Below are 72,089 nucleotides of genomic sequence, written 5' to 3'. Positions count from 1 at the left end.
AGAGGAACAGGTAGAGGGGTGGTTGTGGTGGGGGTGGGGGGGGTGCTCTCTAGAACCCTCCCCCACCTCCCCTCTAGACCCAGGTCCTCTCTAGCTGACAGATTTCTTTTTTGTTTTTGTTTTTTACAATTGATATTTTTGCCTTCAGCTCCAATTCTTCCCAATTAGCCTGTGCCCCCCCCCTCTCCCCAAGCAAACAAACATAAAAGAAAAGAAGATATCAGCCCCTCTTTTTGTGGGATAGATGAGATCGCAGACAAGCCCTCTGAGGAATTAAAAAAAAAAACAACACACCTGTAGGCTATGACCTCACCACCCCACCCACCCCTACTCACACATACACACACACACTTATGCCCCTGTCCACCCGCCCTGCCCCGTGCTACTCCTAAACACACACACACACACACACACACACTCTCTTAGCCACGCCCTCTCGGTTCTAGGCTGAGGATTGTTGGGGTGGGTGTCAGGTGCACCAGAGAGAGGGGAGTTGCATAGAGAGGCTGCTCCCAAAGCCCTACCCCTCGTAAGGGTCTCTCTCTCTCTCTCTTTCTCTCTCTCTCTATCTCACTCTCTCTCTCTCTCTTTCTCTCCCACTTCCCCACATGGTTCCAATTTGACCAGGTGCATGTTGTCGTTTGTCTGTTCTCTCTCTCTCTCTCTCTCTCTCTCTCTCTCTCTCTCTCTGTTGTGGTTGCATTAAGACCCTGGCAGAGCTTTGCTTGGGGATGCACGACTGCTGATGAGCAGGAGATGCACCTTGTTGGGTCAGAATCTAAACGTAGCACCAGAGCACATCGAGATTGTGGCATATTCTCTACAGGGTCTTGCAGTCTGGCATAAGGGATATTACTATTGTTAATATTATGATTATTATTATCATTATTCTGATTATATCATCATCACAAATGATCATCGCCATCAACATTATTTATTAATATGATTTCACCCATAAGGACTGAATTATTATCATTTTATTCTTAATCTGTGAATTCAGGTTGACATGAATGTAAAGACAATATTTTTTAATTTAGTTTTTTTTTTTTTTTTTATTTAAGTGGATTATATAGTGTGTGTCATAGTGTAATATATGTCTTATTTAAGTCCAGTGAAACGTGCACTGTTGGCACCCGTGAGTCGAAAACAAAAAAGCAGAGGCCAGCACTGGCATCCATTGTGGCATCAAGACATTACAGAGGAAGAGGACAAACACACACACACACACACACACACACACATAAACACACAGACAAAAGAAGCTATTGAACATCGAGTATTGGTGCTCAAAAGGGAAAAGCGCCATGTCTCGACTAGATATAGGGATGGAAAAGGCTTAATTTGCATCTGCAGAATGAGAATATCGATCATATCACAGGCATCAGTGCAGTCTCTGTATGCACCGTTACAGTAATTGATTGCACCAGAACAAAATGAAATGCAATATCCTTTCAACTTCAGCTCCCCAGGTTTTTCTTTTTTTGTATTTTTCATTTGTCTCAATTTTCTGAAACCCAACTCCGATCTCCTGCAGGATAGGTCTGCCCACACTAAGTGGAAGTAGACATACTTTTTATATCTCTCAGTAAACTTGGAAATGAAGCACTTAAGGCTGAACATTGTTACTTCCTTAAGGACCAGTGCTACTGCAAAGAGCGAGCGGAACGAGCAGAGATCAAATGTGTTAACGGCCAGGCCCTTGCAGCTTTCCCTTTCCTCGGTGGTAGAGAGAGTAGTGCGTAGTCCAAAGCTGCATCATCTCCAACTTAAACATCATATCAGACTCGGAGAGCAAGCACCCAGCCCTTTGGCACTAGCTGTAGGAACATGTAGGGTCCTCTGCATCCAATGAAAGATGCTTTTCTGAGCAGAGACCCCTCCCACACACAACATGCACATGCTGCTGAACCTCCTTTCTCTTTTAAGTTTCTGTTGTTATTATTTTGTTTATTTGTTTTATCTTTTTTTTTTTTTTTTTTTACTATCGGAGTACACTGAAGTTCGTCTTAATGCACTGTGAACTATGGGTGCCGTTTATTCGGGCCAAAAAAAAAAACTGAAATAAAGAAGTAAAAATAAGGGCAGGGTCTCGTGCCATATCGAAGACTTTTTGGCCAAACTGATCAAAGGGAATGTACCCATGGCGATGGGGGAAATCGGGCAGAGACTGTAGATGGCGGAGGTGAATCTCGTGTCCCAGCGGTCCAGTACGAGAGGACACGCGAGAAAGAGAGGTGGAATGTTTACGTCGCAGTCGGGGCCAGCCAATGGTAGTCACGGGTTTTGGCTGCAGAACAACAGGGACACGTTTGAGAGGATTGTCATCCAGGTTCCTAGGATAATAGCATCAATATGTTTTCCCTTTTGTTGGTTTGTCTGTTTGTTTGTTTTGCCCTTCATAGTTGAGAACATTATCAGCCAGCTTATAACCACAAATCATTATCCTGGAAGTTCATCTTTGAAAGGATAGAGATTGAAAGGCACTTTCTCAGCTCAGATTCAAACACGTACAGTAAACTTTGCTTGTGCGAGAGAAAGTGTCAGGTCTCTTCTTGTCTTGATATTAATGTTTCTCTTCAACAACACATGCAGATAGAGTGTCTGTTGACGTATGTGAATGCCGCCCTTTTTGCCCAACTCAGCTAAGCCAAACAGTCCGACCCCAGCAAGTCCCCTTTTAGTCTCTCAAACGCTGAGATCTATTCTGACATGTCCTGCTGAACAAAAAGCAAAAAAACGACGACAACAAAAAACAAAAAGTAAAAAGTCACCCTAGATTACGAGTGATGGACCAGACAAAGGCAACAGCGTTCTTGTCCCCCGTTCTCTCTGACCTAACTGCTTATGCAGCTGGGTGCGGTGCCTATCCAGTCGATTTTTTTGTCCCACTGGAATTCCACGGTGACCGTTTATCAAGGGGGAAAACAGCAATTGAATCTGACATGGTGTTGTCTCTCTCCACAATGATTTCTTTTTGACAAAGCTATGAATCCCTCTTGTCACCACTGCCTATGGGAGCGGCCAGTGAGTGTATATCTCAACAGATTTGGTAAGGAGGCTTATTTCTTCCCATCTACTGCCATTCACCTCCCCCTCACCACTCCCCTCCCCTCCCCTCCCCAACCAACCACCACACACACACACTTCAGTCCTTTTCTGTACCTCTGTGCACGCCCCCATTCTGACGCATCAACCCCCGAGATACCCTCGCTCTCATATCTCCGTATGGGTGAGGATGTCTGGTGTCACAATGCATGACCGCTTGCCCACCCACAAATCAACAATGATACCAGAGAAGGCAGAGCCCAAACGAGGGTCTTCTGGGAAATGCAGTTTGTAGACGCCAGGAGGGGAGAGGACTTGATTAGGCAGAGGCTGACATTGTGAAAGACAGAAGATTCCCCCGTTGCTTGATGAATAGTTTGGCAGACAGGATTGGACAGAGTGGGTCGGTCTAACAAACTGGCAGCATGCGCTTTCCACTCGTTGTGATACTTACAGGCACACATGCTTAACAGGAGTTTCTCAGGTTTCGCGCAGGATACACTGAGATTTAACGGCATGCTTCATGTAGTTGACATGTTTAAGAAATAGTTGAAAGCATGCCACTTTTAAAAACCTGACTAACAATGGTCTTTACTTGGCAATGCGATTTGGGGTTTGACCTCACTCGTCAGAGATTTTTAGTTCTTTGGGAAAAAGGTGTAGTTTCATACGCAAGGACTGTAGACCTCCATAGCCCTCCTGAATCATTTAAAGTCTGTTCACACACACACACACACATACAAATTACATGAAGTACACATGCACACTATCCCCTGAGAGAATGTTTTTAAATGAAGGAAAAAGGAGGAAATCTGGTGACATATGGATAACTGGATATTACAACTGTGACATTAAAATGTGAAATAATGTGATGGTCAGCTATAGATTAGGTGCCAACAAAGCGTAGGGAGGGACAGCTTTGTATTTTTCTATATGTGTAGAGCTAAAAGCACCCTGAAGATGAGAGAAAATAGGGGCGGCCACTTTTTGTTTTTAAGGGGAGAACGACAGGTGTTGAGTACTGGAAGCAATATTCGTAGTAGCATGTTGTCCTGTCCTGTCTTTTTATTGCGTCTGTTGTAGGAGCTTTGGATTACATAGATGTTGAATAGGTTTACATATGTACTATTTTTTAATTTGTGAAGATGCTGCTATTTAATAAGTGATGTACTAAAAATGAAGTAAAAAAAACATATCTGACTCAACATTTAGAAGGATGTTCTAGTTGCGAGAGGTGTAATTAATATTGCATACTAATAAAAGTTAACTGTAATAGCAAAACTGATTAACCTGTGCCAAAATAGCTATTTACAGACCCTCAACCTGTAAATGTGTGATTTAACCATTAGATTGAACTAACTTTTGTAAGAAAATGTGAAAAGTGCCAAACAAACCACATTTGTAAGTTAATTAGAAAGGAATCCCGAGATATCGGTCGACTTTTTCAACTAATAAGAGTATGATTAACTTAATTGCTGTTTAGTTGTAAGTTTTGTTCCCCCCAAGCAATCAGTTTTAAGTAGAGAGAGGGTAGCCATCTTGTTAGCCAAACAATGGCGTTCAGTGCTAGCTAGCATGAATGCTAAAGTAACAGGACTGAAGGACTGCCATGTAGTTAGGTTTGCACGGTTTAAGTCTAATCATTTATCAGCGTTCTTAGTGCAGCGTTTTATAGTTCTCAAATTGTATTTTGTGGAAATAGATGTTATCTTTTTTGCACGTCTATATTGCATGATCTCACAGTGATGCGTGAAGAAAACCAACTAAAAAAAAAGGACAAAGACTGAAAAATCCTACAAAAAAAAGATGATTAGGCAGTGTGTGTTGTTCATTTTCAAGACAAATCTTTGCATGCCAACAAGAGTAGAGCGTTTCAAATTACTTTTAAGAGATTTTTTTCCAAAACAACTGTTTTTGCTAAGACCAAGCTGGGAGGCGCATTAATCCACCTAATCTAGGCAACACTAATAGTCGCATTGTTTCCTGAACACACACAGTGTTGTCAACACATTACCATAATTAGATATGAGTGCAACATTTGAACAAATATGATAATAACTAAGATCCATGTTTTTTTAAGGAATCGATTTATTTGTATTTCTCTATAGCTGTTTGTTAACTGTTTGAAGAGAATGGGTTTGAAACTACTGTTTTCTGAACACTAAAACCCAGATCTGGAGTGAATGTGCTCACCTCAGCATAAGTTTGCATATCTCTCTTTCGATCATGATTTTATACATTTGCGTGAACATCAACACCAGCCTGAGGCATTGTAGGATGTGGCCCTGGCTGAGCGTCTGTTTTGATCATCAGCATCCCTATAAGCATGATCTAAAGCATTATCTTAATGATAATATGCACTTTATATTGCTTTGCCTGACATGCGTTGAATTCAATAGCCCACCTCTCCTCCATACACACATACTACTTTTTTTGTTTTTGTTTCTTGTATCTGTGGGACTCCACATCCACGGCGGAGTGTTTTGATGTGTCAGCTGTAGGCTGGAAGGTGCTCTCTGTCGCTGCTCAGCTTGTGTGTTTTTCTATTTCGAGGCTCCCCTGAGCTTTTCTCAGAGAAAAAAAAGGGGCTTTAGCATTTGGTTCATGTTCTACCCCAGTCAAATGGGAGAGCTTTTTTTGGGGTCACCCTCCACAAGCTAAAAAAAAATGGCATGTTGGGAGGCAGAAGACGACCAAAAAAATACACACTTGGTGTGAATCCATTGTTTTCTCCTGGTTGCTCTCAGTGCAGTGAAATGTAATGAAACACTGTCTTTGTTTAGTGCAGAGCGATTGGCACTAAAATCTAATTGGCGGTTTTAAGTGATCACAGGCCGCAGGAAACCCAAAACAGCTCGCATGCCATAAACACCGCTGTAAAAACTTCACAAAGCTGACCAGTAACGAGAGCATTATTGTTCTGGGGGAGTTCGGTTTGTTTTGTCTCGTTATTTGGATACCCCCCGCACCTTGTTGACAATTTTCATCATTTCTGTGTTTGTTTAAACTCACAAACGTGGGGGTAAATGTGCCAAAACAAGGCGAGAGCCACTGTTATTGTTTATATATATCATTTGTTTGTTTTTCCACTTCTTCCACGTTGTGTCTGATGCAGTTGCCTGAGCTTCATAGAGATGCATATGTTTAACAAGTGGAGAGGGGAGAGGTGGACAAAGCATTAAATCGTACAAAAAAAGTCTTTCTTGATTAGAAACTATTGAGTTTCTTGTTGTTCACTCAGCTGGTGAAGTTCCCATGGCGTGGTTCTGTTGTCTTTCTTTAAACGTCAGGCTGGAAGATGGGAGCCTGTGACATCATATCCATGCCTGGCAATCTAGCAGGTGTCAGTTGCGTTGTTGTTTTTGTTTTTTTCTGTGTGTGCATGCGTATGCCTGTGTGCGTGTGTGTGCGCGCGTGAGTGCGACTTTGATGAGGGATGCAAACTTATGGTTGTAGTCAGGAGTGGGAGTTGTCATTGCTTTTCTGTGGGTATGCAACAGGGGAGCCACACTCCTCCGAAACCACCCCCCCCCCCCCCACAAGACCCCAACCACCCCCCCCCCCCCCACCCCTTCCCTCGCCACGCCACACTCCCCTGCTCTCCTCATCGGTCTGCAGGGGTCAAGGGTCACTCTTCAGCTTGCACCCATCGAAGCACCAGCAATGTTAGACTGCATACGTCATATCACTGTTCACTCCTCTCGCACTCCTATACTTTTATATTTTTTTTTTAACTGTTGTTGTTGTTGTTGTTGTTGTTCCTGTTCTTGTTCTCCTGTTTTTTTGCTTCGTATGATGCTCTCTCTCTCTCTCTCTAACCTAGACCAACTATAACAAAATGCCATTCATAAATCTCCTGTTTACTCCTCCCCACTGCACACCTTTCTCCCTTTTTTTGCACTTTTCACTGCCCTGTCTACCCCCCCCCTCCCTTTTCAACCACTACCCACCTCCCACAGACACTTCTGCCCTGCCTCTCTCGTTTCCCTCACAACCCGTCCAGAGTGCCAAACGAAAACAAACAGAACCATTCCAAATGTTTTTTGAGTTTTTTTTTTCTTGTATGTTGGACATCCACATTGGGATCCGCTTCATGAAGCCAGCATGTCCCTCCATAACATGATGTCAGTCATGACGCCTCTGCATCACCCCCTACCCTCCCACCAAAAAAAAAAAAAAAAGAAAGAAAACAACAAAAAAATCCAACCCAACCAACTGGATTAACCATAACCGAGCTAAGAGCAAGCAAGCAAGCAGACAGACAAACAGACAGACAAACAAAACAAAACAAAGGCTGGCTACCTCTCATAAACTGCTTTTTTTCCCTAATTCTCCGCCATCTCTTCAACCTCCAGGACATCATTGATTGTGTGCCATACTGCAGGGGGCTCTTGTCATCCCCCGACCCCCTCTCACACTCCCCCCAAAGTCTCTTCATTTGATTTTGATGGGAAAAATACACACGCTCAAAAACAAATCCATCTACCCAACGACTATTTTTTGTTGTTTCTTTGCCATTAAAAACCCACGCTCAAAACAAAACACACACACACACACACACACACACACACACACACAAAACACACACACACACACACACTAAAGGTGTGAGGAGTGTAAGCGCCCGCCGTGCAGTCATCTCCTGTCTTCTGAACTCTGAACTTCTCACCCCTTCATGAACTTTATAATGACCTTTGACCTTTCTTCCTCCCCTCTGTGTTCATTCAGCTGTTTGGACTCCAGGTTCTCCATTCCATCCCCAAACCTCTGTGAGACTGTGCAATTCTAGTTGATAAGATTGGATTTCTTTCTTTCTTTCTTTCTTGCTTTCTTTTATTTCTTTGTTTTGTTTCGTTGTTCCTCGTCATTGGGTCGTTATCAAAGATAAAGAATAATAATAAAAAAAAAGCTAAAGTAAAAAAAAAAAAATACAAAGTACACAGACAGATTACATAAACTGTTTCTCCATAACTTCATTTTTCTCTCATTGTAAATATTTTTGTCAGGTTTTGTTGAACTGTAAGGAGAAGTGTGGTTAACAGAATGGGGCCGGTAGCATAAAAATGTGCATTGTGGAACTAGTGGCCGAGTGTCCGACAGACAGAGCTTTCTCACCTGTCTTCACCTGACCATTCTGCTGAATGAGGCTGCGCGGCTGTCCTAGGGTCATGTCAGGCATTGTCACGTCACTTCCTCACCTGGCATTCACAGACATCACATCACAAAGCACCATGGGGCTGATCTGGGGCAAGGGATGGAGGGGAGGGCATGAACAGTTAGCTTCTGCTGAGACAGGCATGTGCAGCACCGCCACAAATGAAAGACACAGAAAACATGCACACACACGCACACACCGACAGCAGCCTTCATCCACTCCAACGCATTGTGATGGCTAACCTCTCTAAAAGCATTCAGAGCTGGGACTGACACTTCTGTACCTGATGCATGGTAGAACGAGACCATCACGTAGACGGAACGCTAGTCTGAACGCAGTCATCTAAAACCCTCTCCACAGCCGCAGGAGAACGGGACTGACTCAGTCAATTATCTGCTATCCAGGCGGAGCTAGCCAGATCAAACGTCCAGATAACATCAGCTGACTCTTCTTCAGATCCCTCACATCTGGATCTGTTCTAGAACCCTCAGCCATCTGGATTGTGGAATCTGTAATTTGGAATATGGATTTGTTTGGGGCTTCTAGAATCTATTCACCGATTCTCCCATAGAGAGAGATGCGCTTGAGATGTAGAGCAATAGCTGGTAGACTCGCCCCCATTGCCACAATGCTTGTAGCTCCACATGCAGCTTTTTATACTGCCGGCCCTCTCTCCTGCAAACACCTCCAAGCTATTTATTTTCAACCTATTACTATACACTATTAATAAATGACAACAACAACAACTAGGAAAGGGAATGACTGGAAAGATGAATTATTGTTTTTTTTTAGTATTTTAGTGGTTTTTTAACACCCTTCATTAACTGACTTAAAGAGTATTGAATATTTAATGTTATTGTAGCGTTGTGTTTGTAAAAAAAAAAAGAAAAAAAAGTAGTGAGTTGTGTTTCTTGACTTGTGGATTACCAGTGAAGTCGGCAATTTAGTGCTAATATATATGAAATAGTTTTTTTTTTTAAGGATTATTATTTTCCGAGCGCAACAACAGTCATTATAAATGTTCATTTTAGCATCACCTGTCTTCTGTTGTCTTTTTCCTCACCTCTTCACAACACTCAGTCTCATCCAAGTAACACATTGCAAGTTTGTGCCTGAAACCATGTGCTCTTGGGAAGGGGCCATTCAGTGTGCATGTGTGTGTGTGTGTGTGTGTGTGTGTGTGTGCACGTGTGTGTGTGTGTGTGTGTCTGTCTGTCTGTGCACGTGTGCCTGTGTGTGTGTGTGTGTGTGTGTGTGCACATGTGCATGCATGTGTGTCTGAGTGTGTGTTTGTGTGTGTGTGAGAGAGAATGTGTGTGTGTGTGTGTGAATGAGTGTAAGTGGGACCACTGCAAAGAGCGCGGGTGGGCGGGTGTGCTGTCCAGTGTCCACCTAAAAGCTAAAACCTGTTGGGTCTCCATTTCCCTAATGGAACCTGCTGATGTTATAGCTGGGAATCCCATCGTGTGGCCTGAGTCAACTCTGACTGTCCATAACCTCCTTCAACCTCCCCTCTCCCCTCCCCCCTTCAGAAAAAAAAAATCCTCCTCTTCTGTCAGTCACACTCCACCACTACCCCCCCACCCCCCTCCCCCGTCGAGCCATCGCCACTGCACACTTCACGCCATGTGATGTTCTCCATCGATAACATACTACTCGATCAGAACCACATTAACTCTGTCTCCATGTCTCAAAACGTGGCCCGGACCGCAGGTGGCTCTGGATCGGAGCTGGCCCACACGTGGGCCAGACGCCAGCCCAGAGTTAGGTGCAGTCCGGGGTAAGGAGTCGGGTTGCTAGCCAACCTGCTTCTCCATAACACACCAGTCATCCCTTTTTAACTCAGCAGGAGGAACTGCTCTGAAACAACAACAATAGTTTCTTTCTGAAATGTAATCCTAGTGAACAACTTAGAATAAACAACAACGACAAAAAAGGGAAGATTTTAATAAAACAAAAGAGAAACGTAAAAGGTGAAAATAACTACAGTACAGTGCAGTAATACTCAGGGTATATTTCTTTATCTACCTTATTCTGCATATCGCAGCTATCGATCCATGTTTTCCCCACTGGCCACCTGAGGACCCCAAAGACAATTTCACGTGCTTTGATTGCCAATCAAGTCTTCGAAGGAATGATGACATGCATCCGACTAGGAGCAAGCTAAAGCTGATATGTTTACAACCCAAACGAGACCAACGCTGTTGCAAGAATGTGTAGGTGTTTGAAAAGAAAAAAAAACACAAAGAACTTTAATTATGATTAAATACAAAGTGATTTTAATTCCTCTTTTTATGTGAAATGGAAAATAATGTAATGATGACGCATTTTGAAACATTGCATGTTACTATTTTTTATTTGCTATGAATTCCATTTTTTTGAAAACTGTTAAAAAAATGAATGGTACGGTGTAAAGGTAGTGCAACGTTTAGATGCCAATAATAAAATCGCAACGGTGGTGTCACTGTTTATGTCACCTACTTGAAAGAGCCTGGATGCCAGCCTTCTCTGGTGCGAATGTGGCCCAGGCCTGTCCCTTATCTCTGAGCCAGACCCGCGCCAGGGTTAGCTGCCATTCGGGGGGTGGTACAGGACGGATCCCATCCTCAAGTCTGTGATTGCCGAATTTGTACAGATTTTGTTCATATTTGTATATGGTGATGGGGGAAAATAAATCTATCATATACTTATCAGGGAGGTACTGTAAGTCTTAACCACCTGGGGTCTAAATAACTGTTGACCTGTTCGTCACACGAGGTGGGTGAGGTACAGCACACTGGGTTGCATGAACAGACCTCACAGTGCAACTGAGGTAAGTTAACCAGCGACTGATTGTCGCTTCAGATAACTGTCTGCTATAGTCTTCACATGGTGGTGGTGGTGGTGTAAGATAAAGATAAAAAAGGAGTTCAATTTTTGTAATCCTGTGGAGAAAAGGATTTACATGTCTTTAACTAAGCTTTTTCCTCATTTGCCAGTCAGAGGTATTATTTAACGTGAAGAAGAACTAGTTAAGACTTTAAGAAGAATTGTATTTTGGTGGTTAGCACAGCTGAAAAGTTGCGTTTTTAATTTCCAGTAATCATGAAGGGGGTTGCTTTTCCTTTAACCATTGTCATTCACCCACACTTTTCCCTGTACACCACCAACCAATCCTCATTCAGTCAGCACAACACAATCACTCCCACAACCACCCTCCTGACACATCTCCACAGCCAATCAGAGCTCACCGACGGCTGACATGTCACATAGGTCAGTCGTGCTGCTGCGTTTGTGTTTTGACCCCTGAGCGGGCCCAGGAGAGGGGAAACAGGAAGTCATGCCACAAACCTACCATCCATCCTGAAGAATTGCCTCCAAAAGAGTTGGAGAGAAGCCGAGAAAAAGCCTGATTCACATTGTCCTGCACATTATACACAGTGACATACAGTATTTACTGATGTGGGGACCGTAATCCTCTTTTAACCCTTAAAGGTGTAGGTTTTTGAACGTTCTAAGTTCCGCAACAATTGAAGGTTCTAAAATTCTATGTTGAATTCAATGAACCCAGATATTACTTTAGAACGTTCATTTCTCAACATTCCCGTCACACCTTTAAGGGTTAAAGCATATAACGCTCCCATATGAACTGTGTCTTTGAACAAATAAGGCTGTTCGGGCTCATGGTTCCCCTGGTTACCTGGTTAGAAAGCCTCTCACAGGGACTTAAAGCTTCTGACAAATCATTCAACGTTAAATAAAGGTACTTCTTTTTGTGCTTTGCGGTGGAAAAAGCAGATTGGTGAATAGGCCAGAGTCTGACTGAGTGATCTAAGACATGATCAAAAGTGTTTTACTGTTTATTCCCCCAAGATGTAGCGGCTGGATGCACACACACACACACAGACGCAGGATCTCTCTGTATAGATGAGTCACAGCATTCACACCAAGGGAATATTCTAATCAGTGGGGTATGAAGATGGATGATCTGGTGGTCTGTGATCATTATCAATGTAATTCCAACAAAGGGTCTGTCCTTATAAGCCTATACCATAGCCAGTAACTGGGTCAGTCTCTCTCTCTCTCTCCACTGTCCTCATCACTCTCCCTTTCTTTTCACTCTTTCTCTCCATCTTACTCTGCATCCCCCACCTCTCTCTCTCTCTCTCTCTCTCTCTCTCTCTCTCTCTCTCTCTCGCCTCCTGTACTGCTGTGGTTGAGGAGACAGCCACAGCTGGGTAATGCTGCAGCATCAATCCTGTTAATTGTCCACCTTTCCCACCCGGAGGGTAAAAATTGATTTCCCTCTCTCCCCCATCGCCGATCCGGCTCCCTGGCCGTATAAAGTCCAATCGCATCCGTCTCCCGAGCAGCTGTTTCTTATGGCTTAACCCCCGCCCATCCCAGCTCCTTTACTCTCCCCGAGAAAGAGGCACTGCGGCAGGGGGTAGAGCAGAAGATGAGAGCCCTACCCTCTGGTACCCTGGAGCGCTGACTTGGGCAGCAGGCGTGATCAGAGATCGCTAACATCACACCAACACACACACACACACACACACACACACACACCCCCCTTCCTCTGCCCCCCTCTCCCCCAACAGACGCTTTACAGTGGAGGCTTATGCTGTGACTTCAAAGGAGACCGGCTCTCCCCATTTCATGCACTGGCCTAGATAAGAGAACAGTCGGCATAATCACAAGCTACCATCTTACAGAGACCCAAGGTGCCATGCCAAGACGGAGGTACCGGCAAGCAGCAAGCATCGGAGAGCGGCAGGAAAACAATCATCGTCCTCTTACCCTCTTTCTCTCATCCAAAACAATGTGTTCCTTTGTTTTGTTGAGTGTAATGATTATAAAAAGGGGGTTTAGAAATGATTTGTGGCGGCTACTGGTTGCTGAATGATGCATCATTGTCATGGTGATCAGTCACTTCCGGTCATATCTGTATCCACAGTGTCTGTAACAGGATTCAATTTTTAGCTCAAGCTTAAAGGCCCCCCAAACCCCAACCCCCCCCCCTTACACCCTCACCCCCCCATGCACACACAACATCAAATGGCCCCAATCTGAGCGCATGCCCCAGTCTGTTCTTTTGCCAGAGCAAACAGCAGATGTTTTGAATCTGAAAAATACACAAGTAGCTAATCCCAGCTAAAGCACTGACTGAAAATGAGGCCTTATTGAACCCCTGCTAGCAAATCACTTCGGATCCGTGTCCATCTCCGTGGACCAATCAGATCTCACCATGAGAGAGGTGCAGATTAAAAAGGGGGAAAAAATAAGTGTGTCATCGCTGTAAAGAGGCCTGGTGGGCCAATCCCACCCCTCCCCTTAGGCGGACTATTTCAGATAACGACAATGAAATGTTGCAAAGATCTTTTTTTTTCCTCCCACGTATTTAATTTCCCAGCCTTTGAATGAGATGAATTGAATGCAAGTTAATCAAACCGATAATTTAAACTGCAAATGAGATGATTATTTTATAAATCTATTTTTTATCACTCCAACATGGATAGGAACACTTACGTTATTAATTTTGGAAGCTATACGACATTCATTGCCCTGGTTCCTGGTCTTATGACATTACACTCACATATGAATATGACTGAGCGCAACCAGCACTCTAGCACTAAAATGCTGTGATGTTAGCTATAAGCACTGCAGCTTGGAAATAACATGCTGAAGTTTCTGGCACAGTTGCACCTGGCCCACTTCTGGCTGAGGTCCTGCCCACATGTGGCTCTGATCCGCTTCATTCAAGGTTGTGTCCGGCCCAGATTGAGTTGCTGCCTGGACCAAACTCGCTGCTGGCTCTGCTCCTGCTTACGATGCGGTCAAGCCTTTTCTTCCATTCCCTCATTGCTGATGTGTTAGCCATTTATCACTAGTTTATTGCCTGCTTATGTAACTGATTTACTGAGCATCCAAACCAGTGGAACGTCTTTACAAATAATATTTCATCTCCACTGATTTTTACCAAAGCAGGGCTCGCAAACTATTAAAAGGGTCTACAACAAGTAATCAGTACGGCATTCAGAAAAAAAGGCTGCCCACATCAAGTATGTGAATACTTGTTCTCTCTTCAAAGCAGCATAAGTGAGAAAATGTAGTACATAAATAAACAAATGTAGTACATAAATAATGTGTGTACTGCAGGGCGTATGCTGCAGGTTTTCCCATATACTGCTCACTTCTGGCACCTTGCAGGGGCCAGACAGACGTCTCTCTCCCCCTGCTCCCTGTGTTATGGTGGTTAAATCCTGTTCCCAGCAGCATTGCTACAGCTAAGTCCCACCACCATGGGAAGCGTATCCAAAAAGACACACTGATGTAAATTAGCCAAAGGCTAATTCTGGTGCAATGCATCAAATGGTAAAATGTATGTTATATTATATTATTATTATAATTGTACATGGTCCCTTACAGAAAAGAAAGAAGACAAGACAAGACTGCATATGGCTTTTGCTGCTGATCAGCGAAGCACACAAATTTGGCCCATTCTTTTAGGGATCGTCCTGGCCAATTGTTGCATTAGTCAGTTATTATGCTGATGGATGCTTGCCCCAGAACACCAAAAATATGTATTCATTAATGATTTATTTTATTTATTTAAAGATACGATTTTTATAATTTATTATACCAGTCAGATAAGCAAAATGATTGTAATAGTTTTATATATTTTCTTTTTGCCTCTTGTTGTACTATTTCTATCACCAGAGAGACAATATGCTACTGTTAATTAAGAATATAAAAAAAAAGGTATTTTAAATCCAATGAATGTTTTATTATTAAGAGTATAAATTTAATACAAAGATAAAAGTTGGAATGCAAAAAGCTGTAATTTTAAAACACTGTAGCCTGTACAGTGAATTCCTTTATCAATTTTATGGTATATGTAATTTGTTCTGCAATCCTGCAGTAGTTTTTTTTGTTGTTGTTGTTGTTGTTTTTCTTTTCCTGCTCTTGAGCATATGTTTTAATAAATACATTTTTCTACGGGATCCAAACGAAATCTGAGCGATGCTGCCTGTATTTTTCCAAATATCTTTATTTCCTTTGTTTCTTTCCCCCGTCATAGCCAAAGCAGAACTTATTGCCGTGGGAGCGCGGAGCAGGTGTTGACTGGGATGATGCAATGCTTGTCTGCGGCGCGTAAGGCCGGTCTGGCGCTGGGACCAATGTGAGTCTCGCTCGGACGGCAGCGTTTTATCAGGCTCTATAATTGGCCCGCCCTGGCCTACTTGGAAGTGTGTGTCCGCATTGGTAACAGAGCTGTGCGTTCCGCCTCGTACCTGGGCTTGCAAATTACCAAGTGTGTGTGTGAGAGAGTGTGTGTGTGAGAGAGTGTGTGTGTGTGTTTGTGTATGTTCTTCTGTTTGTGTGCGAGCACTTATAGGTGTGTATTTGGGTTTATATGTGTGTCACTCCATGTGTACTTGTGTAAACCTGTGTGTGTGTGTGTGTGTGCGTGTGTGTGTGTGTGTGTGTGTGTGTGTGTGTGTGTGTGTGTGTGTGTGTGTGTGTGTAAACATGTGAGTCTGTCTGTGTGTGTGTGTTTGACAATGGTAAAACTGTTCCCACCAAGGCTAACTCTGTGAGGAGTCTGATAGCCTACTCCATGTAGGTTAGAGAAGCTGCAAATGGGGTCAGGTAGTAGGACACTAATTAGGCTGCTCCCTAGGCAACAGTTGGAATGCTGATGAAGCCCTTCTTCTCACACATCTGATCCTCCGCAGGCAATACATGTAGTAGTGCCTCAAGAGGAAAACAAAATGAAAGAAACACTATTTGTTTGGGTGTATTACGGTCTGTGAATGGATAAATACCTGATTGACATTGACCTACATTTTGAGGGAATGTTTGTGTTTATCTTTTATGTTTGCAGATATGTTACATAATGAACACAGCCTGACATGGGACATCTTAAACAAACTGAACAGGAATGACTCTCTTCCTGTTTAAGATCACATTGATAGCTTCCCTCCTTCTCCATGACAGTACTGAGGCACCAGTGTGCTGTGGGAAGAGAGGAAAGGTTACGGCTGTGTTGCTGTCCTGTGCTGTCTTGCTGTCTGAAATCAATTCTAGAGCCCTATCAGTCCCTACCCTGTTGGGATGGGATGTGCGTGCGTGCGTGCGTGCGTGCGTGCGTGCGTGCGTGCGTGCGTGCGTGCGTGCGTGCGTGCGTGTGCGTGTGTGTGTGTGTGTGTGTGTGTGTGTGCATGATGTGGGGGTCCAGTGCAGAAGTCATCCAGTGTGGAGGCCCGAGGAATAGAAAAATCGAATAAGAGCTCTGACACACTGGAGCATTTCCTATGATCACTCTCCAGCAGAGGGGACCTAGTGACCCTGGCCAAAGGATGTGCGAAGAGCCAGGAAAAAAAGAGAGAGAGAGAAAGAGAGAGAGAAAAGGGGAAAGAGAGAGGTAGAGAAATAGAGAGAGAGAGAGAGAGAGAGAGAGAGACATAGGGTGGGACATTGAGAACTCATTTGAGGGAATCATTTCAAACAAGCTCTAAATGGTGAAGGAGTCAAAGAAGGTCACAAAAGGAGTCAAAGAAGGTCACAGCTTCGTGCTGTGAAAGATGAGCCTCATTTGCGTGCGTGTCACACACACTAACACACTGTATTGTACGCGGCGGCTGGCACACTTGCAACAGACCTACCTGCTCCTGTTGCTATGCCTACATGAGGGGAACAAGATGTTGGTACTGTATGAACCCTGCAGTGATGGAACCAATGCATAGCATCTGCCATGTCCGCTAAAAGCATCTGTAGGCTTCCTTACATGAGCTCGACGGAGAAGAACACCTCAAAAGCACTGCTCTGCTCTTCTGTTACAGAAATGAGACACTGGAAAACCTTAAGGAGAGTGAGGGTTCAATGTGTGAGTCTCTACCATTTAGCAATTATAGTACCTTGACAAAGCTATACAGGGACAAACATTCACATTAGGATTGCTGCATGCAGGACACCAGAGAGGTTTGGTGGGAAAAAACATGTAATCCTATAACCTGATGAAATTAATTGGCGCTTGACCTTGTCTGATTACTGCAGATGGCTTCCTTGGCAGTTCTGCATATTAACGGGGGGGAATTTGTGCCAATTTCGCAACACATCTAAATTGCAACATTAGCTCAGTTTTGATGGTGTGTGCCAATTAATGAATGTAAAACTAAGAAAAGATATAAGGAAAAATGTGGCTGAGTGAGAGAGAGAGAGAGCGGGGGAGGGAGAGAGAGAGAAATGGAGGGAGAGAGGGATAGAGAGAGAGAGGAGAAGCAGGGGAATAGGATGACCCCATTGAGTGCAGCAGGTGAGAGCAGGTGAGTGTGCCTCATCATGGCTTGCCTACGCCTGCCCGAGCGACTGACCCTGAAAAAGCAATTTCAGCAGCTCAGAATAATCTCATCAGCACCCCAGAGACAAAGCCCACAAGATGCCCAACACATTGCCTGCATACACATGGGCATTAAAGCAGAAAAAGTACCCAAATCCCCACTGAAACACACACATGCAGGCACACACACACAAAATGCACTGTATGTCTGAGCGCATACTTTAATAAAATGCAATTTTATTAAAATTTTCCCTGTTGAAGTCTAGTCAGAGAATTTGTTGACCTTAGGCAATCCCCGTGCACATAGACACACACAGACACACACACAGCCACAGACACAGGCACACACACACACACACACACACACACACACACACACACACACACACGCAGTCATACACACTAACACACTGTATTGTATGTTTGTGTTTTGCCACAGCATTACCAGTCTCAGAAATGTGAAATGGAAACAAGGGAAACAGTTTATTTCTTGAGGATGAATGGGCAGATTACTCCTTTCATGATGGCCTTTTTTTCTATAAATGTTAAAAGGGCTTCTCCCTGTCCTTCTTGCCACAAGCTGGCATAGATCTGGCCAGGCTCTTGAAAAATACACTCAGTTAGCGGCCTATATGCTTACAGTGGATTCAGGCTCTGGAAAAGAAAGCACACTCTTTTCATAGTGGTAACATTTTAGGGACAAAAAATGTGTCTCATAAAATACAGCATTGAAAAATAAACCTTCATATCTGGCTTGGTGTCATAGCCTTGCCCACTTGTTCTGACAAAATATTTCAGGTTTTTTTGTTTAACACACTGAGGGTATTTTTAACACTTTGAACACTGGTCCGTTCTCAGGGACACGTCTGGATTGACAATGGCCATCTTGACGTCAGTAAACACAGGGAATAGAAGGTGCTTGTGCAATCGCTTGAAACACAGGCATGCAGGTATTGTGCTTTAGAATTCTATTAAAAGAAACATTCTGTTCCAGAATGTTATAAAAAAGAGTGGTGGAGAAAGAAAATGGTAAGATTTTAAAACATAATGGCCTCTTACAGGAAATAGCTGCTCTACACTAATACAACAGTTTACACAATATTCTCTGTCAGTTTGTTTGGGGGGTTTATTTTATTTATTTATGTCGATGTCATGTGGCTTTAGATACCTCCTATGTGACTCCTCTATGCTTTGGTGGGTAAAAGCTAAACATTTTACCATGTATAAGAGCTCATTTTACAACATGATTTCTGATTTCTACAACCCAGTCAAACCAATGGTAGGAAAAAATCAGGAACAGAGTTTTATTTACAATGATGCGCATCAAAGGAGAGACAGCATGACTTCACCTAAAGATCCACCACCTGCTCTAACTAGACAAGGAAATAATTAGGGTTTAAGTATCTTTCCAGGTTGACGAAAGATGACGTTGGTCATCCAATCTTTAGTGGACCACACTGAATCAGACCCTGATTAGTGCCAACCTGGCACTTCCAGAGCAGATAGTTACTGCCACTGGGGATGTACCTAAGTACAAGTATAAATACTCTTTTGATCCCGTAAGGGAAACTTCTGTTAAAAGTCTCTGCATTTATCCCAATCCGTGAATTAGTGAAACACACTCAGCACACAGTGAGCACACACTAATCCCGACGCAGTGAGCTGCCTGCTAGAACGGCACTCGGGGAGCAGTGAGGGGATATGTGCCTTGCTCAAGGGCACTTCAGCCGTTCCTACTGGTTGAGGTTCGAACCGGCAACCCTCCGGTTACAAGTCCGAAGCGCTAACCAGTAGGCCACAGTTGCCCCTCGGCTACACCTATGCAGAACAGTGAAGCACTGCAAAATCATAACATTCCCTCTTATCTCTAAACAACAGTAACACAGATACACTGGGACAGCACAGGAACAGAATGAAATTAAACAGTCATCTCATATGTCAAGTCAAGTCAGGTCAAGTCAAGTTTATTTATATTATACATACAATAATAACAAGTAAAAGCATAGAAGGGCAATATAGTCAAAGAATAGTTAAAAGGTAAAGATCATAATAAAAAGAAAACAAAAAACACAAGGTAAAATAATTTAAAAATAAAGAATAATTAGTAAGCAAAAAACAAAGGCAAAAGTAGTAAAAAAGTAATAAAAGACAAAGTAGAATAATTATCAAGGCAGATTCAGAATTTGTAACTCGGCACAGTTAGCAGAAAGCATCTGAGAACAGGTTGGTCTTAAGTATAGATTTAAAACTGGCTACAGTTGGGGCCTTTTTGATGTCATCCGAAAGTTGGTTCCACAGCTGAGCCGCATAGCAGCTAAAAGCTGCTTCACCATGTTTAGTTCTAACAGTAGGTTTTACTAGCAGGTTTTTCACCTGAGAGGACGAGAAGGTGTGTACTGCTGAAGCATGTCTGACAGGTATTTAGGTCCTGCTCCATTTACTGATTTATAAACAAGCAATAGTGCTCAAATTAAATTAAATTCAATTAAAGTCAATTCTGTGACTTACTGGAAGCCAGTCCAAGGACTTAAGAATTGGAGTAATGTGGTCAGTTCTTTTAGTTTTTGTTAGAATCCTAGCTGCTGCATTTTGTATCACCTGAAGCTGTTTAATAGTCTTTTTAGGAAGGCCGGTGAACAGTCCATTGCAGTAATCAACCCTGCTGGAGATAAATGCATGAATGAGTTTTTCTAAGTCATATTTTGACATCAGCCCTCTGAGTTTGGCAATATTTTTGAGGTGGTAAAAAGCTGATTTAGTTATCGCTTTCATGTGGCTGTTGAAATTTAGATCACTGTCAATTAACTGTATCCTTTGCCTTCAACCCTTTTGTGTAAAGGAGAGTGGCAACCCTAAGTCTTTCCTCCTTTTTACCAAATATAATTACTTCAGTTTTTTCTTTGTTCAGCTGAAGAAAATTTTGACACATCCAGGTGTTGATTTGTTCTATACACTGACAGATAGATTCAATAGGACCATAGTCGTTTGGTGACAGGGCTAAGTAAATTTGTGTGTCATCTGCATAGCAACAAAGCAGCTCCTTTCTTGTAGATATGAGTTTAGCCAGCTGATAACTATGCCTGTAAATCCAACCCAGTGTTCTAGTCTGTGTAGTAAAATATTGTGATCAACAGTGTCAATGCTGCACTAAGGTCCAGTAGCACTAGGACTGATGTTTTACCTGATCTGTTGAGGAGTATATCATTGGAAACTTTAATGAGAGCTGTTTCAGTGCTGTGATTTGCCCAAAAACCAGACTGAAAGTAATCAAAATACCCATTTGATGTTAGGAAGGTGGTTAATTAAAGACTACTTTTTCAATAATTTTGCCAATAAAAGGTAGATTAGATATGGGCCTGTAATTGTTTAGCATGGAGGCATCCAGGTTATTTTTCTTGAGAAGTGGCTTTACAACAGCTGTTTTCAGTGACTTAGGAAAAGTGCCAGACAGCAGTGATACATTTACAATTTGAAGGACATCCGCCGCTATGAGATGAAAAACAGTTTTGAAGAAATTGGTAGGCAGAGTGTCTAAGACACATGTGGAAGAGCTGAGATTCTGTACCGTTTTTTCAAGTGTTTTGTAGTCTATCAAGCTGAACTCTGACATCAAGTTTAGTTTCCCTCTGTTTGTTGCTGGAAGTTCAGGTTGTTGAATTTGTAATTGAGCAGATATGCTGATATGTGGAAGAGCACACAGCATCAGGACATAAGTTACTTACGAATACACTGTAAAAAGCACAAGTTCGGATTCCAATACTCACTTCAAACCAATTTACAGTTTTTCTTAGTCGCTTTTGCTTTTCTCACATCACTATTAACATTTGCACAGCAGTTAGTGCATTTCTCAAAACAATTAGTGCGAATTGCAAAACCTAGTGGATAGCCTGCAAAAGCACGTCACTTGCTCAAAATGGATAGTCCATTCCTCAAAAGCAAGTATTTATGTCAATGAAACTGCCAGTATCATCAAAATGAGAAGTCTTGACACCATCGTTTATGAACAAGATAGTCAAATGGCTTTGTCATGTTTTCATTACGCCAGTTTATGCTCTCAGTGTTTTCCCATGCAAAAAATCTCGGTGATTACCTGAAAATGCTCAAGACAGCACTATATAGTACTTGTACAGCCATTTGAAAACTACAGTAAAGTTACAAATTGCTGTAGTTAGGGGAGTAAGTGAGTACAAGACACTGAATATGTACGTTTCACAGTTTTACTGTATATGCTCTTTGCAATTCTACAGAATTGTTACAGAATTTGATAACTAGTACAGCAATTTTGTATGTAATGACTCAAGCAATGAAATGAAGACTATTCGTTTTATTGGGAATGACTATTCAGCATCCATAAGTATAGTTCATTTTGACTGACATTTACACAACTGTAAATGTGGCCATCATAATTAGACAATGTGTACAAAGTGAACATACAATTACTTATGTTCTAGTTGGTAGCTCAACACTATTATAATGCAACAGAATACACTCATTTGTGTGACTGTGTCTGTGTACAATTCAGCTCCAAAGGCTTCCATTAGGTTTGCAGATACATGCCATCGCTCTTTCTAAATCTGGGAAAGATTAAAACAAAGATCCAACTGTAACCTCCTGCTTTTGTGAAATACAGCTTCTCTGGATGAAATAGGTCCATAGTATAAATCTACTAAGATCTTCACCTGGATACGTTTCAATTATTCAGCTCCGTGGTTCAGCCCTGTGATAGGGAAATCTGCTGACATTGTCCTCTTGCCATCACAGAATTCAAACAACGCAACGTAGCCTATCCAATCCTCACGCGATTTATGTTTTGCTCTGCAACATATTATAAAAGTTGAATACTAACTATCTTGCTCTTTTTCCAGCGACTGCTTAGAAAGACAATAGCTTTCTCCTGAATGTGTAATGGCATGCCAATGGATTCTGGGGGAGCTTTGACTGCCAAATGACCCGATTAAACTCAGTTTGGCCTCACTTGGGCTTTTTATAGTCACTTCATCTGAGCTCGCATTCATCTCAGACGGAAACCTTGGGGAGAGAGAGAGACGGACACGACTCCCCCCCCCCACCCCCGATTTGGGCCAGTTCTGGTAACCTGTAACAGTCGCTACCTGGGAAGTGTCCTTGACCCATTTCCAGGCTGCCCAACACTCCGCTTGTGTAGTCCACCTAGACTGGGAGGGAGAAAAGGGAGAAACAGAGTGAGAGAGAGAGAAGATAATAAGAAAGAAGGATGAAATTTGGAGAGGAGGGAAGAAATTTGGAGTGAAATAGCAACATCTTGAAAGAAAAGAAAAATCAGGAAGAAAAACAAGACAGACAGACAGACAGACTTACAGACAGACAGACAGACAGACAGACAGACAGACAGACAGACAGACAGACAGATAGATAGATAGATAGATAGATAGATAGATAGATACAGTATATAATGCAGAGAGCGAGGGAAGAGAGACAGAGTGCTCTTGTTAAGACATTGACACTGTGTACTGGGCATCAGGCTGCCCTGGAGCAGATGGACACCCAGCAGGGGGCGCTGGCACTCCCGTCCCAGAGGCCCAACGCGGCGTCCACATCCGGCCTGCTGGGTCCAGTCCCCCGAACAAAATAGAGGAACCGGCCCGTGGGATTCTGGACCGCGTGCCATGACCGGGCAAAAGGCCTGTGGTGCTGAGCAAGTCTTTACCAGAGCAACCCACACACACACACACTGGGCGTACACCACACACACGCAACACACGCATGAGTACACCACTCACACCAACTCACACGCATGCAATGACGCAAGTCATGAGGGACACCATTTGGAGAGGCCCCCAGAACATCCGGATAGTTTTTTAGAAGAAGCTCTCAGAGCTTTAGTCATAGGGACACACTAGGAGAGGGAATCTCCATGGACTATTCCAATGGTCAATTACTGCCGCTCAGCAATATAGAATATAACTGATGTGATTCAAGTGCAAACAAAACATTCCACAAATAGCCTGGTGAAATATCATAATGTGCTCCAGCTCTCAAACAACTACACTAATGCACTGTAAGTGCTGGCCAGGGAATACCGGCAGACTAAAACCATTTAATTACACATGTATTACGTGTTCACATCACTCAGGCAGGAGGGGAGCTGAGAACTGGTTATCTCTGGCATGGAGTCCTGCCAGGGTCAGACACGCTCCCTACTGGACTTCACTACAGTTTGGATGTCTTAAGAGATCGACCACAAGCACCAGAGTCAGCACTAGCACCAGCAGAGCTTCTCTCTACAGGTCATCCCTGTCTATGTACCTCTTCCCTCTCTCTCTCTCTCTCCCTCTCTCTTTCTCTCTCTCTCCCTCTCTCTTTCTCTCTCTCTCCCTCTCTCTTTCTCTCTCTCTCCCTCTATCTTTCTCTCTCAGGTAAGGTCAGGTACGGGACTGGGGCTCTTGCATCCAGACTCCCTGCATATCTTGCCGCTGAGATGCCATGCTGCTGTCTCCGTACATCTTTAAAAGAGTGGTGGGGACAGAGAGAAAGAGAGAGAGAGAAAGAAAGAAAGCAACAAAGAGATGGAGAGAGAGGTGAGATAGAGATGGAGAAAGACAGGTGAAGATGGAGAGAGAGAGAGAATATGAGAGAGAGAGAGAGAGAGACTATGAGAGAGAGAGAGAGAATATGAGAGAGAGAGAGAGAGAGAGACTATGAGAGAGAGAGAGAACATTTCATGTGAGACCAGCAGTCAAACAACACAGTCCAGCCTTCACCTTCGGAGAGAACAAGAGAAAAGAACATCCCCCATGCAACAGAGCAGAGGACCATGGGAAACAGGGTGAAAGGACGAAGGCTGAGAGAACTGAAGTGTGTGTGTGTGTGTGTGTGTGTGTGTGTGTGTGTGTGTGTGTGTGTATGTGTGTGTGGGGGGTGGGGGGGTGGGGGGGTGGGGTGGCATTGTGGTTGCCATGGAGACTGGCTGAAAAGAGACTGCTTTCATAACATATGCCGAACTTGACTGTGTCTGCGAGCGCATAGCAACAGATCCCTCTCAGCCTACCGCACTCCCACTCCCACACCCCCTCCTAACACCAACATCCCCTCATTCTCCCCAAAACGCCAAGAAAATTCTCGCGTCCTTTGATCAGACGGAAACATTACCAGTGCATTCCAACAGCGCGGGGCGGAAAAAAAAAATCTGCGCACATATCATGCATATTCTTATCGGAATCTGTGAATAATTGAACACGGATGCCGAGAACAGAAACCCCAGCACAGGGAAAAGCAGGCAACGCAGGGCAGCCTAGACAGCTACAGTGAGCAAGTCTCCAGGTCCATACTAGTTTGTTTTGTCTCTTTCTTTAAAGGAACACAATTTAAGAATTGATATATATACCCCTTAGCATCAACATTCAACGGCATTTAGCACTAAGATGGTACCCAGTTAGTTATAAACTGACTAAAAGGGTCACGATGCTACCCAATCTACGTTACATAGTGCAATACCAAGCATTCCTGCTGCATTTTGGCAATGCAAGTGACTTCACTCTTCATATTATATGTCAGTGTAGCATCAGAATGAGTTTGAAGCTGTTATATTTTAAGGTTACAAAAGACTGCATTGAGTTGCTTTAACAGTTGCAGAGGCCACTGTACGGTGGGCAGGAAGCCGTCTGCTGCTGCGTGAGTCCTTCTGACCGACACACCTTGCGCGGAGGGTGGTGGTGATGGGCGGATGCGTCACGCTCAAGGCATCAGTATGCAATGATGTTTCTGGTGCGGCACGAGAGGCTTGCAGGCAACGCCAACTGAGTTTGCACATCGGAACCGACTGCAGGACCAAAGTGGGCCCTGAGTTAAGCGGTGCGGATCTGGGCCAAATGAGGGATGAGTCTGCTCCTTGTGCGCCTCTACAAGGGAAGCCCACTTTTGGCTTTGGGGAAAGAGAGTCCCTCAGACAGTCATTCATCTGAGCAGGGAAGAACAAGTAAGCACTGCTGCATGCCAGTGGTCCCTGCCATGTCGGTTACCTGCCTGAGCTGTGTTATCATCACCTGCACAGCCTGGCCAGGAGAGGACAGACTCCGCCGACACAGAAACAAAAGGAGGCACAAAGAGAGAGAAAGAGAGAGAGAGAGAGAGAGGCGTGAAAAAGGAGGAGGCAAGTGTGAAGAGGGCCTTTGCTTTGTCTCTTCTCAAGATAAGAAAATAACAAAAAAGCAATTTTGGAAATACAAAAAAAAGCAGTTAATGATGTTCGCACAATTGGTCTTGGTGTGCTGTTCTGCTACCAATACCCCTCCTCCAAACACACACACACACACAATCCATTCCAATGCCGGCTCCGTGGTCCTTGGCAGGTCTGCGTTGCCATAGCAACACCCCCACCACCACCATCAGCATCTCCTCCTTCCCCTGGTTGCCGCAGGCCGGCTGGAGCATGCTTGGGTACAGAGAGAGAGAGAGAGAGAGAGAGAGAGAGAGAGAGAGAGAGCAATGGGGAGAGGAGGAACTGCTGCAGAGGTTGAAAGAGAGAGAGACGAAAGACTGCTTTGAAAATGAGAGCGAGGTGGGTGCAAACGAGATTGACTTAAAACATGAATCCCTCACTCCCTCCTCCCATCCCCAACCCAATCTCAATCGGCCCCAACCCCCTCGCCCTCCTCCTCTCTCTTATCATAGCCTATGCATCGGCTGGGTCGCTCGCACAGGCCGGGCGCTGCTCTGCAGTCTGGACACGTTGCATCCGAACTTCAGACTGCATTCAATTATTCATCTGCCTCGGCAGACAGTGCTTAGTGTTCAGCGAGGGAGAACTCGCGGAGCGCTCATGGCGCACCGCACCGGCTCGCACCACGCATTATTAAGCCGTTGCGCACATGGACTCTTCAGTCAGGGTCTCCAGCTTGCGGACGTGTGAGAGCCGTTGTTTATGACTGCGCGGGTGTCACGTCACCTTGACGCTGCTAATGTGATAGCCTACTGCAGCAGTTAGACACCAGGCGCGCCTGCAGGTGTACGTCCGTACGCACTGTGCGTACCATCACTCAACAACGAGAGAAAATGTACCTTGTGTGTCTGTATATTCACACCATATTGGCCTACAATACCTTTCCAACTATGCACAGTATCCCATTAGTTGCATGCCATCAGGCTATTTACAATTTTTTATTAAGTAAAGTTAGTGAACACTTATCAAAATTAACGCGCACACATGTTTGAGCAGGAGAGAATACGCACGCAGGCACGCATAGGCTACTTGTTTTCTTTTACTCGGCTTTCTATATGGTTATCAGCACACAATGTTGAGCTAATTCACTACTCAATACTCATCATGGATATCACAAGTTTAAACAACGAAAACAGAAAGGATGGAGGCAGCAAAGCTAGAGGAGCTATTCAAGATGGGCAAGAACAAGGTTGGCTAAGCAATTGGTGTGCTTGTCAGAACGACTGCATTACAGCTGTTTAAAGCCAGACATAGCTATAACACAACTAAAGGTAGCTTTAGCCTGTATAGGGATGTATAAAGTTGCCCAAATGAATAGGTAATTGTAGACGTTGTTGTTGCATTATTGCATGTGGATGTCGTTATGCTATGTATGCACGAACCTAAAGGAAAAATACTGTCCACGCGTTTTTTTTTTTTAGCATTAATTCCTGCAGGCGCCCCTGACAGACACTCATCACGCCGCGGTTCCTCGGCTAGCAACGTCTTGTCATCACATGTCGTGTAATCTGGCGTGGCTGACTGCGTGTGAAACGTTTGTGTATGTGACATGCATAAGGTGTGACTGATGTCCTTTGGTGTCACACGCTGCTGCTAGGTGTCCGCGTACAGACATGGATCAGGTGGCAGGGGGTCTCTCGTAGCTACCGGATGTCACCTTGTTGTACGCGCCTGAGATCAAAAGTGCCGCTGGCGGATGTGGCTCACGAAAGCGGGGATGTCATCTGAGCACGGCAGCGCTGGTGTTGTCACATAGGCTACACGCACAATTAGACACATACTCAGTATACAGTATACATACATGCCCCCTACGGTTGCTGACTAAATTAGATGCTAAGAATGCAAACGTGTGTGAATATCCTATCCTGGATAGGGGTCAGGGTTCAGTTGTCCAAATATTTGTTACCATTAATTCATTCAGGCCTGAAATAACACTTTTAAAAAAAGTTTTGAATAGTCTTACACTACAATGAATGGGCCTCTGACTTGAATTCCGAGTACATTGTATGTTTTATGCACACGCCTAGCTGCATAAAACAACAGTTGGATAATGTTGAGCTGGAATGGAACCGCTTCATGGAATAACTGGAACGCCCATCACAATGATTGGGTGTGGGGTTAATATCTGGGCAGTGGGGATAGATGCAAGGGAAATGAATGCGTCAGAGAAAGCGAGTGACTGCTGCTTTTAAACAACGAGGGTGGAGGTAGGTGCGTAGGGCTTTTGCTAGCGCGGAGGTGGGGGCGCTAAGGTTCTGCTCATTAGCAAACAGGACCATACCCCGGTGCAGTACAGGAGGATGACAACGAGCGCCAACTACACCACCCACTACAACCGAATGGGAAGAGAAGAGACCATCGTTTACTAAGCATTCTCGCCATCTTGTGGTGTAAGACACGTACTGCACCTCTATTTCCTATGCAGTTTTTGGTATGACAGGGTTATATTGTTCCTTTGACTCATTCGGGGGGTGAATGACACTAAGTCAAGTTGGCATTTGCCTTAAACAAACAAACAAAAAAACAGGGATCAATTTCACTTAAAAAACGTACAATCCTGTCCCTCAATGTTTCACCAAGAGGCAGTATGTTTTAGCCTTGAAGAACGAAAACAACATTTGATACATATTTCTATTGAATGGGTCTTCAATATTTAATTATGCCACATTATTCACATTCTCAATGCAACACGTGCATTCTTAATAGTGTTTCAGAACACTTTCAAATATAGTAGATGTTTACATGGCCATAATATGTAGAAAACATAACACAAACGCACAAAATCTAATCATCAGTTTTAATTTTCTTCTTTTTCTTCTTTTTATGTACAGACTCAGAGTCCACTTCATCTCTGTCCACGGGCTCCTGTTTGACTCTTACCCAGGGGTCCACTACCCCCTCCACCTTTTCTCTCTCTCTCTCTTTATCCTTCTTCTTCTTCTTCTTCTTTTTCCTCTCCTCCGTCACCTGCTCAGCCATCATGCTCTCGTCCAGCGGCTCCACCTTCACGGCCACAGCAGCAGCTTCTTCCTCCTCCTGCTCCACCTTTATTCGTTTCTCCTTCTTCCTCTTCCGGGGCATCTCCTGACCGTGGTCCGGCTCCATCTTCACCGGCCGGACGGGCACGGTCGCCTCCTCGGCCACCACCTCCTCCGCGGGGGCCGTAGCAGGTCTGCTGCTCCCAAAGGGGAAGTAGCGCTGGCGCAGCCCGTCGGGGAGCTGAGGTGCTGGGGCAGCAGGGACAGCAATGGGGCCCTGGTTGGAGCTGCAGTCTCCGTAGCTCTCAGAGACGTTGAGCACACCGGAGAAGGCTGGGGCGCACAGGTGGGTGTCCGGCTGGCTGGGGTCGCTGGTTAGAAGCCGGAGGCTCGTGGAGGTCGAGCATCCCCCCAGCACACTGAAGATCTGCTGGGTAGCGCCGGCCTTGCCCGTCTTAACCGTCGTGAGGCCCACCAGAGGCAACTTCTTGCCGGAAAGACTGGGTATGGAGAGTTAGAGTTAGGGCTACTCAAGGACTAAGCACCAATTACATAGACAGATAGATCGGAGGATATACATGGGGCCCTGGTTTATATGCATGCAAAGTTGTCAAGCTACATTTTTGTTTGTTTGCCTTAATTGACATGAGACATCAGGACATACTAGCCTACATTACCCAAATTGGCTCCACCATGAAAACGGTTACAGTGTCAACATTTCTACTAAGACAATTCTAAACACCAAAAAGCATTTCTGTCTCATGGGAGCACAAAATGCCTGTTTGAATGTCTCACCTGCGAGGATCGAAATTAACTGGGGCCTTGATGAGCCACAGCTCCTTGTTTTCGTCGAATACGCTCTGTCTTCTTGCACTTTGGCATGGGGCGTACGACACTGACGTGAAGTCTTCTGGGCACTCATACCTCGTACCTGTAAACCGCAAGTAAGTGATGCCGAATATGAATAAGCTATGAGTAGCATATACATAAGCCATGTAAACCCGTGGCTTGTCAACATGGTTCAATGTATCCTCTTCCTAGTTTAAAAAAATTGCAGCGAACCTTAATCATGCAAAACCTATGCTCATGTGATGTGAACTTCAGCAAGCTTGCTAACAAGCTACATATCGTTTAATGCGAGATTGTCACTGAGCATTACTACATAACAACTGCTAAAATATTATTTACACATTTCCAAAACTTTGACAATAGCAGGTAAATTAAACGGAACAAAACTGTATGAGGGAGAGAGAGAAAGCATTAACCCTGCTAACATTAGTATACCATGTTAGCCACTCACGTTTAGGTTGTTGTGCTTCGTTTTCCTCATCGCTGCTGCTTTCTGAAATGGCTTGCGACATGGTTATAATATAATTAAAATACAACGTAATAAGTATTAGTTCAATCCGACGCGTAAATAAAGATGTAACTTCTTTCCATGGTAAAACACAAAACAGTGAGCCACCAACACACACGTGTTGTAATTGTGACCTCTACCCTAGGAAGCAATAATCACTGTCCAATCAGAGACTTCGAAAACACAACACACTCTTTAACAATTCTATACTTTGACACTAGATGGCGTGCTACGATAGATAGATAGATAGATAGATAGATAGATAGATAGATAGATTTTTTATAAATTACCAGGTGTACCTGTGTTACCCAGGAGACACACTGTAAAATTACTATGTAAGATCAATACTTTACAAGTTACAGCCAGTTTTACGGGTGGAGGAGGGTGTCGATTTTGTTCGGCCTCTTTTTTTTTGTCAAAGTTCACAAGACCATAGCTCAAGTAAATAAAAAGTAAATAACCAAAGGGAAATTTTGCTCTGACGTGATCACCTGAGAGTACCTGAGCAGGGGTCGGGATATTCTTTTCAATTTCAGTGATTCAGTGATTTCAGTGGCAATGGTGCATTTTGCCCATGTACAGGGTGGGACATAAAAAAGAAAGATTAACAGACAAGTCAAATTGGTGTTTTTAAAAAGAAGGGATCATGGAGAATAAAGAAAAAAATATTTTAAAAAATCTTTGTACATTCCCACAAGGTGTTGGGGTGCTCTGGCAATGAGATCCAAAATGATTATTCAGACTTGTGAGGTCTGTTGTTCAGACCCTGAAGGAATTTATTTTCTGTGCATTGCTTTTTGTAAGAGTGTTTCTATGTATCTCAATAAGGAAAATAAATTAAGAGCCTATGTCGAGTACAAATATGTCTTCTGAAGGCCTAAACAGAGCCCAGCCAAAAACTCCAATAAAATTTTGATCACAACTTTGAGACAACTATGACCATGCAGGATCATCCAGACCAAATGTGATGATTTTGCTACATACAATTCTTATTTATGTACCAGCAGGCAAAATATGAGCCTCCTACATGGTTTACAGCCGTAAAACTGGATGTTACTTGGAAAGTATTGATCGTATATAAAAGTAATTTTACAGTGTGTTTCCTGTGTATTATACTGTAGGTACACCTGGTAATTTTTTCAGAATTTTTTGAGACCTAAGTGCGTGGGCCCTGGTTGAATTGACGTGGAATGACCCATAGGCTATCACTGCACATATGTAACAGGCAAAAGTATAGGCCATTAGAATATGGACAAAACAGCAAAACAAATAGATATAGCTGTCCACCACCAACACCCCCTCCACTGGAAATGATGTGGAATCTGTGGAATTGTAGCCTACAGTATTAGGGGTAACGCTAACAACAACCAGGTTGTTGTTTTTTTTCCTGTCAGTAGCTTCAATCTATCCCTGTATTGCGAAATGTGGTTGTGGTTGGCAAATAATTGAAATAATTTCAAGAGCAATTCAAGTAATTCTTGTACAAGCTTACAGTCATTGCAAAATAATGGAATTAAAAATGCACCATTGACAGCAGGGGTGTAGTGGTAAAATAAGAGGTGGGTAAACTATGAATTCTGTGATCATGTTAAGGTGGACTGCGCCATGTGGTATCGAATTAAAAAAAGGCATTCAGAATATGTTTGATGATGGTGGAGGTTATTGCCCAATGTTCATAACAATAACAATAAAAGTGGTATTAAATGGTTTCTAGAGTGTTGATGAGTGTACATATTGTGAATGTGGATAATACAGTGTGATTTTTAAATGGTAAAAGTTGCAATTGGTGAATAAACTCTTTTGAGAGGTGGATAAACTCTATTTCTGAAATGTCAGAGGTGGGAAAACTGCGCTTACTTGCATTTAGCCTCCACTACATCCCTGAGTGACAGCCTTCAGCATGTGGCATAAAATGTTCTCCCGCACCCCTCTGTCCAAAGCAGACTGTGTGAACTCAGCTGTGTCAGGAATTCCTCTCTACGGTTGCAAAAACACTTGAAAGCACAAAACAAAACTCATCAAAGACAACAAATGCTAATGAAGGCATGACGAGAGAAATCAGTTGAGCATTTGGAACATCTGTTAAAACCCCCCCAAAAAAACATTAAAATGTGTTTTACATTAAACTGACTCCCAGCTTTTATAATAAAGTCCTTTCAGGGCATGTTTATGTTCTTATAACCAATAAAAGGCACAATTTAAATGGCTGTGGTCTCACCACAGACACTGCCCGAGGCTGCGCTGTGGCCGGATTCCAAGAGAAGCGTGGGTAAGCAGGACGGTCCGTGAACAAGGTCGAGGCGGCCTTATAGGCATTGGATCACGTAGATGGAATTCTCTTACCCCTCATTCGATTCTCTTACCCCTCAGCGTTTATTTGCTCAAGTTCATCTCTGGTGAGAGTCTGTGGGAAAATGCTGAATGCTGCAATGTACAGTAGAAATATTATTATGTAATCAGAAAAAAAAACAGGCTTGGATGGCTAGCCCTGGCAAGCTAAGACAGATACCCCCCCCCCCCCCCCCCCCCCCCCACACACCTACCCTTTCAACACACACACACACACACACATCATGATATGTTCAAAAGCATCTGACAAAACAGGCCTATGCAGGGAAGGGCAACAAGATACAAGTAACTCGATATGGTGTGACTAGAAATAACACAGATGGATCCGAATTCCAGAGAAACCTGCAACAACAGAAAGTCCTCTTCTCACATATCAACAAAAAAAAAAAAACAGAAACACCAGAAACACCAGAAATAGCGCTGCTCCATAAAGCGAAAATAGTCCAGAAAAAGACGATGCTAATAAGATTGCGGTTGTGTAGTGGCTTGTGGAGAATGCAGGGCCTTTATCTTGTCCTTGTTTATTTTTCGTGGCCGTGCACAGTGCAGGGCAGTGCACAGTTGTTTATTCTCCCTCTCCGCCCGCATTCCCGGCAGTACAGCGCGTCCCGTTCAGCGCTCAGCTCTATACCGTGACCAATGTGAACAACGCAGCACACAGGAAGCATGTCATTTACAACAGCATCTTAACACTTTATGCATATTTGCATATTTTATCTGTTGAATTATTTGCGAGTGTTAAGAGACACTGGAGGGTGGTCTGGGGTATGTCGCTGCTTGTGGTTCCAAAATGCAGTGGTCAGGCCAATGGCCTGGCTCCCGTTGTGAAAGCGCTTCGGTGTTAGGCAGGTAATCAGACAAATGAGGCCCCCTCGGGACATTGCATAAGGCCAATTCAAAACGGATTAATAGTTCTGGGAAACCCCGTCAAGCTGCGGGACCTCAGCCCCGAGAAGCTAGCCCACAGACCAGCTTAATGAGGTCCACTACATACTGGACTACAGGCCAGCTTAATGAGGTCCATACTGGCCCACAGACCAGCTTAATGAGGTCCACTACATACTGGACTACAGGCCAGCTTAATGATGTCCACTACATACTGGACTACAGACCAGCTTAATGAGGTCCACTACATACTGGACTACAGACCAGCTTAATGAGGTCCACGACTGGACAGTTCTCCTGCCTGTGCTTTTGTTTGCTGAGAGTGGGTGAGTGTGTGTGTGTGAGTGTTTTGTGATTAGGCCCTGATGTCCTTATAGTTAAGACCGTCCCTGTGGTCTTCTGGTGCATGTTGTTGTCATACACACACACACACACATGCATACACATTCTCTTGCTCCCATCCCCTCTCTCTCACACTCCCATCCTCTCTCTCTCTCTCTCTCTCTTGCCATTCCCATCTTTCTTTCATGTTTCATGCCCCCCCTCCCCTTACTCTCTTCTTTTTCTCTTGACTGCCATGTGCTCGTATCCTCCCCTCCTCCCTTTTTTCATCTCTTCATCACTCTTTTTCTCCATCCATCTATCCATCCATTCATCCATCACTTCTGTCCTATCTTTCTTCTCTCTTTAAATCCAACCCGTTTTTTTCTTTCATAATCATACATTCTTCATCTCTCTCTCTTTCTCTGTGTGTGTGTGTGTGTGTGTGTGTGTGTGTGTGTGTGTGTGTGTGTGTGTGTGTCCATCAGTTCGAGCCTGTCAGTTCAGTAGTGTTGTTTACTTAGGGGAAGGGACCATGGGAAATGTGACCACATCCCGACTCTGTCTCCTTCGTTCCCCTGCAGCTGGGAGCGTGTCTTCCCACCACCCCGGCGCTTCTCCAGACGGGGCCCCCTGTGAGGCCCCTGACGTCAGCAGGGACACGACAACAATTGGACCCCTTCGGGACCCGGCTCTTGCACGGCACACCAGAACAACAGCAGCGGCTTTATAAAGGATAGTTAAAACTAAATTAACAAAAAGTTGACATTGTTCTTCTGTGAAACACTAACTGGTTTCCCATGTTAGGGCCAGAAATAGTGAGAAGAAAAGTTTGATATAATGGTATCTGGCAATAATTGTCTGTGTCCTTTCCTAGAAAATGATGCCGTAAGCTGTATGTTTAGCCTTATGTGGTTGAAACTGCAGTCATCTGAGGATAAAACATTGGAGAGACTTTTTTTTTTTTAAATAGTGCTTTTTCAAAAGTGTTGCTCCTACTTGTTGGCCTGAAGTTTGGGGCGTGTGTGTGTGTGTGTGTGTGTGTGTGTGTGTGTGTGTGTGTGTGTGTGTGTGTGTGTGTGTGAGAGAGAGAGAGAGAGAGAAAGACTGTGTGTGTGTGTGTATGTATGTGTGTGTGTGTGTGTGTCTGTGTGTACCTATAAGTCCCTACAGTCAACTTCAGTTGTTGTCTTAGGACACATCCGTTGTCATAACCTAAATAAGCAGGACCCCAACTGTATACTGTTTATGGCTATGCTCTGTAGAGGAAAATGCCATTACTGTCATGCATATGCTGTGTTTGTGTAATCCCATGCAATTTTATGATGTAAACTTATTATATTCTGTACATAAGAGGGATCTAACTGGCTGACTGTTACTTTTGTTTGTTATGCACTGCTAACAGTATTGAAATATTGTCAGGGACTGGCCATCTTTCCAGGAAGTCAGCATTTCAATGTAAACTTGAAAGGGATAGACACTGACATTTAAAAATATCACAGATAATAAGCAAAATGTCTTTGATATTTGTTTTATGTAAAAAATATGAGTTTGTGCAGCTTTACTTCTAGAATTCTAAAGGTTTTGTACCTTGAAGTACCGCATATCTCTGCTGCTGTTTTGCTCAAATTCACTGCTGTAATAGGATGCAAATTAAAACCTCGTTGAAATGTACAGCAAGGTGAGCAGTTGCAGTTCTGTCTGCAGCGCGATTATTAAAATGCATTCATGGAATCAGTCATGTTGTCCTGCTCCCTGCTGGCATAAATCTAGCTTTATATTTTCCATGTTAAATAACACACAATTTATCCTGGTGGGTGGCAAAGCAAATTGAAGTGCAACATGCCTTTCCGGAGGCCTGAGAGATCCTCTAGACTACAAACTAAACTGCATCCCACCGGCTGGGCAGCTAGAGGAGACAGAACAAGGAAAAGAGAAAACATAATTTCTTGTAAAACTAAGTGGTCCCTGTGGAGTTCAGGATATTGCTGTGGGAGAGGTCTTTAAAGCAAAAAAAGAATGGACTTATAACTGGAATTTCTTTTTTTTAAATAACGCCCACTTAAAATCAGGGTTAATCGTCCACCAGGTTTGTTCAATTCAAAAGGCACAACTCAGTTTTGATGAAGGGGTAGTTTTTGTCTTTTGATGTTCACTTTCATCCCATTCTGCTCTCACAAAAGATATTAAAGCATGACATCGGGGAGATCAGAGAGCTGAACTATGCTGCAATGTGCTGAGTCATGCATTTTATAATGGCCTTGTCTCACAGCTAATCGTGCTCTGAGAGGAGCTGCCTCTGATGTGGCGTAGAGATCGGAGCCAGATTAGGGCAGGGTGCATGTTATATAGAGCTATCCCTCTCAGAGCCTTCTCCTACTTCAAATGTAACTAAATGCATGCTTTTGAATATGCTTAAAATGTTCAAATGTGCCCTATCTTTAAAACTTAAATGATAAAGTAAAGGAAATACATAAATGTTTTTACTGTTCAAAGCCACAATTGCATTTATTTCACTTGACAACTTATCAGTGTACCATAAAGTACAGCAGTGCGTTGAAAGCAAGCCCTCCCTCCCTTTCTCTGATGTAAGCAGTACTGCTGACCTGACAAAACATGTCAGGGAATACAAATAGAAGGAGGACATTTGTCAAGACCTCTCCGTTCAACACGGAGCCTTTGTTATGACACGGCTCCTCAGGTGGGCACCACTGAGAGAGCACCTATGGTGGTCTGACATTAGAGACAAGACAGGGACCGTCTCCACCAACAGTCTCCTATCAGATGTGTGTGTGTGTGTGTGTGTGTGTGTGTGTGTGTGTGTGTGTGTGTGTGTGTGTGTGTGTGTGTGTGAATGAGGCTATGTAAGGGGTGCACTTGGATGTTTGTGTGTGTGTGTGTGTGTGTGTGTGTGTGTGTGTCAGGAAGGAGACTCCGCAGAAGGGTGCCACCTAGGTGTTGGCTGCCCTTGGCCACTGAGCACGTGCGCTGAGACATGCACTTCCTGTTAATCAGGAGGTCAAAAGGTCAGGCCCAGGAAGTTCTGTCCTGCCAGCCTCCGATGACTCACTGGTACTCACTCAGCAGCTGGGCCCGCTTGGGTGACCAACGACCACAGAAAGAACGACAGAGGGAGAGAGGGGGGGGGGGGGGGGGAGAGGAAAAGAGTTTGATTGTGTTTGAGAGAGTTTTTGTGTGTATAAGCGTATGCATGTGTGCGTGTATAGGAGTGTACGTGTGTGTGTGTGCGCACTTGTGTGCAGTGCCTAATTTGTAAAGTGAGAGGTGCCGGAGCGCAAAGGCGGGGTGGATCCGGCGACTCAAAACGGGGATTTGAGGTTACGGACCAACAACAAAAAAACCTGCGTACATAGCTCTGACTAAAAAAAACTAAACAACGCGGTGTGTACACCAGGGCAATGTTTATTAACTTCAGAACTTGCAACACTGCACTGCATGGGTGTAAAATGTAAAAAAAAAAAAAAAAACAGCAATTATCCATTATCAAATTATCGAAAAAAACTAGACAAACATTCTACGCATAGGCCGAAATAAAAACATATGGGCTATAGTATGCTATATATTGCAATGATGAAAACCCAGTAATCAATAATCAACTAGATACAGCGTGGAATGATTAGTAATTTCTGATTGACACATCTGAATATCTATCTGAACACCTATTCCCCCCCGGACACCTCCCCCCAATCAAAACACATCGGAACTGACACATAATATGACACAGAGAGGGAGCGGGAGACACAAACACTCACGCGCGCACACACACAAGCGCGCACACAGACCGGGAAAACAGCTATACAGGGGAACCAACAAAACAGTCCAACAAGGGGCTAATAGCCTCGGCGCTAAAGTATGCTATATATTGCAATCATGACCACCCACACCCAGTAATCAATGATCAACTAGATACAGCGTGGAAGCGCAATTTCTTCCTACCGTAGCCTAGGCCTACTTGTCCAAAATGGCCCATACAGCATCCAGACCCCCGGCCTCCATTACCCTGCTTCTTTCTCTACACCTATGTCCTTTAGAAATCCATGACCTCACGTAAGGAGGAAAGGGGTTGAACCGGGCAAGCGGCGGGCCGACAAGGCAAATGGGGAGGAGATGGTAGAGGTGGTATTCCCTGAAAGCCCTGATGACATTACGCGGGCTATCGATGCAAAACTGCTGGCAGAGCATCTCGAACGGCGCGTCACCCTCCTGTTGCCAATATTGTGGATAAAGCACTTTCTAATCTTCGATTAGCTTGTTGTATCCTGTTTGGTCTTTCCCCTATTTCTAAAGACTAATAAGAAAGATATTAACATTGAACACTACACAAACAGTAATTAATTTATTTTTCGTTTAGGCGATTTATTTTTTATATTTATATTTATATTGTAAGAGTTGACGGATCCAATAAAAAAGGTTCCGGATCCAACGTCGGAAGTGCCGGAACATGTTCCGGCTCCAATTAAGCCCTGCATGTATGTATGTGTCTGTGTGTATCTGTATGTATGTTTGTCTGTTTATGTGTGTATGGCTGTGTAGATGCGTATGAGTGTGTGAGTAGATATGGATATGGATGTGTGTGTGTCTGTGTCTGTGTGTGTGTGTGTGTGTGTGTGTGTGTGTCTGTGTCTGTGTGTGTGTGTGCATGCATGTTCCCTCCAGATCGCTGACACATGACTGTGGAGATGGTGTCTGGCATTTGAATCTGGAGCTCACACAGAGATCTGACAGACTGAACAAAAATTGAGTGGGTCTGCCACGGAGAGGATCATAACAGGCCATCTACTTTACACAGGATAACTCATTGTTATCTGCATAATGTTTGCTGAGATATCTTTCATGGGGGTCATTTTGACAGTTTCTCCTGTTCATTTCTTAACACTGTACGGTCACCTGAGAGAAAGATCAAGGCACCCGAGGCACCCTACTTGCCTGTCAGTCATGGGAACAAGTGAAAGATGGAGCTAAACAGGGACAGGGAAAGAATGGAAAAGAGGTAGAGAGAGACTGGGGAAGAGGCAGAGAGAATAAAGATGGAGATAGTGAACAAAAGAAAGACAGAGTAGAGAGAGGGGGGGCAAGGGTAAAATAAAGAGATGGAGAGATTGGCTACTTTCTCCTTCCTTATCTCATTTAATCTCAGTTAACGTCTGGCTCTAACATGGCTCTCCCAGTACCTCTGGCGGCTCAGAAATAGGTCACTGAGACACCGAGCGCTCAGACGGCCCTTCGGGCATCTCTCCTTCGCAGCTCCCTCAGCGCCTCGGAGCAGCGGCTGGCGGCATCCGGCAGCACAGATCAGAGCGGAGGCAGCAGTGGCGGACCGCACGCAGAGGACCTGCAGCTGGCCAGATAAGCTCTCATTGTGGCCAGGGCTGTGGCGAGGTGACCTTAATCGGTTCTGTGTCAGCGGGCAAAAACACTGGGCGGTGGGACGAGAGGGCGAGAGGGCAAGAGGGCGAGGTTGGCGTGGGCTAACCGGGCATTGTGTCGGGCGGCCAGCAGCCTCCGTTGGCACTGGACCTTTCTGAGGAGGAAGTGGGTGTTGGGGGAGTGTGGGCAGCACGGGTGGAGAACCTGGACAGTGGGGGGGGGCTGATGACCTCAACTTCTGGCAGGCTGTGTGTGTGTGCCTGTGTGTGTGTGGGGAGAGAGTGGGGGTGGAGGTGGGGTGGGCATTTGTCTGGACAGGCAGGTGAGGCTAACGGCCAGCGTTTGCAGAGGAGAGTCTATAAATAGGCCTTTTAGTAGCGAGCCGGATCAGGTGACTCAGAGAACCACAGAGAGCACGGTTGAGTGAGGAGCCACTATCCCTCTCTCCCTCCATTCCTCTCTCCCTCCATCCCTCTCTCCCTCCATTCCTCTCTCTCTCTTCCTCTCTCCCTCTTCATCCCTCCATCTTCCGTCCGTGGCGAGACGCTATGTCTTCCTGACATCTCAAGATCACCCTTCTGCTCCGGCGGCGAGCAGAATATACACGCTTACTGCCTGGCTGCTCGCGCTGAGGAGATTAATATTACAGAGGCCAGAGCCAGAGGACACACACACACACACACACACACACACACACACACACACACAAAGATGCACACTCTTGGCCCTTGGGAGGGAAAGAAATCTGCAGTGAGTGTGTCCATAACGGGTTGCACTGATTGTGCTGCTCAGAGAGAAGCACCAAGAGGATTCATCAAAGTGTTCCTCGTTAGGCTGACTCACTAGTGCTTCTGTTCCACCTGTCGTTTATGAGCTCAGTTTGTTTTCACATTCTACATCCTCACCTCACAACAACATGAGTGAGTGTTCGGGTTGAGGCCGAGTCTAGATTCTGTGTGTCATCTGGTATACAGTACTTTTGAACCCCATCTGTTCCTCTTTCAACAGCTTCCTGGCATGTTATGGAGGTGTTCTGATGGTTATGGAGGTGTTCTATGAGACCAAAGCAGCTGTGTACTTTGACATCCTTTATTTTCTTTACTTGTTATAACGATGCTACATGAAATTACAACCCTGTGGTGAGGCGACAGTGACATTCAACTTACTGGGTTTATACGCAAGGCATTCAGAGAGTTCTGACAGAGAAATGTAAACATGTGCAAAAAAAAAAAAATGAACAAACAAAATAGACAGTGACATTCAATAACCTTTTCACTTTGGGTAACTTTCATACGACAAACAATTTGGAGTCTATATTATAAATTAACAGGCCAGAGACGCAGTGAAGCTGAGAGAGAAAGGGTCCTCTCCAACTGCTATGCACTGATTGATGTGGAACTCAACCAACAAAGGCTGCTGCGCATACAGAAGACACTAACAATAAATTAACTTTCAAGAGAAACAGAATTGCAATCCTATCCTTCGGTTACACTGCCTACAGCGCATACAATACAGTAATCAGACATAACAGATACAGAATCGATCATGTCCTGCCATGTGGCTAAAAAAGACTTCCACAGTATTAAAAACATGGAAGATAGTCTGTCCTGCTCCAAACAAACAAGTCAACTTGATGTGCCCGATATCACAGAGCAGCAAGTGTCCATCGCGGAGTGTATCATCCGTTGTCGCTGACCCCTGTTTACTTCTTAACACTGAGGATGGTCATCTGAAGGCATTCGTCTTTGAAGGCCTCAAGCTCGGCCTTGTAGGAGCTCGTCCTCACCTCGCCGCAGAAGCCCGTCTTTTTGGAGGCCAGGGGTGTCTCCACGGTGACGGAGGCCCCGGTGAGTCCGTCGATGTGCATCGAGGGCACGGGCGATCCGCAGCTGAGTGCGGCAAGGAGTCGCGTGAGCGCCCGGCCGACGTCGTGGCGCGCACCCTCGTTGACGAAGCAGTAGAGGATGGGGTCGGCCACGCAGTTGAGGCTGGTCAGGGCCAGCGCGGCGTGGTAGGACGGGAAGAGCATCTCCTCGCCACCGCAGCTGCAAGGGGCGCGCAGGAAGAGCACGCTCCGCCACAGCAGCAGCACGTGGTACGGCGCGAAGCACAGCAGCGCGATCAGCACCAGGCTCAGCGCCAGCCGCTTGATCTTTGCCTTCTCCTCGCGCTCGGTGGACACGTTGGTGCGCACGGCGCGCAGGATGCCCCGGTAGCCCGCCAGCATGACCAGCCACGGCGCCAGGAAGCCCAGGAAGGAGCGGTACAGGTTCATGCCCGCCACCCACTCCTGCATGGGGTAGCGCTCGAAGCAGAGCGTGTGGTTGCGCTCGTTGGGGAAGAGCTCGTTGTGGAAGAGCGGCGCCGAGTTGGCCACCACCTCGATGACCCACACCACGGCGCTGACCGCCACCGCCGTCTTGACGCGGCGCACCTTGGCGAAGCGGAGCGGGTGCGCCACAGCCAGGTAGCGGTCGACGGAGATGCAGCAGAGGAACGCGATGCTCACGTAGATGTTGGTGTAGAAGATGAAGCCGAAGAGCTTGCAGGACTCCTGGCCGTGGACCCAGTTGTCGTGATGCAGGAAGTAGTCGATCCAGAGCGGCAGTGTGGCGATGTACAGCAGGTCGGCCACCGATAGGTTGATGAGGTAGACGCCCAGCTCGTTCTTCTGACGCACCTGCAGGTACGCAGCCCACAATGCCATGCAGTTGGTGGGCAGGCCCAGAACGATGACGATGATGTAGAGAGTCGGGTGGAAGAACTGGTCGATTTTGGTGTCCACCTGGCAGGTGATGTTGCATATGGCCGTGTTGTTACTCGCCATCGGAGAGTTACCTGCTTTACCTTTCTGACCACCCTCGCTGATCTTTAACCGTCGAAACTCAACTCAACTCAACATCGTTTGGGGAATTTCAAAATTCGTATTTTGGCATCCCGACTCAAGGGACAGTTTGTGAGCAGCAGCGGCTCTGGTGGTAGAACACCTTTAGCTCCAAGCTGCCGTTCCGTCTACAACTTAAACACATTACAAACTCTTAAAATAACGCCACAGTTGAAACAACGAGTCTGCCTCAGGAAAAGTGTTGCCAGGATGTGGTCATTGTTGAGAAACACACGCTGCTGTCACCACACAGAGACACACGTCCAGAGGCCACCCCTCGGCTGTCTCATCCACCTTGTTGAAAGAAGATGAAACGCTGTGCGGTTCTCGGCCTCTTATCTCAGCAGAGCCAGAGGCCCCAGCACTGGGCAAAGGGGGCCATCAATCTCCAAGTGATTACTGCCAGGGCCTGGCTGCAGGACGAGGGGGGGCGGGGTGGGGGGGGGGGATGGGGAGGGAGGGAGGTGGGGGCTGGTGTGTGTGTGGGGCCTGCGGAGGCTGAGAGACAGGTGAGGGTGAAGGAGGACACAGGCAGAGGATCAGCAGGATGCTCGGTCAGAAAGCGTCCACATCGTGAAGATAGCGATGATGACCTTCTGTTCTGATCTCAGCCCTCATGGATGACCAGTGATGCTTTATCTCCAGTGACTGACTCAGCTTCAGACGTCTGAAGAGAGAGAGAGAGAGAGAGAGAGAGAGAGAGAGAGAGAGAGAGGGAAACGTGAGTCCAAGCAGCATGGGATTAGGTGTGCTGTTTGTAGTGGTCATACCCAGGTGGTTATGATAGGTCATTTTTCCACTGCTTTTGTGATTATGTAGTCTTAAGACCTTTTCAGCATAACAACCAAAACACAAATACACAGTTTTGTTTCTATTGGTCTTTTTAAAACAAAGCAATGGCTTGATGAGAATGACTGGGAAAGAAATCCATTTTTACATTTGTTATTTTCATGTTCCCCCATGCCCTAACGTACACTCACTCTAACCACATTTCTTTCCCCCAGTGTTTTCTTGGACTAGGCCCATGCTTTTTGTGAAAAGATGATTGTTTCTAGCTCAGCCCATCCTCAGGTTTCCAGTGGCCTTAATCACTTCAGTCGTTAAACATGTCATTGATTATTCATTCATACATTGATAACATTGTCTGAACAAGTCAAAAAGTAGCTTGAAGCTTAACATGTTCACTAAAAGACAGACACTGACCAGAAAAGACAATGAAAAGAGCGGAGACTCTCATAGAACAATGGCCTGTGAAGACCCACTACACCGCAGCATTAGACCAAACATATCAAGCAAGGACTCCCATCCTCTCTTCCTGGAAAACACCTTTAGGCTATGTTCAGACTAGGCCTATTTTTCACAGCTGCCGGTGTGCGTTTTACATTATAATCCTATGGTGCAGGAGTTTTTTTTAATATTTATATACTTATATTACTTTTTCTGCTGTAAGTGCATGTTGTGTGTGATGTCTATACTGAGACCTTGAATTTCCCCTTGTTGATCAATAAAGTATCTATCTATCTGTCTATCTATGGAGTACACTTTGTTTTCAAAAAAGTCCTCGTTTTTCAAAATATTCAAGTTCTAGTGAAAAACCGGCCTACATCACACTGTTTTTTGACAGCTGACCAATAACAAGCGGATAACTGAAGAATATGCTTCCGGCTGCGTTTTGGAACAAAAACGATGGCAAATTTTTTAAAAACTGAAAAAGCAGTCTGCACAACTCTTCTCTTGTCAGAAAAAGACGCCTTCTGTCTGAAAGTACCCTTACTCACTAATCTAGAAATAGAACTGTGCCCGGTGTCTACAGCAACAGTGTAGTGTAGTGTAAATACGATTACTCTCACACTAACAACACCTCATGTAGGGCATCTTACTTCTCAGCAGTCCAGGGACACCCAACATACTTGTCAACAATTCAAAGGAGATAGGAAGGATAGGGATTGAGAAGGAATGAGGTGGCACTAAACATTTGTGCGGGGGCTGCTTCCTGGAATAAACCTCCTAGACTGAAGGAGAACTGATAACTGAACTCCATTGGAGAAATGGCATAGCCTGAGACTAGGGCTTAATCCACGTCCTGGGAACTGCTCCTGCATGATCTGAGGACACTGAACGCAGAGCTCAGCACAGGAGGCTGGTATGGCGCTCGGTCTGTGTGTTAGTGAGCCGTGGCGTGTGAGGTCAGAGTTGTTTGCGTTGTGGTGGATTATTAATGTGACTTCTATCTACAGCGATTCCACAAGTGTCTTCCATCCACACACTAAAACGGCTATTAAACGAGGAGTTTGGGAATATCACACAGCACGATTCAACATGTGGCTCATGGAAAAGAAATCATATGAATTAAATTTTCCATTTGTTTTCAGACTGAGTTCGATCTGACCCTGAAGAAGGGGTGATATTTCACTATAACACACACACACACACACACACAGACTCACAGAATCAGAGACCAAAAACCGTTATCACCATGACATCTAATAATTCATGTCAGGATGAGGGCTATATAAATTGCTTTATGTCATCAACAAGCCACCTGCACATTTATGGGTCTCAGACAGGCAAGAGACTGTGTGTGTGTGTGTGTGTGTGTGTGTGTGTGTTTGTGTTTTCACATCTCCGTGGACTAATAACCTGACTTGTCCACCTCATTAAATGATCTGTGTCATTACAACCACACCACTCTGTGTTGAGATTCTTGAGATTCTCTCTCTCCATCTATCTCACACGCACACACACACACACACACACACACACAAACACACACACACACACAGATAGAGAAAGAGAGAGAGAGAAAGATAGAGAGAGAGAGGTATTTACATTTCAATCATAATCTTATCAGATAGATAGATAGATAGATAGATACTTTATTGATCCTCAGGGGAAATTCAAGAAAATTAGTGTTTGTTGGACAAGGGGTAGGCCAACAAGCCAGATTCCAGTGTATTAAGATATGAAAACACAAGTGAAGCTCTCTGGAGCTTAACCAAGCACTCAACCAAGATCAGGTTCTTTATTTACCCACCTGTTTTGCCCAATAACCACAGCCAAGAGGTGCTGATACACGGAGAGAGAGAGAGAGAGAGAGAGAGAAAGAAAGAGAGAGAGAGAGAGAGAGAGAAAGAAAGAGAGAGAGAGAGAGAGAGAGAGAGAGAGAGAGAAAAGGATGTCCAGAGAACCGCACCACACATAAAAGGGGAACATTTGGTAGAACATTTGGCCTGGTGGGAGAGCACTTGTTATTTGCTTGTGGTGCCAGGTAGCACAATGGGATGAAAGCAGGAGCCTCACTGAGTTCCGGGGAGTGCGGGCCATTTCAGGACAAACTACAGTCGGGTACTCTCCGCTGTGAAATAATGGCTCTCCTATAACAACAAGCCGAAAGCAATACCAGGTGCATCTCCTGTGGTTTCTCCTGCCACAGAATCGGTTTTATAGGCCCATCAAATGTGTGTCTGGTCAAGTCATATCTATGCAATATCTCTGCCTGTAAGCAACAACCAGACCAAAGTCAGGAGGGAACCCCTTGCTTTAATGTGCATAGCAGTATTTTATTTACTGTCTGATTGAAGTGACCACCAAAGAAATACACCAGAAATAGGAAAACAGAATCCTTCCAGACACAGTGAGAGCTATAATAGTGTCTCTTTATCATCCACCCCATCAAGATAATCCGACTCCACACACAGAAAACTCACTGCACACACACACACACACACACACTACAGCTAAGCACGATGAAAACAGGCTTAGCTCCAGTTTACGCCACCAGTTCTGACTCTTTTACATCTTGTTGACCTCTGGTGTTTAAAGAGTTATGTCCAGTGGTGGATTTAATATGTCTGTGTTGAACATTTCTAGATTGTTGTGAATACTAGTCTGAACACATTAGACTACTCTCTGTGGGCAGATGTCTATGATATGTCATCATAAAATTCCAAATAAGTAATTTCCCCCCAAAAAATCTGACTAGACAGAACAGAATTTATTTAAAATATGGCCTTCAATCTTTGAAGCTGGATTAGCACACACTTAAGTCAGCTTGTGAGAGAGTGTTTATATCGAACTTTTTTGCCAAAATAGTTGTATCTGATGACTGATGAGTTTAAACAAATATTTAGAGTGTCTACTTGTGATGGTCAATTAGTCTAAACCAAAAGTAAATTTCATTTTTATGTGTCCAGATGCCAAATGCTCAGCATAGCTGACAGTCATGTGCTTAGGTAACATGTCGAGTAGTAGTTACTAGAAGAAATGTCTGTTGTGTACATTGTCAACCTTCATAGTAATGTTAAAGTTTGAGTCTGTGTTGCTATAGCACGGCATGTGAAAACCCAGAGAAGAGACATCATATGTACATTATAGTTCAGATGTAGGTCCATTGCTTCTTTTTCAATAGATATGGCACATCAATCAGATGGTAATTCTAGAGGATTGTAATACACAGAAGTTTTCTCCCATCAAAATAGTTCTCTTCTGGTCCTGTATTGTCCCTAATCATAGAATTTCTCTTTGGGAGAATCAGTCCTCAGTTCTGTGTGGCATATTTGTGAGCACGTCTTTTTGTAAACAAGCGACATGGGACTCTTCCTGTGATGCATCACTGGCTATAACAGGCCCTGGAATGTGACCAAATCCACATACCAGTCCTTCACATTATCAGGACTTATCAAGGAAACAAAAAGAGACGCTAGCATGCTATCAAGAGTCAATAACCCCTTCAAGTGAGCAGCAGCGTGTGGTTGAAGCACAGCCAGAATGCTGGTCTGATTTGTGTGAAAAGGTTTAATCAACCTGACACTTCACACATAGACCCAGAGGTGGCTCTGCGTCTGTCAAACACTCTGCTATTCGTGCTAGAGGAGGTTGGTGTGAACCTCAGCAGTAAGGGTGTTATCACCGAAAACTAGCCAAGGTGAGAGACACAAGGAGAGAAAGAAAAGGAGAGGGAAGGGGAGAGAGAGTGTGAAACGGAGGATGTGGACGTGTGAATGTGACAGAGGAAGAAAGGGAAAGAGATAGACAGAGGAGAGAAAGATAGAGAGAGGAGAGAAAGGAAGAGAGAGGAGAGAAAGGAAAAGATGGAGAGAGACAAAAAGAGAGGGAGTCAGAAGGGGAACAAGACGGAGGAAAGAGAGAGATGATCATGTGAGAGAAACACCGCCAGTGCTGGCCCTGTCCGGTTGCTAACCTGTCATCTGCGGCAGCAGGAACAGCAGGAACAGCGGGAACAGCAGGAACAGCGGGAACAGCGGGAGCAGCGGGAACAGCGGGAACAGCGGGAGCAGCGGGAACAGCGGGAACAGCGGGAGCAGCGGGAACAGCAGGAACAGCGGGAACAGCAGGAACAGTGGGAGCAGCGGGAGCAGCGGTGGCAGGGGTGGCGGCGTGTGTTTGATGGCGTGCCAGTGAGGATTAGCCAGCGCGACACACACACAAAGAGGCCGTGCTGACCATCGCCGCCAGATCCGCCCCAAAATACAATACTGTCCCAGCTCCACTCTCACACAATGTGCTTAGCCTACACTTTCCCCACTGACCAACAGACTGACTGACCGACCGCCTGGATGGACTGTTGGGTTTCCCATGATCCCCCGTCTTTCTGTCTGTCCTGCTCGCCCAGCTACAAGTGTGAGTGTGTGTGGGAGAGGTGTGTGAGTGTGTGTGGGAGAGGTGTGTGGAGGGCCACTGTGTCTTCATTTGAGCACGAGAACAGGAGGCTACAGGGGGAGCCTACAGCCTCTCTGGGGCAGCCGTGGCCTACTGGTTAGCGCTTCGGACTTGTAACCGGAGGGTTGCTGGTTCGAGCCCCGACCAGTAGGAACGGCTGAAGTACCCTTGAGCAAGGCACCTAACTCCTCACTGCTCCCCGAGTGCCACTGTTGTAGCAGGCAGCTCACTGCGCCGGGATTAGTGTGTGCTTCACCTCACTGTGTGTTTACTGTGTGCTGAGTATGTTTCACTAATTCACAGATTGGGATAAATGCAGAGACCAAATTTTCCTCACGGGATCAAAAGAGTATATATACTTATACTCTCTGAGGCAAACTGGACCCTGGTACATGGTTCATATCATAGGTATGATAACAGGGAGAAAGTACACATTGTCCAACCAACTTTGGAGGGGACCTGATCCTCAGTCTAGATGAGGATGCCACTGCTGCTGTTCATGATGCTGCTAATGATGAGAATACTTCATTGTCAGACAAGTTTGAGAGTGTACTTGCCGCACAGTGATTTCATTTGCAATATCACAGAAAGCCATAACAACTGATTGGCATGAAATACAAAAAATACACATTTAAAACAAACGCCACCTTCGCAAAACACAAGATGTGAAGATCCTACAGCGCGCATTTGATACACCAGGTGTGATAAAAAGGGGGGAATACAACTCCCTCTCTCTGGCCCAGTCACACTCCCAGAGCCTCCACTGCTCCTGTATTTCAGTCTTAAGCACGTGTGCTTTTCTTTTGCATGTGCCCTTAGCTTTTTAATGATGTAAAGCACACTGAATTGACACTGTGCATGAACATGAGTTATATAAACAAACAAGCCTTGCTCTGCCTTGCCTATGACACAGAGAAAGAGCAGGCCCAGAAGCACTCACTGGGACAGGACTGAATATGGCAAACTCAATCTATTTTCCACTGCGGTCTCTTCCATTGGCAGATAGATGGCCTTCTTAAAGTAAGTATGGAACAAAATTACATCCCAGCTTGAGACAGAAATGAAGTGTATAAAATAAGTAAATAAAAATAATTGTAAATTATAATAATGTTTGGGACAGTTAGAGTTGGATGTACGCCTTAATGGGGCAGTGAAGAAAATGGCGGGTTCTCTTGCGAGTTATTATTAATGTATGGCCAGCCCAGATATGTCCAGTTGTTGTTACAGCTTTTCTCTCAACGACCATACAAAATCTGGGTCCTGTTTTCACCCAGCCTCACAAAATCCCTCACGCTGTTAAAAATGTCCCCTTCAATCTACCGGGTGAGGGTGGGTGGAGAAGGGGAAGAAGGGGGGATTTTTGGAGTCCAGGTGGGGAGATTTACTGCCACCAGGTGCCCAAGGAGAGTTCTTTTCCTGGCCCAGGTAGAGCATGCTTACTTTATCACTCTTCGCCGACTCAGAGGGAAGTAAGTAGGTCCTGAATCACAGACAGACACTGCGTAAGCACCCAGCCAGAGATTTACTGGCATTTTCAATTGTTTGGTGTTTGTGACAAAGAGGAAGACCACATTGGGGGGGGGGGGTTGCTGGACAAGCTGGCTTCCTGACAAACAGTATCATACCGACACTGACATATGCCAATACGCCAGTCAGGACAGCAACGCTGACACAGAAGTAATTACCCCCAATGTTTGCAGTGAAGAGCGATTAAATCTCGAGGAATGAGTTCTGAAGGAGAGAAATAAGTGGATTCTGATGTCATGGAGACATTTTTTAAGCAGAAAAAAAACCTTAGCATGTAATGACTATCTGTTATGATATGTTCATATTTTAAAAAGTAAACTGTGCATTTCTGAAGTCAAGGTCCAGCCACCGCTCCGGCCACTTTGAGACTTATACACAGATCATGCTGAAGTTTGTCCTCCGAGCACTGCCAATTCTGCTGAGAGCAGGGCATTGTGTCCACTGCTCTGGATCTGCTGAGATTACACCAAAAAATGAGCAAGTGTTGAGAGATTGTTGGTTTATTCTTTGGCTCCCACAAATAAACAGTTCCTAGGAGTTTATAAGATGACGAAGAGAGTGTGCTTTTATTCCAAATTCAGCATCATCAATCTGCAGAAGGCTGCCGTTGATGGGGGTCAGAATTAGAGAAGAGGAGAAGAATAAATGAGAAGATAAGAGAGGAGAAGATAAGAGAAGAAAGGAGAAGAGAAAAGGAGGGATGAGAAGAGAGCAGAGGAGTCTGGCTTGGTCTATAGTTTGATCAACAATCAGCCTGCAATGTTTGTGAAACTTAGAGACTATGTTTGTGCTGTTTCTGGCTTATGTCTTTGAGAATAAATACATTTGAAACGATCAAGGGGGTGTTCTGAAACCATGACGATGACTAACAGATTAAATCCAAAACATGTCCAGATATTCCGTAACTTCATTCCACATAACTGCAATTGATTTCAGTTCCACATTCTAAATCTCCACAATGTCAGCACATTTAATTTGTAGTGGTGGTAGGCTATATCTAAAGAGAGGACTGGCCTATTCCTGTACCAAATTGTCTTATCACAGTACAAAAAGATTAACACGCTCAATATATCCTAGTCAAGTCATCCAGTTGCTTTGACAATCAAGACGACTTGACTTGGTTAATGTTATTTTAAGTGCTCTTAGTTAAGTCAATTTGCGATGTTGTTTATTACACTTCAGTGTAACTTAACTCAGTCCAAGCTACAAGATCACTTGACTGTGTCATGTGTAGTGTGTGCTCATGTAGTTTGACAGTGCAGATAACATGTCCAGTGAATGTGAGGAAATGGAGAGTTATGTACGCAACAGCGAGGGGAAGGATGAGATACTTGACCTCCTCGGTACACTCTGCTTTCCCATCCTCCTGACGGCCCTCGCACACACACACACATACTCACAAACACACACACACACACACACACACACACACACACACACTTACAAACACACACAGACACACACAGACACAGACAGGCGCGCGTAGTCAGTGTGTGACCGCTATGAGCGTCAGAGAGGAGATTCTGAGAGACTTCCGAGCAGCAGCAGTGAAAGCGGGACACTCCTGACAGCTCTTGCAGGAAATACGGGTCACTGAGTGTGAGAAATAAGCTGTTTACATATGCAATTGTGAGGAGGAGAAGAGGCTATGGTCGTGGTCGCATCAGGAGCTTGAGTGCGCTCCATCCGTCTTGAGGGAGGGACGGCCTCCCAGCAGCAGCTATAGCACTCGGGTTGGGACCCACCACCTCCTTCGCCTCCTCGTCGTCGTTCTGTGTCAGCGGCGATGGTTCGGGAACAGTTCAGCTCAGATGAGAGACAAGCGGGGAGGGGTAGCGGTAGCGGGACACACTGACCTAACCCCCCCCCCCCCACACACACACACACACACACAACACCCCACTGCCTTCCCCCTACTATGACCTTGGTCCAAGGCTTGAGCAAATTGTTCTTTTGAGGGGGTGGTTTGGTCTCAAATTTTCATCAAAGGGATGTAGTGACACGACTTAAAGCCAAAAACATAATGTCAACTCAACCACCCAGAAACTTGTCAAAGGGGAATGGCTGTTTTGTCATGTCCATCTTGGGTGCTAGCAAGCCTGAACTTGCACCAAGAGCACACCAGATAAGGCAGTTGCAGAGTTTGTGAACATGAGCGCTGCAGTGCTACTGAGAGACTCTCCCCAATATACACATGGGATATATGGCCGACATTATTCTGTCAGGGAGGAATGTGGTGATATCCAATGAAAGAAAGACGTGCGTCGCTCCACAATAAACATGGACAAGGAACAAGGAAACCGACAGGCTTTTAATCAAGAGCTCCTTCCTATCCCCATCCTTCTCTTTTCCTCTCTCTCTCAGTTTCTCTCTCCATGTGTTTGTTCACTTTATTTAGAGTGGGGGATGAAGGAGAGGGAGAAAAACAGGCAATGAAGATGTAACAGAGGAAAAGAGTGACAGGGAAGACAAGAGAGCTGAGAGAGAAGGAAAGATGGAGAGAGGGAATAATGACAGGAAAGAGAGACAACAAAGAGGGAAAAACAACAGGATGAGCATTCTAAAATAGAGCTAGCTGATTATTCATTCATTAGGCCAGGTCAGGCCGTGGACACTACAAGCAGATCTGGCTTTGCTCCGAACAGGCAACAGACACTGAGGTTAAGCGAGGTTTATTTACGCCATCAAATACTCCAGGGAGAAAGGGACCGAGGGACAAAGGCATTACACTGAAGAACATAACAAAGCCATGACGCCGTGGCCACGGTTCAATTTAATTACAAGGCCCCATATTACTCCCAAGCCCATGACTAATAAACATTCATTACAAATTAATAACAAATAGCATATTACTTTGTAATATGAATTAAGCTGGTGATAATTTCAAGTGTGACCGATTCCACTTGAAACAAGCCTTTGAAGGGCAAAGCTTAGGCCTTATCATCTCACATATGTGAGCAGGTTGCTCAGGACTCTGCAGGAAGCCCAGTAAGAGTTGGCACAGGAAGGAGATGGCGATAAGAAGCCTTTAGCGTGCAAGCTCGAAAGAAAAGGGGAAAAAAAACTCACTCCACAACTGCCTCACAGGTGCCACTGTTAAGCTGTCACTCATCCAATTTGATTCCTGACAGATAACCATACGAACCATACGTCAAGATGCTCATGATTAGAGTCATAACACCCCCCCCCCCCCACACACACACACATATACACACAAACACAGAGTTATTTTTTCTCCAGCGTGTTTAGCAAACTGTATATCACATTGCAATGCTGGTACCCAGATGTATTACATGATGTAGGTGAGAGTTGAAATGTGTTGGGAGAGCAGGCTCTGCTATTCAAGTGTACAGGCTTTTGACTGCGTGCCCTCAACCTTAACCTTACGTGCGGAGAACCTTACTCTCACCTGAATATATGTCAAATGCATCGCGTACTCGATGTTAAAATGATGTTCCCTTCTGCTATTCCTGTTATGTAGCATGAAGACAGTTTGAATGTTGACACTTCCTTAGAGGTCAATGTATAATTCACCAGATATGGACTCATAACAGTTTGTTGATTGTCTGCTTATTTGTTCTATTGGGTCGCTTTGTGTTGCCTCTGTGGGTGGAAAAAACGTACACTATGCACCGTCAACCGTCCCTTTTCTGTCTTCCGAAAGAAATGAATTTGAATAGCTCATGGGGATGTTTTGAAATCATGTCATGAGTAGTGGATGAACATATGATGACATGAATATAAGAAATGAAAAGAGAGTCCTACGCCAGGACGGGATTAATGCCGTGTCCCCTTTGACAGAAATAAAACATTTCCCTTTAACAGTGTTTCATTTGATAATTAAGCACAGATTAAATGTACTTAGTACAATGTCCAACATTTTCCATTTTGCATAGGGTGTTTGTTTTTCCATGTGTGGTGACCGAAACAAGTCAAACTGTACCACTAGCTGATTAACTACTTTGTAATATTTATCGTACAACATAGTTCTTCACAGTATTTACCACTGATACATTGCTCTGTCCCATAACATTCAAGCGATGCTTAACCTTCGCTACCTTAAACTACAAAACCCATCTGGCATTTGACAGGCTTGAGAGGAGCTGCTTTATGGTCTTGACAGAACAGTGTCCCTCCAGACAGTTAAATTCATAAGGGCAACTGCTCTAATGTCTGCCTCTGAAACAAACCCTGAGCTCTGATCACATCAAGCTTTGCCCAAGGACAACACTGCCAGTAACAAAAATAAATATCTCAAACTAAATAGGAACGATGTTTATCAAATAGCCCCCTTGCTAATATTTCAATTTCATTCGTTTCTGTGTTTATACCTTGTTTATTCAAAGAACAGAGACAGCTTTCAAAAAATGCTGTGATTTCATAACTCAGAAATGAACTGAAGAGTTCATCAAAGTATGTAAGGATTCATGACAAGCTGTTTGCAGTAGCCTACCCAGCACCCAGCTTCTACAGCAGCTACCCAGCACCCAGCTTCTATCCAGCTTCTACCCAGCACCCAGCTTCTACAGCAGCTACCCAGCACCCAGCTTCTACCCAGCACCCAGCTTCTACAGCTTCTACCCAGCACCCAGCTTCTACAGCAGCTACCCAGAGCAGAGAAAAGCAGAGGTGCTGGTGGCAGGGCCAGTTGGTGGTTAGTTTCTGGTTTCAATGAAAGCTGTCATACATAATTTGATGTAAGTCACTTTGGATAAAGGCATCAGTCAAATGAATAAGTAAATAATGGAAAGGGCCTGACATTGCCTGACTTGTATCACGCACATGTACTTCCTGGGCGCACTCTCGCACTCATATTGTGTCATATTGTCTCTATGGTTTGATTTCAATTTAGGCAAAGTGCAGGCAACAAGTGAAGTGTCCCGTGCATAAACTAAAGCTACCACGTAGCATATAGGAGCTAGTGAGCCAACCTACTGATGTTTGTGGTTTTGATCTGGCTCAAGATATTAAAGAATCCCTATGCAACAATTTTAGCAAAAATGACCTTAATTATGCAGGTTGAGAGTCGTTCTGATGGTTCTACAACACTTTTTGGGTCGTTTGGTGGGTGCTTCGTCTCCCCCTAGTGCTTCTCCGTGGAAAAAACGAATATGCAACTTTCTGGTCCCGGACCGAAGAAATCCTGATGTGACTCGGTGGAAGGCCTCGAAAATGTAGTCAGATTGTAGTTTCTAAGAAGACTGCAAAACGGACTCCGACTTGGCTTTGTTGCTGTTGAAATTATAAGTAGCTTACCCTTGGGTGAACTTCGTTTTTGTAATGTGGTTTGATAGTCTCTTGAACAATGTGTTTGCTCGACCGTTTTATTGTGAGCCCTGTATGTGTTTAGCTTGGTTTCTTGATGGCTAGCTCGCTAACTAGTGGGGGTTTAGCGTAGCAGTCACTTGCTAACGAAGCTGCAGGGGGAGCTATGTCGTGAAAAATGCAAGCCCAAATCAGGTGAAAACCCAGAAACAGCGAAGGAATAACCAGACTTGCATAGGGCTTCTTTAAATTAGCAAATACATTTTGTTTTGATTAGTTAGACTTTAGGTTTTGCACTTTTCCTTGCATTTTTATTAGGGCCCTACATGTACATGTACATGTAAAGAGTTTGCTTTGCTAACTCCTAAATGCAGTGCACAGCAGTGCAAATAAACATCTGCCCACTAGGTATCCTCCCTTAGTATCCAAACCAAGGCCTAACACAAGTCACACTGTGCCTGTGACCCATCGAGTGGTGTGACACTGGTGACTTATCTGTCAAACGTGGCAAGGTGGGGTTGGAGATGTCTTTGTCTTCCGTTTCACACAGGCCTCGAATGACGTGGGAGCCAGTCCACACTCTATGGGAGCTCGGCTCCCTCTGGCTCCCAAAGTAAAAGTCCTGAAATGTATTATGACTGATGCAGTTGCATTTACTATTGTTGAAATGATTCGGCACAGACATAGGCATTCATTGAGCCTTTCTCCTTCATTCAAGGACAAAATCAACAAAGACTTTTTGTATGTAGAAAGAACTAAAAACAAACTAAAATGTGATATCTTATCTTAGATACTTCAAAGTAGATACTTTGATATATTATCTTAGATACTTCAAAGTAACCACTTTTTGCTTTGTTGAATGCTTTACACTTTCGACCAAATCAAGACGTTCCCTTTTGTGTTTGATAGTGTCAGATTGTCTATCATTGTATATCTATCTGTCATTGTCTATCATCATTTGCTCGATGACGTCATGAGGCTAGTTATGGTAACATCAATGTTGTGAAAAGGGGTCAACAAGGTACAGTAAATAGTGGATATAACAATAACATAGCTTAGGCAAGACCATTATTTAAAGCCTAGCTCGCTTCAGTCGTTTTTTCATGTATCTGTACTTTATTTGAGTATTTCAATTTTGTTAAACTTCTTACTTTTACTCCAATACATTTCTAGGCTAAATATCTTACTTTTTACTCCACTACATTTTGTGACAGCTGAAGTACAGCTAAAGTTCCTTTTGGAAAAAAGACTGTCCAAATACATGTGTATTTTCTATTAAGTACAGTAATTGAGTAAATGTACTCAAGTAATGTCCGCCACTGCCACAGCTAGACAGCAGCCCTCTCTCCTCCCCCCATGACCTGCCATTCATTATATTCACCTCCACACAGCATTTACCTTACGTTACATTTAAAGGCAATTATTTAGCTGACTGCACAGGTTGTTAGTCACTCACAGCATCAGGAATGCTCTGTACGTGCACGGCGGCAGACCTCCGTCTCCTGGAGCCCTGTAGGCAAACACAATAGCGGCCCTCCGCGGTATGCATATCTACACGGGCCGCAGGCACCCTTGGTTACCATCGATGTCGCTCCCGCCGCGAGGCCCTCACGGTATGTGAAGAGTTCAGATGCAAAACCCTCTAAATCCGTCTGACCACATTTCTTTTAAATGAGCATTTAAAATCCGGTTCCTATAGGTTTTTGCATAGAAATCGATATTTCAGACCAGGAAGAGAGTGTTATTTGGTGTGTTTTGAAGTTAAATTATTTGATTAACGTATACTATGTGAGGAGAGCATTCACTCACCATCTTTATCTCATTTTTGACGTAGGTGGCATTTAGAGGCTTTTGCATCTGAACCCTTCATGTGCATACTACTTGTACATGATACCTGTCGTTTCAAGGGAACTCACCCTGAACTGTTGCATAACACTCATGTATAAGGTTAAGCTCACTGTGATGAAGTTATTTATGTTTAGACTCACAGTATGTACAGAAACCTGTAGAGATAATTGTAGTGATTGTGTCATTACATCATCTGAGCATACATCCAGCATGTGCTTTATGACTTCATCTCCAAAAGGCTAGAGCTATTTTCTCATTAAAACCAAAACAGCATGTTCACTAAACTGAGGGCCTGTAGCTAGACCATTACAGCAACATACAACTAGGAGAACATGTATAAAGCTTACTGTGTGAAATACCGTGTGTATGTATGTATGTATGTATGTATGTATGTATATATGTATGTGTGTATGTTTGTATGTATGTGTGTATGTATGTTTATTTGTTATGTGTGTATGTATGTATGTATGTTTGTTTGTTTGTATGTATGTATGTTTGTATGTTTGTATGTATGTATGTATGTATGTATGTTTGTTTGTATGCATGTATGTATGTATGTATGTATGTATGTATGTATGTATGTATGTATGTATGTATGTATGTTTGTTTGTGTGTGTGTATGTGTGTATGTATGTATGTATGTATGTATGTTTGTACAGTATGTATGTATGTTTATATGTATGTACTGTATGTATGTATGTACAATATGTATGTATGTATGTGTATACAGCATGTACACATAAACATGCATACCACACTTTCAGTGTGCACTTGCTATGGATTAAAAACTTGCTGCATGAGTACATGCAACAACCACCTTGATCAAAGTAATGAGCCAGCTGTGGATCTGTCTAAATTAAGAGCTTGTTTTGGTCTCCAAGCACCTCTGGGCTGGTAACACTAACACAAACACCTACTGTACACTGCACCTGAGTTCTCCTGGACTGTGTCTACCAAAAGCACCCTCGAAGAAACCCCAAGGGTACCTGTGGAGAGACAGTGTTCAAAATGACAGCCTTTTCATCATTCAACTACTTGTTTACCAACATTTTCCAAGAAAAAAACATGTAACACACACACACACGCAACTTACAAGAGCAGAACAACCAGTCATGACAGCTAACCAAATCACTGGAGCAACTGCAGAGGCTCAGGAAATCCCCACAGACAGACCGGCCAGTCGGCTGCTCTCGAGCCTCGTCACGTCACTGAACAAGGCTTCTTTAACTAGCCACTGGGATTATTACTAAATAACTGGAGCCCCACTACACTGCATATCTCACTACAACTCCCTGCTCCGCCTCATTAAAGTCTGGGTAATTATAATGCCCCTGATTACCCCTGGAGTGTGACTAACGAGGCCAGCACAGTGGGATGGAAACATGGGGGAGCTGGGGAGTCTGGAGCTGGATCCGACAGACTTACTTACCCAGAGGTCAAGAAAAGAAAGCAACGAAGGCACTCTGTTTGGAAAAGATATGAACAAAGCTTTTAATTAAACATGGCAACCGGTTCAAAAGCACATGGGCCCATTACTTACCCATAGGTCTTGGGTTTTAAACTTCTTAGTTACAATATACATGTATGCTTTCGTAAGATGAGCAATGTTTTTATTCAGCATTCTTTTGTTACACATCACAACAAACCCTAAACCTAGCCTTTGACAGAAGTTTTATTATGGGATGTGTATTGCACTGATGAATTTTGCGAACATAATTCCTGTAGCCACTTCAATGTATAACTGTCAGTACAAGTGTGGCAATACACCGCGTTTCGGTCACTACCACTCCAATAATCACATGAAACAGGTCCATGTTTACCCACCCCGCCACAGACAGCATGACCCAGACCACGACCATTATAAAAGACCTTACTGGCCACAAATAAATAAACGATCACTGTAGTCATGTCTTAGTGCACAGGGTCCGTCAAGGGCCATTAACCGACCTTGAACAGGCCGTCTTCATGAACACACAGAACCTGACGCTCGGGTTGTTCTTGGAACGTAATAATATTTTCAACTTTATTTTTAACTCCCCCCCCCCCCCCCCCCCCGTCAGAGAATTAGACGCTTTTTTATTTATTCCCTCAACATCACCAGTGTCGACATCGGCCAGTAAAAAGCAGCTTGAAGTGAGGTGGCTTTTTCAAGGACACTGGCAGTGGGTTGCTGAAACACCACCTTAGCGGAGAACATCACAGCTGTAATGTTTGCAATCCCACTCCCCAAAACAGAACAAAATAAAACGAAACCCTGTCTATTCACATAAGTGTATTGCATTCTTTTCTCAGTTTGAACACATAACTTATGATCTGGTCTTTCTTGCTTTTTTTTGTCTACAGGTATGTGGCATTTCACTTCTGCTTCCAAAAATTGATTGGTGTCTTGTGAGGAGTGTGTTCCTCCAAGGTCACTGCCACAACACAATCTCAACCAATTTCATTGCACCATTTCACTAACTAAAGTAACTTAATAAAGGACACCAGAGGGACAAAGCTTACACAACTTTTCAAACGTCACTTAAAACAATCACAATACATTTAGAATCATTCATAGGTGACACGTTTATCTTAATTGACTTACAACAGTTGCAGATATGCATTATCATCAGTATCAAGTCATGTGAAGTCAGCATGTGAAGTTCCAACGTAGCCTAAGGTAAACCCAAATTCCCCCTACAGTCGAGTTTACGAACTACTAAAAAATAACTGGTTTCAACGTAACACTAAGTTAGAACTTAAAATGTACACCTCCCAGTTATTAGGTGTAAGGTCCATCATAAAAAAAAAACATTAAAATAAAAAAGTGATGACAATGGGCTCAGGCAGGACTACAGGTAAAGCAGAGTCAGGTGTGCTCTGGACTGTTTGGTATGATTTGGTGTGTTTCCTGTATATGGTGTGAGAGCAGCAGGTGTAGGATGTAGTTTGGTGATTGGGGTTTGTTTGGCAAATGATGTGGTGATTCCTGGTCCTTCGCTGGGACACATATCAGATATGTAAGGGATAATGCCCGACGAGGTGTCCATTATCAGAAATAAATGGACAACGCGGAGGTGTGAACCGTCCGACGCGAAGCGGAGTCCATTTATTTCTGATAATGGATGCATCGAAGGGCATTATCCCGTTTAAACCATGGTCACTTACGAAATAAATAAATATGAAATCAATTATTAATACTAAATGAGTTTTAGAGCTAAAATCGTTCGTTTTTTCAGCTGTTTATCGCAACGCTGTGGAATGTTGATAAGTCACAGCTGAGCGGACTAACTCAGGTGTTGTCAAGCAACGTCATAATCATTTTATAAGTGTAGTATATCACTTTTTAAACGACACCCTTTTCAACCTAGACCATAGTATAAAATGTATTAAATGTATAGTGTTTAATGTTTGAGATGTGTTTTGTGGTTTGTTGTGGTGAGTACTGGTCCTTGGCTGGGACACATAGCAGATTATAATGTATTAAATGTATAGTGTTTAATGTTTGGGATGTGTTTCGTGGTTTGCTGTGGTCCTTGGCTGGTGCACAGAACAGATATAGAATGTAGGTGCAGGTTGTGTCTGTCTCACATACATGCCACTGTCTGATGACTGGGGTGGGTTTTGGGCCCTACCTCTTGGCTTAAGAACAGGTGTAGGATGGGTGGTGCGCACACTGTGTGCTATGATAATTAGGGTGTGTCTGGTATATATTGTGCTCAATGGTGTTGTAGTAGGCAGTGCTGCCACCGTGGACTTAAAGCTATCTAATCCTTACCCTAACCTTAATCTATGCCTAACCCCAGCACCTTCCAGGCAGCGCTACCTTGAAGACAACATTGGGGGCATAAAACACCAGAAACATATGTTGTGTTTAGCCCCGGCTCTTGGCTACGCCACAGAGTGTGTATTCCATGGTCTCTGTGCCGGCTGCTCAGTTCCCAGTTGGGCTGGGGGAAGGCGGTGCGGTGTGGTGTGGTGTGGTGTGGGGACGGTGGCGGTGACTCGCTGTAAAGCCCTGTGGCGCGTGTCCTGCAGGCAGGATTAATGGCTCCAATAAAAGTGCCACATTTTCCAGTCAAATTCCCAGCTGAGTGCTCGAACTGACAAGCAATTCATTTGGCTTGATTTTTTCCCCAGCCGCTCAGCTATGCAGCCAGCCTGGACAACTAAACCCGCGGCTCGGAATTGATTAGAAAAGAAAAACAAACAAAAACAAACAAAAAAACAAACAAGACAAAGTAAACAAGTATTATATTTGAGACCTGAAGATCAAGAGTTTTCAGTCTGATAATCATAGCTTTGGAGCTCTGCTTATGAACCCCAGTAGGGTTCATAAGGGGGAAGATGTGCAGTATTTCTGCAAGGGTAAACAATGTGCTATTTTAAGAAATGTGTATAAATGTTTTTGCATGTGGCTGAAGTTTCAGTTCTGTTTTTATAAACATGCGCCTTTGCATACATTACAACCAAAACCTTAACGAACATCTATATGTATTTAACAAGGAAGGACTGTGATATTGCCATTCAAATAATTTTTTTATTAATCATTCACAGTTATCATTGTCTTGAGAGACGCTTTACAGAGCATAAACCTGAAAGACAAGGCAGGAGCACAAAGTTAACATGGTAAGATAATAATAATAATAATAATAATAATAATAATGATAATAAGCTTTATTTGTATAGCACCTTTCATACACAGAATGCAGCTCAAAGATACCCTACTATAGAAGAAAGATAGAAGGAAGTGGATGAGAAGAGCAGCATCTCTGACGTCCACCCAAAACCACACGCCCAGACGCCGCAGCGTTATGCTAGAGCAGGTATGGGTCGGGGGAAACCGCTCCACACGTCAGTGTAAAACCACACCACGATGACTGCATTGACCAGCCCCCTGGCCCATTGCCGAGCTGCAAATGAGCACAATGACCATGTCAGCAGGAAGCAACCGATCCCAGTGTTAAGAGCATCATACACAGAACATGCTGTGCATCATGAGGCAATTTAGCCTGACGAGCCAGACCCACATTAAAATGTAGGGTCTGGGCACTCACCGTTCGCAGTGCTCAGTCCGAGGGGCGGGATAATCGGTTGTCTTTCAAATTTCTTCTGCAAGCAATAGGACAGTGCTATGAGTCCCATGGTTTCCCACCAGCGGAGCTAGTTGGCTAGTTCAAACTTTTGCCAACTTAATAAAAGCGTAACTCGTGTCACACTGTTCGCCAAATTATCTTATTTGTTTTCAAGTAGGAATTCAAGCCAAACCGTTGCAACTCTGCCATCAATCATTATGTTAAGCCCGCCTAACAACTCTATACACGATTTGATTGGCTTGATAGAAGTTTAATTTTTCGAGCTCACAAGCTAACGGAGAGTTGCTAGACTAGCCCTGGCAGCAAATGTGATTTGTTGCCGCTAGGGTGCGTCTAGATTTCTAGACTAGAGGCAATTACCAACACAAACCCAATTTGGCCCTGAGTCCATGCAGAACCATAAATCAGCTGTCCGACAGGACTGATGCACTGAAGTACAGACAGGTGGCTAAAAGTAGAGACGTTCTCGTTCCTGTGAGGTATTGTCCAGTATAGGCTACAGGAGAGGCCTCAGACTCCTGAGCAAAAGCAAATGTTACAAGATTTACTGGCATTTAGTAGACACTTATTATCCAAAACGAAACAGACTCGTAATGGCGGATTCCGGAATCGAACCTGTGTCAACTGACCACACACCCACAGCATATTTAACATAATACTACATACAGTATATAATAACCAACCAACAAATGCGAATGCATAGCAGTTATGAATGGCCGTGAATGTGATAGTATATGAGGGTTTCTAAGGCGGCCATATCTGTATCTTCCACACTTCGCACATATAGTGTAAAGTCGTGTCCACATGGCTTATGCGACATTTATTTGACATAGATAGCACACGTGTTTTCACATGACACCTCAACACAAAAAAACTGCACGTCACACACCCGTTTCTTAGAATCCGAGCCCACATCTCGCATGACCGGTGCGGCATGACTGCAGCGAGACGTGTGAGGGCATGTGAGCTCCGTCAGGCGCTGAGACACAAGGCCAGTGTCGGGGCTATCAGCCCTCTGTTTGCAGCCCTTAAACACACAGGGACACAATGGCGCTGACGCCTCCTGTTCAAACAGCGCTCAATCGGCTATGTTCAAGAGGGCCTACTCCAGCTGCCGATAGTCTCTATGTGTGTATAAACACCTGAGTGAAGGAGCAGGGGTCAAGATCGAGCAGGACACACTGGGGTTATCGATGAAAAAAGGACACTCATAGGCCTGCCTTTTTACATTACATTATATTACATTTAGCAGACACTTCTTGACCAAAGTGACTTACATATGTCAGCTATATTACAAGGGATCACATTGTCCCCGGAGCAACTTGGGGTTAAGTGCCTTGCTCAAGGGCACAACGGTGGAAGCCGGTAACTGAACCGACAACTTTCAGGCTACTGCATGCTAGCCCAGCTCCTTAGCCACTACGCTACCACCGCCCCATTCACTGGCTACTGCATGCTAGCCCAGCTCCTTAGCCACTACGCTACCACCGCCCCATTCACTGGCTACTGCATGCTAGCCCAGCTCCTTAGCCACTACGCTACCACCGCCCCATTCTCATGTATAATATGACTGTATACAAATAAGTCTGTACATGTATGCACTTATGCTATATGTTATGATACAGTATGTGTTCCACATATCTTTTGTACTGCTTTTAATAATCTTATATTTGTTACATAATGTCAGATGGTAAATGAGTTTGATATCATGTATTAGTTCTGTCCTAATGGATACTGAATATCAAGTCTAACTGTGAAAACAAAGAACAATCTGTCTGTAATAGCTGGGTATCTCTCTTCTGATATGACCATTACATTTGACACAGAAAAATAATCATTTGGGTCGTCACTGTGATCTTTAATATTTCTCCTTTCTGAGAATAATATCCAAATGTACACAGGTGAGGCTTTAAATACACGTTACTGATAGTAACCATTGCACAAACCCCAGACTGCGTCCGAGACTGAGCGGGATCAGTCTTGCTGTGTGTGTTTGCCGCTAGCTGAATGAGGACTCAGTGTGTGAGTCAGTGCGTGTGTGAGCGAGAGAGAGAGTTTCAGACAGAAAAAAACAAAAAACGAATGGCTGTTATTTTTAATCCGGGGTCTGAAATTGAAGAGGCTGATTGTCTTACACACTCGACTGATGCAGACTGCTCCTGGCGACTCTCTGTGATGGGGCTCTCTCGTGAGGTTAAGCTAAAATTAGATTGCTACCTCCAGTGCGTCTGATCCGAGTCTCCTACCACAGCTCTGACTGTTGTACTTAATCGAAGTGCCTCTAACATATCTTTGTTCTGTATCTCATTTCCCTTTTATGCACTAATAGTTGCTTGGTTGTTTGTTTGTTTGTGCACTAATAATTGCTCGGTTGTTTGTTTGTTTGTGCTCTAATAGTTGCTTGGTTGTTTGTTTGTATGTCTGCCTCTGTCTGCTATGTTTCAAAATGTGAGGGTTTTATGAGTGCCTTGGCATTTTATTTTGCTGATTCTGATATTATAGTGTGTACAACATGCAACCACAGTGGCCATTTAACATGTTGCTCTGTTGCTGTTTATGATCATTCTCTTCCATTTTGGACTGGACTGTTGCCATGACGTATGTGTCACTTAGAGCACAACCTCTCCAACAAGCTCTAATGGCAGGCTGGGCCGGCACTAATGCTAGAAAGGTGGTCATTGTGAAGGTGTGTGGGGACTTTAGCTAAGCACCGTGCTAGGGTAATATCATGTTATGATGGCTCTGTCACCATAATTGGTGTTGATGAGACAGACACTCTCTCACACACACACACACACACACACACATGCATGCACGCACCCACATGCGCAGACGCATACACTCGTGCACACACACACAAAAAACATCATTCCCTAAAACACACATACACACACACACACAGACACACACACACACACACTCTTCCTCTGATTGAGTTGTAGAAAGAGCAGGCGAGCTCAGCACCTGCTGTGAGCATGAAACTTAATGGGGCATGGCCAGTGATGGGCATAACATGCTGCCTGCATGCCTGAGTGGGCACAAGGCGCACTGGGCCGTGTGTGCTGTTGGCTGACGGGGAAATGATTCCCCATGATTCCCTAAATGCACTAACGAGGCCAGCAAGGGAGGGCCACTGAGTGTCTTGTGCTAACATTTACTGACTCTTACTGACCGGACCCCCGGCCACTCACATACAAACACACACACACACACACACACACACACAGCACAGCCTGCACCCACACTGTTTGCCGACATGAGAAATAAATAAATTAAATGTTAAAAATGAACCACTTAAAGAGATCACAAGTCTCCTCGTCATCCCATTTCAAAGGCACGTATGAAGTACAATGGGACAGAGAGGAGGAGAAGATGGGGAGGAGAAGAGGAGGAGAAGAGGAGAGGAGAAAGTATGAGGAGAGGAGGAGAAGAGGAGAGGAGGAGAGACGAGGAGAGGAGAAAGTATGAGGAGAGGAGGAGAGAAGAGGAGAGACGAGGAGAGAAGAGAGGAGGAGAAGAGGAGGAGAAGATGAGAAGAGATGAGGAGGAGAAGAGGAGAGGAGAAAGTATGAGGAGAGGAGGAGAAGAGGAGAGGAGGAGAGAAGAGGAGAGACGAGGAGAGGAGGAGGAGAGAAGAGGAGAGAAGAGAGGAGGAGAAGAGGAGGAGGGGAGGAGAAGAGGAGAGGAGGAGAGGAGAGGAGGAAAGAAGAGGAGAGGAGGAGAAGAGGAGGAGAGGAGGAGAAGAGGAGAGGAGGAGAGAAGAGGAGAGGAGGAGGAGAGAAGAGGAGAAAAGGAGAAGAGAAGAGGAGCAGAAGAGGACAGGAAGATAAGAGAAGCGGAGAGGAGGAGAAGAGGAGAGGAGGTGGGGTTCATTCCACCCAAACACTGTAAAATATGAAACATTTGAAACATTTTTTTTTACAGTCACTAATTTCACCGCAAAGACGTGTCTCTCGAGTAATATTACAATATTTTACAATTGAGCTGGATCTTTGCCAGGTCAGGGTGAGTGAGAACTGTTTCTCTTGACTTTTTTTTATAGTATCTGAGCACACACACACACACACACACACAAAGTGAGCAAGAAAATGAGAGTGAGAGGAAGAGAGAGAAAGCTAGAAAGTATATAACCTCATCACTAATGGGCAATGGAGATCAAGTAAGTGCTCGCACTCAGGAGCCTCACACAAAAAGCTCCTGTGTCTTTCCACATTTGCCAGGCCCACACACACACACACACACACACACACACACACACAAACCTCAGTCCATCTCAGATTTCCCCTGCAGACATCAGAAAGAGCATCCAGGAGAGCACCAGGGACAGAGATGAAAGTCTCTGTTCGACCCCTCTGCACCTGACACACCTTCTTTTCACACTCGCACATGTCCACACTGAGAACTGGTCTCACAAGCTCCCGGAGTCTGCATCTTTCTCTCTCTCTCCCTTTCTGTGTGTGTGTGTGTGTGAGAGAGAGAGAGAGAGAGAGAGAGAGAGAGAGAAGATTGGGCTTTGGACTGAGCGTAAGATGAGCCATGAATTCTATTTCACACAGATACGCACACAAATAGACACACACACACACACTTAGCTTCTTCCAGCTTTCTCCGTTACGGCTTTTGCTGCTGCCTGCCAGCTGACCAAAGATCTCCTCCCTGACCCTACTGCCCGTTCCTGTGTAAGGCCCTTTGGCCAGTGGGCCCCATTAGAAACAACACAGCATGCTGACTAAGGGCTGGACGCACTCGAGCAGTGCAGATGTGCCCGGAGACAGATGAGAAAACACCAGCACTCGCCACACACACACACAGACAAACACACACACACACATGCACACACACACACACACACACACACATGCACACAGACACGCACACACACCCACACACATGCACACAGACACACATGCACACACACATGCACATGCACAGCTAAGCACACTAACACACACACACACACACACACGCACACACACCAACACACCCCAGCTAAGCACACTCACTCATTTACTCTCTCACTCTTGCAGTCACTCAGCTCTGACCGAATGTGGACATGAGCCGGTCCTGACACGAGATGCACTGCCACTGGAGGAAGCCCCATCGCCCACAAGAGCTTAAAGGTAAACTATGCAGTATTGGCAATTTCTTCACTGTTTTCTCGGTTTTTGCTTCTTTTTCGCTGGCTCTGTCATGACGAATGTCTGAGAAACTCCATCGCTACCTTTTTCCAGCCGGTGCCTGGCGTGTATGTGTATTTGAATGCAGTAAAGCAATTTGTTACACTCGTTATACTTCCTGACACTGAGGCTGTCGGCCCGCCGGCCCACAGTTGCAAGGGTGTTTTTTTCCGCTCACAGGCGCTAGGGGGAAGCGAGACGGCCACCATTCAACCCGAAAAAAATCATATAACCATTCCAATGACTCTGAAGCTGTTAAATGAAGGTAAATTAAGCTAAAAAAAACTAGCATATTAAGCTAAAAAACCTGCATAGTGTGCCTTTAAGGCCCAGAACCAGATTAGGGCGAGATCTGGTCCAGAATCTGACCTGCAGACTCGCTCCTATGAACACTACTACTGGATAAGCTTTCATACAGTGTGGACACAACTAGAACTAAGGGATTGGCCTGGTTTCTCACACATGTGCAGAGTGACTGACTCCAACACCTCACCCACACTGTCACTCTCATCCCATATGAGTGGACTAAAGTCAGATAACGCACAGGAATGATCTATACAATACCGTGCAAGCTTATCAACACTCAAAACGATGTCGATGAGATGCTGATAAGAAGACATTTAAGCTTTAGACCTGTGAACATTACATGACAGTCCTGTCATCTCATTAGCACCTCCACAGTGAGGTCAATGTGATACGTTTGGACATTCGGAAAACTCATTAGCCTAATAGGCTACAGACACGTTTCAAACATCACTGTGAAAGTAGGCTACATTTACTTTTTCAGTCCACTGAGACTTGGAAATAGCGGTAGCCTATAGCCTTCTTGGTCTGGCCTACACCAAGGCTTTTTCCATTACCTTGCATGCAAATGTGCTTGTTTTAAGAATTGAGTTAAAGGTTGGAGGCAAAGATTAATAGGCTATTAACATTGACTTATAAAAACGAGCAGTCATACTAATGGTCAAATAGTGTTTCGCTTCGAACAACACTAGCCATTTGTCATTGTACACATTTCAACAGCAATGCTAAGGGGCCGGACCAGCGGTCCCGTCAGCAGCATTACCGCAAAGCAAACAACCATTTAGACACGATGTGTGGATGGACTGTGGATGATGTTGGGATCGTTGCGGGGGATTGTCGTGGTGTTCATCCTACTGTTAATATGCCGCTTATCTCACACACTGAGTGGACAATTATGCCACGCTCGGCTCACTCGCGTGAATCGGGGTTAGAGCGGTTTCACTGATGGTTAAGCAGGACCACGCACGCATTCACAGCCCATGGTGCACACACACACACACACCGCGCGCGCGCACACACAGACACACACAGCGAGAGATAGAGAGAGAGAGAGAGAGAGAGAGAGAGACGTGAAAGGGTGAAAAAATGGTAAAGAGACGGGGCCAGATAAACCCTTCACATAGGCCACATAAGAAGAGTGAAAAAGTCTTCTGTTCAAACAATATTAACCTATAGATTTTTTAAGCACTTGCTGTTTACCCATTTTAAACAACTGCCCGTTGATATCAGCGTAAAATGACGCACAGAAAGACTTTTGAGGGGAGAACAAAAGAGTGTTTGTGTTAAATATTCACAGAAAAGACCACGAAGAAAGTATGTCGTCTTCACAACAGGCCAGCTATTGTTTTAATAACTTGCTGGCTGAGTCTAATAAGCTATAGGGGTCCGCCAGTCCAACCGATGATGGCTTTAGATTGTTCGCTCCGATTCACAATTTCACTTATGAAAAACATGAAGTAAAATAGAATCTGCAATCCACACTGGTCTTTTCCCAGTTTGACGACAAAACTACAAAGACAGCCAAGAGCGAATGGACAAATAAACGGAAAAGAAGTAAATAATTATTGTTAATAATAATAAAAAAAAAAAAATAAACCAATGCAAAATATAAAGTAACCAATAGCACAAGCCCGCCATGAAAATTGATAATGACTCACTTTCGACCCCAACACCATACAATATGTCAGGCTACTATTAGAGACGTAGTGTCGGGGGTACTGAATATCACCCAACTGTTGACGACGTGCGCATTGTCTACCTTTGACAGGACAATTTGATCACGATTCAACCGAGCACCAAAGTAAAAAATAAATACTCAATGTATGCTACTAACCTTATACGTTCATTCCCGATTCCCATAGCTCTGCGTATCCATGAGTGGGCTGTTTGGATGCGGGATGAAGTGTGTCTATACGAACTCCTAATCCTCACTTTGTCCTTAGCGATCTTGACTGCGCATTGAGAACGCGGTAAACTGTCAGCCCCGTGCGCACAACCTCGCTTTGCCTCCGTCTGGCGCCGGCTATGGCAGCGCAACACACACTCTCCACTGTTGTTTAAGTGACAGTCAGGCGAAATAGTGAAAGTGAACACGGGTTGCCTTCTGCACGCGCCGGGAAGTCGAAAAGAGAACAAGCGCTAGTCGATACACTTTCTTTGAAAAGAGGACGCTCGCAACGCACGCATTTGTAGATATTGGTGGCTCTGAGAATGAGATGATCTCTCTCTCTCTCTCTCTCTCCCCCTCTTCCTAACGCACGCACGCACACACACACACACACACACACACACACACACTTTGTATAGTAGGCTACTTTAAAGACTAAGCATTGCATTTAATCTAATTCAGTTTAAACTATGAGGATGCCATAAAACGTCCAGTAAAAAATGGACCATTAGCAGATATGTAGTTAAGCAAATTCAGTTCTAAGAATGACCGAATTACATTAAAGCCCATCTGATAACCATGGTTCCATCCTTATAACCCATGGTAGTCTTGCATATTAGCAATATTGCAATGCCTAACAGATTCATTTTAATAGGTTCCAAACAAGACTAATATACTTAGCATGAATAAGGATAAAGACTACCCCATGATGATACCCTGTATGGAGCATTGCATCATCTGGCTCCAAGGCTTTAAGATCACTTAAATACTCAGTCATGAGTCTTCTTGTCATGGGGGTAGATTTAGGGTGGGACGCTAAGGACTAGTCCTAATCTCAACATTTTAAGATGACAAAATTGTCCCCACCAATATTTTAGCGAACTCATTGCTGCTGATCATTCCGACAGCCAGCACGACGGTACAAGAAACGTCATTTGATTGAATGAAAAACCGAGGGGGAGGGGGAAAGGTTATCTGACACGCACGCTATACCCACGGAGAGTGTCAAAGCACAGGATACATTTTGATATTCCCTTTGCCCTTCATATGTAAATGTTTGCCCCTTTTTGTGGTTTGTAGATTTGTAGCTTGAATTTCCCCTTGGGTATCAATAAAGTAGGCTATCTATCTATCTATATCAGCAATGCCACCCAAAAAGAAGAAAGGGGACATAATACGCTTTTTCATTATGCAGAGTCTAAGTAGGCAAAATAACTAACCATACAAACTGGCAACTGGTGACCAGCCTTTCATTTTACTGTGTAAAATAGCATTAGCTGTTAGGATATTACCCAGGATGCACGGATAGTCGCATATCACAGAATATAACTCACCATCACTGACTGTTTATGGGGCTACCAATCTTGCAGTCGCAATAAACAATGAATCCACGAGATTTTCCTGTTCCTATTCTGTTTATGTAGGCTAATGTATTTGTGAATGTAGCCTGCGCAATACAAAGAAATAAAAGATAAACTATGGTGCATTTCCATACTCATAAGTGAACATTGCGAGACACCAGATATCTCTTGATCTCATCCCAGAAACATTTTCTTTGACTTGTTAGTTTTTTGAACATTTATTTTATTTATTTATTTTATGACATAGCAAACATGATGACATGGCAAACATGATGCTGAATCCACATATCCTTGCGTAAAACTATTTTTCACTAGCCTAAAACCGTGAGACTGAAAGCTAATTGCGTTCACGTTAAAGTGCCTACATACCACAAATGATGATATTAAAGACAAGTGTAGCCTAATAATTTAAATATCAATGTGATGTATTCAAATTACTAAATATGTTTAGCTATTAATAATTATGCAGATCATAAAATACTATAAATAATTAACAATATAAAGTTGAATTAGAAATAGAAACCTATGACAACCATCACTTTCTATGTGTGTGTGTGTGTGTGTGGAGGGTCAATCTAATTCTATGATTGCCACTGATATGAATGATCTCACAAATCACACAAACCAAATCAAATGTGAAAAAATCCCAAAAGTATCGAAATTGAGATTCTTCACTTACTATTGGTAGCCTATTGAAACAATAATGTTGGTATCGTGACAACAGGAGTTGGGGATGTGAGTTTGGGGATGTGTCCCCACCAAAGCTGAGACCAAACCTACGCCCTTGCTTCTTGTTGTGGCCCTCTTGACTAAATAACATTCTGTTCCATTTAGCAAAGACAGTATATGTAGCCTGGGAAAATTCTTCATGAAGTGAATAGAGTCTGGTGACTCGTGATTGGATTTCGTTTCCAACACCTGCATTGCAACAGGCACTAACTTTGAAATCAATGGTCCAGCCATACCAATCACATTGATAATAGATTTCTAACGCCTAGTGATCTTAAAGCCTTGGAGCTAGATGATGCAATGCTCCATACAGGGTATCATCATGGAGTAGTAGCCTTTATCCTTATTCATGCTAAGTGTATTAGTCTTGTTTGGAACCTATTAAAATGAATCTGTTAGGCATTGCAATATGCAAGACTACCATGGGTTATAAGGATGGAATTATGGTTATCAGATGGGCTTTAATGTAATTCGGTCATTCTTAGAACTGAATTTGCTTAACTACATATCTGCTAATGGTCCATTTTTTACTGGACGTTTTATGGCATCCTCATAGTTTAAACTGAATTAGATTAAATGCAATGCTTAGTCTTTTAAGTAGCCTACTATACAAAGTGTGTGTGTGTGCGTTAGAGAGAGGGAGAGAGAGAGAGAGAAAACCGGCTCATTCTCAGAGCCACCAACATCTACAAATGCGTGCGTTGCGAGCGTCCTCTTTTCAAAGAAAGTGTATCGACTAGCGCTTGTTCTCTTTTCGTCTTCCTGGCTCGTGCAGACGGCAACCCGTGTTCACTTTCACTATTTCGCCTGACTGTCACTCAAACAACAATAGAGAGTGTGTGTTGCGCTGTCATAGCCGGCGCCAGACGGAGGCAAAGCGGGGTTGTGCGCACGGGGCTGACAGTTTACCGCGTTTGTGTAGTCAAGATCGCTAGGGACAAAGTGAGGATTAGGAGTTCATATCTAATTTCTACTTCGCCTAAATTTCTACTTCGCCTAAACTTTTAATTTCTACTTCGCCTAAACTTTACAAACTGACAATAAACAGCATCAACAGTGAGGAAACAATCTATGTGGCTACCTTTGTTGTAAATAAATGTATGCATTTTTATGTTCTACATTTTCTGATGTTTGCAGGTGTTGCTGGTGTTTATCACAATAAGTTTGCAGCAACATTGCCAGGAAGTTGTCATTTGTCACTGCCATGGAGGTATTATACAGTATATAACTGGAGAGAGTCCCACCCTACATACAAATGAATGGTGGAGGCTAGGCTAGTAAATCCGGCCAATTCATAGTCAACGCCATATTGAACACTGGGGTTCGGATCCAGCGCCAGTCGGCTCTGACCATGCG

General features: G+C 44.2%; 3 protein-coding genes across 5 annotated transcripts in view; 1 reads left to right on the top strand and 2 right to left on the bottom strand.

Annotated features, from left to right (window-relative positions):
* The window catches only part of nova2 (NOVA alternative splicing regulator 2), an 83,357-nt gene extending 76,786 nt beyond the window's left edge, over positions 1 to 6,571 (top strand). For both annotated transcript variants that reach the window (XM_042064047.1, XM_042064048.1), the window contains one exon: positions 1 to 6,571. This exon is cut by the window's left edge and continues 1,445 nt beyond it. The gene's annotated coding sequence lies outside the window, so the exon portion shown is untranslated.
* Positions 6,572 to 28,343: 21,772 nt separating this feature from the next.
* Positions 28,344 to 30,220, bottom strand: polr1g (RNA polymerase I subunit G). Its single transcript, XM_042064052.1, has 4 exons — positions 29,998 to 30,220; positions 29,493 to 29,628; positions 28,512 to 29,197; positions 28,344 to 28,474 (listed from the first exon to the last, which is right to left on the bottom strand). Exons 1-4 carry the CDS (start codon positions 30,056 to 30,058, stop codon positions 28,458 to 28,460), a joined length of 900 nt encoding a protein of 299 aa, XP_041919986.1. The 5' UTR covers positions 30,059 to 30,220; the 3' UTR covers positions 28,344 to 28,457.
* Positions 30,221 to 40,072: 9,852 nt separating this feature from the next.
* On the bottom strand, positions 40,073 to 68,985 carry gpr4 (G protein-coupled receptor 4). 2 transcript variants are annotated; one of them, XM_042064050.1, is made up of 2 exons: positions 68,590 to 68,985; positions 40,073 to 42,548 (listed from the first exon to the last, which is right to left on the bottom strand). In XM_042064050.1, exon 2 carries the CDS (start codon positions 41,822 to 41,824, stop codon positions 40,700 to 40,702), a length of 1,125 nt encoding a protein of 374 aa, XP_041919984.1. In that variant the 5' UTR covers positions 41,825 to 42,548; positions 68,590 to 68,985; the 3' UTR covers positions 40,073 to 40,699. The 2 variants fall into 2 exon arrangements, with proteins under 2 accessions (XP_041919984.1, XP_041919985.1); XM_042064051.1 differs by lacking the exon at positions 68,590 to 68,985 and adding an exon at positions 55,809 to 55,901.
* Between the last annotated feature and the right edge of the window lie 3,104 nt (positions 68,986 to 72,089).

Source organism: Alosa sapidissima, chromosome 15 (genome assembly GCF_018492685.1).
Source record: "Alosa sapidissima isolate fAloSap1 chromosome 15, fAloSap1.pri, whole genome shotgun sequence".
NCBI classification, from domain to species: Eukaryota; Metazoa; Chordata; class Actinopteri; order Clupeiformes; family Clupeidae; genus Alosa; species Alosa sapidissima.
The sequence above is the reverse complement of the archived record's forward strand: the minus strand, read 5'-3'. Positions and strand labels throughout refer to the sequence as shown.

What these genes read in the sequence shown, in the direction of transcription:
- polr1g (XM_042064052.1), bottom strand. Translation starts at nt 30,058, where the DNA reads ATGTCGCAAGCCATTTCAGAAAGCAGCAGCGATGAGGAAAACGAAGCA. An exon ending in CGAAGCACAACAACCTAAAC is followed by an intron (nt 29,629 to 29,997) that starts GTGAGTGGCTAA and finishes TGCGGTTTACAG; the next exon opens with GTACGAGGTATGAGTGCCCA. An exon ending in GTTAATTTCGATCCTCGCAG is followed by an intron (nt 29,198 to 29,492) that starts GTGAGACATTCA and finishes CTCCATACCCAG; the next exon opens with TCTTTCCGGCAAGAAGTTGC.
- gpr4 (XM_042064050.1), bottom strand. Translation starts at nt 41,824, where the DNA reads ATGGCGAGTAACAACACGGCCATATGCAACATCACCTGCCAGGTGGAC.